Here is a 72,089-nt window from a genome sequence, read left to right as displayed (position 1 = left end):
AGTTCTAAAGCTTACTAACCTGCTAGTTTTGTTCTAAGGGGAACGGTCAAATCAAGCTCTAGAGAGTTCTTGTGTTAAGGTAAAGGTTCTAACTTTGGCTCTTCACTTTTCTTTGTTTTGTTGTTTGTTAGCATGTTTTTATTGCTTTAAAATGTTTATGCTAGTTTAGATTTGCTTTGTGTTCGTACTAGAAGCATGATAGGTTGTTAGTTTCTTGGTTTCTTTTGATTTTTGTTTCATGTTGTTGGGTTTAGGGTTCTGGGCATGTATGCGTGCGCATGCTTTATACATGCATACGCATACTCGTAGTGTGTATACACATACAGTTGGGATGCAAATGCATACCTTATGTATGCACACGTACACTCATGTCTAGAAACCTAGATCCATTTTCCTCTATTTTTTCTTGTTTTCCTTCACATGTTTAGTCTCTGTTTAGCTTTTTTTTTCATGTTTTTGAGTTCTGGTTTAGGGTTTTAACATGTTCTATTTTATTCTCTTGCTTAGATGTTTGATTAGGGTTTTTGTTAGTTGAATGCCATAAACATATATTTGAATATGAACACGCATCGATGCATAGGTCTTGTGATGCAGAGAGGTAAGTCATGTATAAATCACAGGAACATGCATTTGAATGTTTGAGCTTTAAGTTGCTTGATATGCTTGGTTGAACACCATGAGTTTTTGGTTTAATGCTTGAATGTGTAGTTTGTTTCATATGCCTTGTGTTGTTGCTACCATTTTGCTTTGTGATTAATTGTCATGATAGATGAATGCTAGGCTTGGGGATGATACAACCATGTTGATTGCTTTAGATGCATGATAGAGTGTGTGTGTGAGTTAGAATAACATGTTAAAAGACCCTTTAATGAGATTAAGATTTGGAACACAATGAGTGGAAGCCAACCCACGAGTTGGGTAGGGTCGGGTGTCTAACACCTTCCCATCCCCATACCTAAACTTCGGACACATGCTCTGGTAAAAATTAGTCATTCCACAAGGGTGCTATATTCATGGTTCCTAGACCTAATCTAGGTGGCGACTCCATTTACACTCTCCGCCATGGTTCACCCTAGGCTAAGGTGTACTTCCCACGAGAAAGAGCCAAAAAGGCTCGTCGTGAGTGCTTGCGCCCATTGGGTATACAGGCCTTAAACTGCCACAACTTCCCTATTTTTGTAGGCAAATTGGTTGAAACCATCAATTTTCGTTGAGATATCAACGATTATGGCAGAGCTAATACTTCCAGTGGAGATTTGATGGATTTTAATTTATTTGGATGAGATTTCGTCGAATCTAGTTAGAATCTCACCAAATTTGGCGGAGAAAGCAATATATCGGTGGAACACAATGAATTATAGTAGAGAAAGGCAAAGTCTAATAGTGGTTTATGGTCAAATCGATTGGAGTCGGTTTAGGGTAAGGAAGCCTAACACTCGACCCATGATTGTCATATTTTGTTAGCAAAGACTTGTCGCTGATTGCCACCTTGGTTAGATTAGTCAAACTTCAATTTGGATCCCATTTAATCAGATGGTTTAGTCAGATTCTGGTCACGGTTGGATGATTCTAGCTGACAATCAAATAAGCATGCATTGATAAGGATAGATTTTGTTCTGAACATATTCAAATCAAATTAATTATTAAGGAGTTACATAAGCAACTTATGGAAAATAATATACTATTACTTTTAGTGTTGGCAAATTTCATGAATTGTAATCTTGATTGAATTTGTATTTAGTCATCCATAGTTGAAAATCAAGTGCCGATTAAGTAGTTTAAAAGAAGAAATTTGTAGTTTTGATTGAGTCTCAATTGATAATCAATTGCATAAATTGCAGCCAAAATTGCCAAACTAGTGCATCTAAACCCTAATTCAACACAACCCAATTGTCTAGCACCACAGATCCACCACAAAGTCTAGTTAGTGGCGACAACCCCTAGAGAAAACCGAATCAAATGGACCTTCCTTTGACCCAATCTCCTCAGTGCTTCCCTCTCTCTTTTAGATTTGGACTAATCAGACCACCCAACCACTATTGATTTGGGTTTTCGGCCATGGGTAAAGAGAGAGAGAGATAGATGATGAGATAAAAGAGAAAGCAAGTCAGACATCAAGGAGAGGAGATCGATTGGTAAAGCCACTATCAATGGTGGAGGTGGTGTGATCTCTGGCTCAACTTTTTTTGTCACAATGCTGAGAGAGAGAGAGAGAGAGAGAGAGAGCTTGAACCGGTCACCAATGGGTTGGTATTTTGATTTGGGGTTTCAAAGGGTTTTTGATTATGTATGGTATTAGGTTGATTTTTGTGTCTATCGAAATTAAAGATTGGTAGATTTAGTTTTTTTGATATTTTGTTTGGTTGTCAATAAAGACTAAGTGAAGTTGGGAAAGTTACTAATTTTTTTTTCCTTTTTGTAGATACCATATTTTATAAGGCCTCGATTTGCGTGCTGGACCCTTAAAAATATAAAAATATTCATTTTTCACCGTGGGACTGCATAAACATCTAGATTGACGTGGTACAACCTATAAGGGCATTAAAGCACTCAAAGTGCCTTTTCAAGTCAAATTGACCAAAATGCTCTTAGTCAACCTTGGGTTGACCAAAAGTCATAGTTGGTCAAAATCACTCCAAAACTTCATTTTTTATGTTTTTATATCAAACCATAGCTATTTGGAAATTTGTGTCAATTTTGGCCAAGATTGACCCAAGGTTGACTACCGAGGGCACTAGAAATCCTAATTTTGATCCTTCCATCAAAATGGGTTGAAACCAACACCATTGCAAAAATTATTGAATTTCCTTTCCAATGACTATTCATGGGTCGAAATCAAAATTAAAATGGTTGAGATATCTTGAAAATCGTGCTGGGCGCATCAGCTCACTTCCCGAGGCCATAACTTTTTATCCGACCGTTGGAATTTAAATGTATTTAATGTTTTAGAAACCAGACATCCATATCTTTCTAGGGTCACCAAGATCAGCTCAATCGAAGTCTAGGAAGATCTTCAAATACAAGTTCGAAGTTAGAACCGAAAAGGACAAAATTACTAATGTCAACACACCAACCGGCACACCTTAAAGGGCAGCTGGCCAGCTCCGGCGGCCCCTAAGGGTGCACCGATAGCCATGACCCCCCAAAACTGGGGGGAAAAAAAAAGAAGAATTTTGGGCATTTTGGAGCATTTTCTAGGTAGATTCTCCCTCTCTTTCTCTCTAAATTCTCTCCAAACACACACATAAAAACCTTTGATTTCTTACTTTTCTACAACAATCAAGAGGTAATGTTCTTGCTCCCATCTTCCTCTCCTTAGTCTTGGTAACTTGGATTTGAGGTTTAGGGGTGTAGATGTAGCTTTTTAGCTACTATCTACACCCATTTTATTTTATAGCCTTTTATTGCTTTATCTTGCATCCTAGCATGTTTTATAGCTTTTCTTAGTATATCTCTTGTTTTATCTTGCTTACTAGCATGTTTTATTTCTTTCCTAGCATGTCTACTTGTTTTATAACATGTTTTATTGTTTTGATAATGTTGGCCTAGTCTTCTTCGGCTAAGATATGTCTAAATACCTTGTTTGTATTTAGATCTACATGTTTATGTGCTTTTTGCCATGCTTGTGCTTACATCTACATGTTTATGTGCTTTTTGTCATGCTTGTGCTTACATCTACATGTTTATGTGCTTTTTACCATGCTTGTGCTTACATCTACATGTTTATGTGCTTTTCTACCATGCTTGTGCTTAGATCTACATGTTTATGTGTTTTTTGCTATCTTTATATGTTTGGATCTACATGTTCATGTTCTTAAAGTTTTGTTTGGATGATATGCCTAGTATTTTATAGTTTTATATCTCTTGTTTATGCCTTTTTCTTGTGTTTGGCTTTTGGGTGGGGTGTAGATCTAGATCCAGTAGTCTAGGCCTACATCCATATACCCATGTTTCAATTAAGGGTTTTGATTAGTTCCTTTATGCATGTTTGTGCTTTGTTTGCTCTTTTCCATGCTTGTTTGCTTAGGTCTAGGCTCTTTTCCATGTTCTTGCTTGTTTTCTCTTTGTGGGTTTGTTATTTGTTGGTCTTTGGGGTTCACTTGCTTGTTTGGTTGCATCCACCCCTTTGGTGGCTTATTTGGATGCGGCTATGTTTTACATCTTCATGATGTTTGGGCTTGTTTGCCGCTTGCCTTTTTCCTCTTTTGCTTAGCTTTGCGTTTCTCTTGTTAGCCTTTTGGTTTGCCTTATAACATGCTTACCCTTCCCCTTTATGTGATAACATGCTCACTTTGCTTCCTTTGTGCCATCTTGTTTGGCCTTCTTTGCTTGTTTGCATCTTTGCACGTTTGTTTATATGTTCATGCACATGTCTTTGTATGCTTGTTCGTGTCATCAAGCCTAGTTCTTACCTGTGGTTTTGTGCAAGTTCACACTCGTCTTTATACACAAAATCCCGAGTCCCTTTAGGAATTTTGCTTGATGGCACATGTGTCATCCACACTCCAATATAATGGAACTCTGGACACCAAATCCAAACCTACATTTGTCCTTCTAGGACACCCTCTTTTGCTTGATAACATGTTTGCTTGATAACATGCTTGTTTGCCTCTTTGTGTGCTTTCCTTTGCTTGTTTGTCATTTTGTGTGCTTCCTTTGGTCTTTGTTATCTCTTTTGCTTGTTTGCTAGCTTTGTTTTCTTTGTCATTGCATGTACATGCTTGGAGTAAGGGCGTAACTTCCAAGATGCAAGCTAAAAAGGGCAAGAATGCAAGCAAAAAGACGCAAGCCCAAAGAGGGCAATGTTTTGTAGATAGGAGGTTTAGCCTCCCTAGGGGGGTTCCTTTCTCTCTCTCTTAGCCTTTTTCTTTAGAACCATGTATCTAGATTAGGGTTATCTTTCCTATACCTTGCTTGGGTCGCGTTCCTTAAGTATGACAATGTCTAATTTACATTTCCCATACCGTGCTGGGTCATACCTTTAAAACATTGACAATATCTGGTTTATTTTCCTGCTCTGTATGTTTGCATTGTGCATGATGTATGTGTGTGTATATATATATATATATGCCTACTTGTGGATGATCATGCACTTTGTATGATGGACTTTCATGGTCAGGAGAGTAACCCTCTCGTGATTATGGGTGCTCTTAACCTTGTAGTGTGGGTATGCACTCAAGGAGATTGCTGTCAATGTATATTCGTGCTATATTGTGTGCATGATCATCATGGTATGTTTGTCTCGATCCATATCGGCTAGTGACATTGGTTTCCCCGTGTATGCGACACGCATCAACATGCTTGATGCTTTGGTGAGTTTTGGCTCGCCCTAGTATGAACATGCTGACACACACCGTATACACAGGCACAAAACCCTGCTGGTGAAAATAGACCTTTATTGCTGTATTCTCACAGCAAAAACTTAGTGAGAATAGTGTTTGGTGTTCTATGACTCACCTAAGGCAAAATGCTACTGAATTTTCACCACGAAAGTAAGGCGAAATGTTACTAGATTTTCATCGTGGAAATTTAGCAACAATTCCAAAATATGCTAGTAAAGCATTGATTAAGACCATACCCCTTCCAAAATCAAACCTCATAGCCCAATTATTTTAAAGCCCTGAAAGATAACGCTAATAGCTTGTTTTCAATTGCCAACAATTAAGGTTTTACCAAAACAAAGAACTGTCTCTGGACAGGCATTGCGAGTTGCCTAACACATTCCTCGCACGTAACCAGACTTCCGAACTCAAGAATCAAGATTTTTTAGCCGTTCATGTTAGATTAGGAAAAACAACATTTTTTCTTAGCCTAGGATTGGTAATAAAATTAATTAGAGTCAGGTGACCAATCACACTTTAAAAAACCCAATGATTGGTGGCAACTTCACTACCTTTAATAATGATAGGTTAAAATCAACTCAATTCAAGTCACACACCAAAGTTTTATCCTTTTTCATAAAACCTGAGCTCCGAGTCTATGTATACACATACACATATTTAGCGTGCGTGTGTCACTGTGATGGATGGTTGACCGCTATGAGGTATCGACACTCTCCATATTTAAAACTAAGAAAAAAAAAATATTAATTTTTTTTCTATTTAAATTATAATTGAGAAAATAAATGTTTTTTTTTAATTAAAATGCTTATGTGTTATTTTTAAATATTTGTTTAAAGTATTTTATTTTAGCCACGTCAATGTTTAATGTGCTAGTGATGCACTCTGTGTGCCATGTAAGCTCTTTTCGTTAGTGAGATGACAATCTGGACTACATTGAGAATGAGTTGAAAAATGTAGGGACCAAAATAGGAGCTCTACAAAGTATGGATCAAACTAGGAACTTTCCCAAAATGTAGGGGACCAAAACTGTATTTTCACCTTGAATTAAATGATAATCAGTTAATCCATTGCTTTATTGTTTTGGGGTCAAAACCAGTCTTTTTAATTTTTATAGTAGGTTCTAATTAGTTTAACTAGTAAAGTTTCTGATAGTTGAATTAGAGATTTGGGGTTTAATCCCTGCCTACACCAAAAACCAATTGGTGTCTTGGTTTGATGATAAAAAGCACAATCATCAGAAGTAAACGCTATAGTTTGAAACTCTATAAAAAAAAAAAGTGTAGATATACTTTGTAAAGGATAAATTTCTTTTGTGTGTGTAATCCTTGACCTTTATTTTCATGGATATATATAAATCTCGAAAATACTCTAAAAATACAAACAAAAATACCCTGCCTATTCAATGCTATAGGTGCTCAGGTTATGGACACGTCCAAATTGAATGTCCCAATTATAAAAAGTCCCAAGTGTAATGTAAAACTATGAAGCTTAACTAGAATAAAGATTTAAAAATTGTACTGATGAGAAAGATAAATTGTTGGTTTTTTTATATAGATTATTTTAGATACTTTTTTGGCATTTATTGCTTCGGTTTGTAGTGGGAATTATGAATCTTTTGATGATGAATATAAAGACCTTGAGACTGCATATGATGAACTTTCTAGGGTATAAACTAGCTAATAAATCCCTAACAAAAAAAAAATTATCAAAAAAAAAACCCAAGAAAAGATTTAATGAAGTAAAACATGAAAAAGAGGCTTTAATTTTAAAATTGACTTAGTGAACAATCCCAATACATTGGAAAGTTTAATAAAATAAAATTTGGGAGAAATTACACTTTATCACATTAAATTATACCCTAAATTGCACTTTTCACCATAAACTTTTCGAATGAATTTTTTGCACCCTAAACTAAGACTTTTGTTACATTTTGCACCCTGACGTTAAGTTTGTTGTTAACTTGGACGAAATTCTAAAGTTTAAGATGCAAAGTGTAACCAATAATATAGTTTAGGGTGGTAAAGTGTAACTTCTTGTTTGTTTTTAAGAGATTGAGAAGAGGGAATTGAGTCTTTTCATTTGATTTCATACTTTACCATCCAAGTTAACGGTAAACTTAATGTCGGGGTGCAAAGTGTAACAAAATTCATAGTTTAGTGTGCAAAATGTGCATTCAAAAAGTTTAGGATGCAAAATGTAATCTGGGATATAGTTTAGGGTGATAAAGTGTAATTCCTTCTAAAATTTTCTCCTTTTTTATATATTTATTTTGTAATAGATATGAAATTTAATATCTATGATAGTTATTTATTGACATTTATTATGATTTTAACAATTATGATAGTTATTTATTGACATTTATTATGATTTTGTTTATATATGAAATATTAAATACTAAATATTAAATTGGATAATTATGGTACTTATTTTAATAGGTATTCATTGTAATTTTTTTTTATATGGAACTATTAAATATATAATTATGGTTTATTAATAAATATTTATTTTGATTGTATTTGTATATAGAAATAGAACTATCTATTCTACTATTTAAAAAACAATATGACTTGGAAAGATTCTAATTGAGCTTTCAAATATATTAAAGAATTTAAACTCAATTTAAAAATATGTATTAGGTTTAGGACATTGATGTGTAAAATGTGAGGCCTAAAAATTTTATGTGGCAAAATATCATGAGGTCCACAAAAAGTGCATCATCGATTTTATATATATTATTATAAATAATCGGCAACTTGTGCAATGCACATGAATGTTTAATAAAATTTAATTTATCTGAAAATAAATAAAAATTTTCTCTTTTGTTTTGTATATAAATATGAAATTTGATTATTATAATAGTTATTTATTTAAATTTATAATGATTGTGTTTATATATGAAATTGGACAATTATGATAGTTAGTTATTAATTGTTTTTATAAGGAACTATTAAATATATAATTATGGTAATTAATGGTAAGTATTTATTTTGATTGTGTTTGTATGTAGAACTATCTATTATATTATTTAGCACCAATCTATTATATTATTTAAATAAAATATGACGTGGAAAGATTCTAATTGAGCTTTCAAATATATAAAAGAATTTAAACTTAATTTAAATATATATATTAGAATATTAATATATAAAATGTGAGGCCTAAAAAGTTTATGTGACAAAATATCAAGAGGTCCACCAAAGTCAAGCATTTTGGGTTTATATATATTATTAAAAATAGTCAGCAACTTGTGCAATGCACAAGAAAATTTAATAAAATATGTTTTTATTTGATAAATTGATTTTCTTTGAAAATTTGATTTTTTTTCTCTTTTTTTTTTGTATATAAATATAAAATATGAAATTTGATCATTATGATAGTTATTGTAGGGGCACGATTTGTTTAACGGCCCAAGAGCAACGTTGGGCTCGTATGCAAAGGACCCCAACAATATGATTTATAAATAGTGGGCTTGAAAGGCATGACCTTGGGCACAGGTGAACGGTTTGATCGTGGCGTCTATGGAAATTCTTATATGGGCGGGCCTAGCTTGACTAGCTAAGCCCTCTACTGGAACGGATTGTGGGACTCCAGTCCTCGGACGATGTCCTAGGACCCTTATATCCTTTCCTTTCTCCATTTTACCAGGGGAGAGACCCCCCTTTTCCTTCTGGGGGGGTTCTTCCTTTTATATCAGTGTTTCTTTTCTTCCTTCAAGTTCACGTGTAAGTCTCACCCTTTTTTCGGGGTGCAGACCTATCCTGTCAACCCATACCCAGTATGGTTTGGAGTCGCTGGGAAAGTTAAAGGGTATGGTTTAGAGTATGGACTTGTCAGATACAGGGCTTGGTATTATGATGTTGGTAGCTTTTTCCCTTACCTTGCCCCTGAACTCAGTTTTCCCCTTTCTTCAGGCATTTCGTGAGGTGCCGAGCAGGAGGTCATCCTCGGCAATGGCTCTCCTCGGCTTGGGCCCTAGTCCCTGGGCCCTCATGTAGAATGGGCCTGGGCCGCGAATTCACTAGCCCCACAATAGCCCCTCAAAATCCTGCTGCCCGACTTTTAGTTGGGGATGAGGATTTTGATAATGCTGGGCCCACATCACGACTCACTCAGATTATGTACTTTTTGATATTTGGGCTTTTCATTTGCATAGGAGATGCACCGGATTAAGAGGCATTCCTTTAATCTTTAGTCACGCAGTGCCCTTTGACATTCCAGTGTTCGAGATGCGCCTTCACGAGAATCCTTTAATCTTATGGTTGCAGGTGGCGTTGGGAATTGAGCCGAAACCATTTTGTCTGTAGCGTTCCTTGGAACTCTGCGTGACTTAAATGCCATCTCCTTGTCTTTTAAATAAATAGGATAGGAGGTTGCTCCACTTACACATAAATCCTTCAGTTTCCTCCCAAACCATAATCCTTCAGCCATAATCACAGCTTCCATATCCGGTGTTATCCACCCTTAGTATAATATGTTTGAGGCGCGGGTTGGGGTGAAGGAACTCCATCCGCCACAGAGGCGCCGGATCGTTCCGAGACTCAAGGTAGCGTGGTCTGGGCAAGGGAGGCACAAATTCAAGAAAATATTCCATCTTGACAAAGGGGGAAATGGTGTTTCTCCTTCTTTTAGTCAAAATCCGAAGCAGGTTATGGTCACACCAGATTTTTGGTGTGTCAGAAGAAAGATTTTCCGCCATCAGCGCCGTCTGCCTTGTCGCAGGCAAATTTTTGTGTAGGCTCCTCAACTTCCGGTTCCCGGCACCTTTTCTTTAACGGTGTGGGCCTCAAGTTGGGTTCCCTGCACCTTTTCTTCAGCTACGCTAGCCCGAAGCTGGGCTCTCTACACCTTTTCTTCAATGGTGCAGGCCCCACGTTGGGTTCTTTGGCTGCCTGAGTTATGGGCATGTAAAAGTGTTGAGGAATGGTTTTCCTTGAACAAAGTCTTGAAGAAGCAGCCAACCTCTCCTCTGTACTACCTCCTCGGCTTTATCTTATTCTCTTGTATCTTTCTTTTCGATTATGTAGTTAGCTTTAATGTAAGCTGATTCCAGCTTTTCATTGTACGCTGTACCATTTCTTTGTTTTAATAAAAGGGGAATTTATTTACTTGTTCTGAATATTTTTCTCTTTTTTTTTTTTTTTTTTTGCAACAACTACTTTGTGAATGGGTGTGCTCTATGTGTGCTTTTCTTCAATGATACTTGGAGCAGGAAACCGAGATAACATAATCCGACTAAATCTAATTTACCGACATTACCAGGCATAATAACGATAATTCACAGTAAATTAAACTCAGGAAACTAACCGAGATAACAGCCGAATGTCCGTAATACGTGCGAGGAGACTGTCCGAGAACGATAAACTCTAAATAATTCATCCGAGAGGATGGCCGAGCGGTGAGGGTCTTCGATTGTGTTTTTGGTAACATGTTGCTCTATATTGCATCAATCCCTTTGGTACTGAGGATCCGAGAGCAGACTTGGGAATCCACGCAATTTAGGGATTAACCCAATTGTTAATGGGGAGCTATCCTCGGACAGATTTTAAGGTCCATGTAACGTAGTTTTTTTTAAGTAGTTGGTTTCCCCAGAGGGTTGAGTCCGAGAACCATGCAAGGCCTTAGTTCTGTCCAAAACTTGTATTTTTTCTTTTAAGTAGTTGGTTTCCCCAGAGGCTTGAGTCCGAGGACCATACAAGGCCTTGGTTCTGTCCAAAACTTGTGGTTCTTCTTTTAAGTAGTTGGTTTCCCCAGAGGCTTGAGTCCGAGGATCATGCAAGGCCTTGGTTCTGTCCAAAACTTGTATTTTTTCCTTTAAGTAGTTGGTTTCCCCAGAGGCTTGAGTCCGAGGACCATGCAAGGCCTTGGTTCTGTCCAAAACTTGTATTTTTTCTTTTAAGTAGTTGGTTTCCCCAGAGGCTTGAGTCCGAGGACCATGCAATGCCTTGGTTCTGTCCAAAACTTGTGGTTCTTCTTTTAAGTAGTTGGTTTCCCCAGAGGCTTGAGTCCGAGGACCATGCAAGGCCTTGGTTCTGTCCAAAACTTGTATTTTTTCCTTTAAGTAGTTGGTTTCCCCAGAGGCTTGAGTCCGAGGACCATGTAAGGCCTTGGTTCTGTCCAAAACTTGTATTTTTTCTTTTAAGTAGTTGGTTTCCCCAGAGGCTTGAGTCCGAGGACCATGCAAGGCCTTGGTTCTGTCCAAAACTTGTGGTTCTTCTTTTAAGTAGTTGGTTTCCCCAGAGGCTTGAGTCCGAGGACCATGCAAGGCCTTGGTTCTGTCCAAAACTTGTATTTTTTTCCTTTAAGTAGTTGGTTTCCCCAGAGGCTTGAGTCCGAGGACCATGCAAGGCCTTGGTTCTGTCCAAAACTTGTATTTTTTCTTTTAAATAGTTGGTTTCCCCAGAGGCTTGAGTCCGAGGACCATGCAAGGCCTTGGTTCTGTCCAAAACTTGTATTTTTTCCTTTAAGTAGTTGGTTTCCCCAGAGGCTTGAGTCCGAGGACCATGCAAGACCTTGGTTCTGTCCAAAACTTGTATTTTTTCCTTTAAGTAGTTGGTTTCCCCATAGGCTTGAGTCCGAGGACCATGCAAGTCCTTGGTTCTGTCCAAAACTTGTGGTTCTTCTTTTAAATAGTTGGTTTCCCCAGAGGCTTGAGTCCGAGGACCATGCAAGGCCTTAGTTCTGTCCAAAACTTGTATTTTTTTCCTTTAAGTAGTTGGTTTCCCCATAGGCTTGAGTCCGAGGACCATGCAAGGCCTTGGTTCTGTCCAAAACTTGTGGTTCTTCTTTTAAGTAGTTGGTTTCCCCAGAGGCTTGAGTCCGAGGACCATGCAAGGCCTTGGTTCTGTCCAAAACTTGTATTTTTTCCTTTAAGTAGTTGGTTTCCCCATAGGCTTGAGTCCGAGGACCATGCAAGGCCTTGGTTCTGTCCAAAACTTGTGGTTTTTCTTTTGAGTACCTTTTTTTTTTTGTATTTATTTGTTTTTCGAAGGTCAACCCCTAGACCATGGCGGGGAGAGTTGGCTTGAGACCGGAAGCCCCTAGAGCTGCCCGCGCCATTGGCACTGCAGGGCGTAGCCCCTGGCAGAAGTTTGTGTCAGTACGACAACTGCATGTCACCGGAGATGGAGGAAAACCCGCGAATCTCTGCTTGCTAGAGAGTTGACTCAAACGCCACCTGCGCCAACGCGCAAGCCTCCCCACAGACGGCGCCAATTGTAAGGGCACGATTTGTTTAACGGCCCAAGAGCGACGTTGGGCTCGTATGCAAAGGACCCCAACAATATGATTTGTAGAGAGTGGGCTTGAAAGGCATGACCTTGGGCACAGGTGAACGGTTTGATCGTAGCGTCTATGGAAATTCTTATATGGGCGGGCTTGGCTTGACTAGCTAAGCCCTCTATTGGAACGGATTGTGGGACTCCAGTCCTCGGACGCTGTCCTAGGACCCTTATATCCTTTCCTTTCTCCATTTTACCGGGGGAGAGACCCCCCTTTTCCTTCTGGGGGGTTCTTCCTTTTATATCAGTGTTTCTTTTCTTCCTTCAAGTTCACGTGTAAGTCTCACCCTTTTTTCGGGGTGCAGACCGTCCTGTCAAGCCATACATAGTATGGTTTGGAGTCGCTGGGAAAGTTAAAAGGTATGGTTTAGAGTATGGACTTGTCAGATATAGGGCTTGGTATTATGATGTTGGTAGTTTTTTCCCTTATCCTGCCCCTGAACTCAGTTTTCCCCTTTCTTCAGGCATTTCGTGAGGTGCCGAGCAGGAGGTCATCCTCGGTAATGGCTCTCCTCGGCTTGGGCCCTAGGCCTTGGGCCCTCATGTAGAATGGGCCTGGGCCGCGAATTCACTAGCCCCACAGTTATTTATTGAAATTTATTAAGATTGTGTTTATATATGAAATCTTAAATATGAAATTAGATAATTATGGTAGTTTTTTTATAGGAAGATAATTATGGTAGTTATTAATAGATATTCATTGTAATTTTGTTTTTATATGGAAGTATTAAATATATAATTATGGTAATTAGTAATAAGTATTTATTTTGTATGTGTTTTGTATATAGCACTATCTATTCTATTATTTAAATAATATAATGTGGAAAGATTCTTTTTTTGAGAAGAATGTGGAAAGATTCCAATTGAGCATTCAAATATATGAAAGAATTTGAACTTAATTTAAAAATAAATATTAGAATATTAATGTCTAAAATGTGAGGCCTTAAAAGTTTACGGGACAAAATATCATGAGGTCCACCAAAAGTCAAATATCTTCGGCTTTATATCTATTATTATAAAGATAACTGTTATGTCTACAACATTTTCATAATATTTTCACAATAAATCTTTAGCGACAAGTTATTACTGGTTTTATTTGAACCTATCATTGAAATTAATTTTTTGCCTGTTAGTAATTGCCAGTGATAACTTGCCACCTAGAATCTGTTGTGAAAATGTTGTGAATATAACATTTCTTTATTATAAATAGTCGGCAACTTGTGCAATGCACAAGAAAGTTTAATAAAAAAAATATGATTTTATTTGAAAATATTTATTTTCTTTCTATTTTTTTATTATATAAATATGAAATTTGATCATTATGATAGTTATTTATTGAAATTTATTATGATTGTGTTTATATATGAAATCTTAAATATGAAATTAGATAATTTGGTAGTTATTAATAAGTATTCCTTGTAATTTTGTTTTTATATGGAACTATAAAATATATAATCATGGTAATTATTAATAAGTATTTATTTTGATTGTGTTTGTATATAAAACTATCTATTGTATTATTTAAATAAAATATGATGTGGAAATATTCTAATAGAGGTTTTAAATACATAATTGAATTAAAAGTTTATTATATATATATATATATATATATTAGAATATTGATGAGTAAAAATGTGAGGTTTCAAAAGCTTCTATGGTAAAAAATACGAGGTCAACTAAAATTCAAATAGATTATAGATTTAACCTCAATTAAGAAATATAGATTAGAATATTGCTGATTGTAAGGTGGTGGGCCTTGTTTGTAATGTTGGGCTACTTCCTATTGCACCAGGCCCGAGTTTTCTAGATAAGGGAGTTGGGACCGGTCCAACTGAAACTCACCTTGGCCCGAGTTTACTTCCTTTCCTTCTCAATGCTTACTTTTGGGTTATGTTTTTTTCTAGAAATTCCTATTACTGTGATTTTTCTCAATCCCTTTTTCAGTGCATAGTAAGGGGTCCTTTATAGAGCCTGCCATGACTGGTATTTACTGTTTTAGCCCTTAACTGCCTTTGTCTGGTGTGGGTGTCCTTGCCGACCACTTACTGGTCGTCAGTGGTTCAGCCACCACCACTTACCTGTGCTGGTTGTGCCGCTCCCCTCTGCCAGACAAAGAAGGCTATTTTGTTTGTTTGCTTGCTGTGGCTTTTCTACCCGTTACAGTGTGTGTGCTCTCTCTCTCTCTCTCTATCCCTCATGGCATGCACCTGGTGGTTCCAACTCATCCTTACTTCTTTTAGGTGGCATGTCATCCCAGCAGGACATTTCCCCCAAAAGAGCTTGAACAAGAACCCCAAAATAGGTTTTTTTCCCTCTCCCCACTGCTAGACCATGCCCTTTGACCCATGACCCACCACTTCCTATATTGGCTGGGTATATGCTGGTGGTGCCTGGGTCTCGCGTGTGCTTCACCTTCTTCACCTGCCGCTCATGCATTTGCCGTGTTCTGGAGATTGTTCTGTATGTTCTGCCGTGCACTTTTGGCTTCTTATGGCGTGGGTTGTTTTCCGATCTACCATTCTTTATGACTTGCTTCTTTTAGGGATTGGGCCTTCCTTCCCCCAGCCTATTATGTGTTCACTCCGTGACCTTGTTAGCATTTTTCTACTGTACCACTCTGCTATTCCTACTGTAATGTTGTCTGACTCAATCCTGCTGGGCCTCTTTATGCCTGCTATTTATTTCCCTCCTAGTGACTCAGTGTGTTCACTGGGCCTTTTCTTACATTGTTCGCGGGCTTCTGTGTCCCATTTCCCTCTTGGGCATCCTTGGCCCATTTGCTTTCCTTGGGCTTCCTCGGCCTTTTTCCAATCCTGCTTTCCTATGGGCCTTTACTAACTCTCTTGGGCTTCCCTAGCCCAATTACTTTATACTTCATCCTTGGGACTAATGGGTCTTCCATTAGCCCTTTACTTTCTTTGCTTGCATTACTTTGGGCCTGTTGTGGCCCATTCTCGCTTTTCTACATACTGCCCATGGGTTTGCTTCCTCTCTCTTTCCAGGCCCATTCAGGCCCGTTTGCTTCTTTAGGATCCACTTTATGAGCTCATGAGCCATTCATTCCTGCCACTTGGGCTTAATGACTTTTTCTTGCTTGCTAACTTTGGTTTGCTCATGTTGCTGGGCCTTTCCTCTTATTGGACTTGCCAAAAATGAGCCTCAACATTGAGTAAAATATATTGTGAGGCCTCAAAACTTATGTGAAAAAAAAATCATAAGTGTCAAACACCAAATTTCAATGGTCAACCCCTCCAATCAACACTAAATTTTAGCTTTGGGGGTTTCTTGGAGAAACATGTTGTGAATGTGTGTGATTAGTGGACACTTGGGTACATATGTGTGAGGTTAGTGAGTTCATTTTTATCTTTCTATTTTCTAAGGTGTGATTGGTCACCTATGTCTAATCCCTCCATTAACTAATTAACTAAGGATTTTCCTAAGGCTTCATTTGAGAGTTTATAAAAGAGTAATGCTACAGTCACAAATTATTTTACAACATTTTTACAAACTATTGATGTGACCAGCTTTTTATTGGTTTTCATTTAGGCCCACCATTAACATTATTTTTTTATTTACCAATAACCACTCATCACGTTAGCAGTTTGTAAAAAAATTTGTATCTCTAGCATTACTCTTTATAAAATAATAGAATGTAATGGAAAAGATGGAAAAGAATGATCATAAATAAATGGAAATGAATGAAATTTATTTAAGTAAATAAAGAGATGGAAAAAAAATGAAAAAATGGAAAAAAAAAAATCATAAATGAATGAAAATGAATGAAATGTAGTTAAGGAAATGATCACCTATGTCTAATCCCTTTTATCTTTCCATTTTTTAAGGTAAATGTTGCTGTGAAAAAGATGGAGGAATGGCATTGGTAATTTGGTATTGTCATAGTAGATTTTCAAAGGAATCTTCGTAGTAGCAAGAGTGGATGTTTTCAAGGACCCAAGTTGGTTGCAACTTGCAAGAACACTTTGATGGCTTCTTAAAAGCTCTACACTTTTGCCAACAACAAGGACTTTTGGATGTGTAGCCTGAGAACCATATGAGTGTGGCAGTTACAGCTCTTAATTCGAATTCTGTCCAACGTGAAGCTTGCAATATTTTATTTCAGGATGTGAAGATGGCTATTGCTGATCTTAGAAACTGTGAATTTTTCGTTGTAGACAAATGTTGTAACTTGGCTACTTTAGCCTTAGCAGATTATGTTTGTAATTCCTATGCTGTTGAGACCTGGTAGGGAGTCTCAACAGCGTAGGAATTACAAACAAAGATCATTCGCATTTGGCTGTCTAAATACTAAATGGCCTTTTGTTTTATTATTATTATTTTTTAACCAAATTAGAGCTAATAATGATAAATAAATAAATAAAACTTCTATTTCCTAGATATCATTCTTCATTTTTTTTTAAATAATGAAAACCCTCATTAATCATCTTTTTTCTTCTGTTTTTTTGTTGGGTTAAACAAATGACCAAATTTTAAAGATGGGATGCGAATGCTCTTCAGCTATATTTGGTATTTCATTTGTGAAAACTGTAAGAAAGTCATTGTATCTTATGATTTTTTATATTTAATTTAATTTTTTATAATTTAATAATCAATGGATTTGGAGTTTGAATTCTAGACATATCTATTAAAAACACCAAATTGTGTTGATTGAGGTATAAGGCTCTTGGCTTATCATAGTTTTTACGGTCTTATTCTTTCCTAAGTATAACTTAGGGCATATTTGGTATAATGTAATGATTATTACATGAGAATAGAAATAAGTATTACAAGGAATACATTAAGTTGGAATGTAATAAGTATTACTATTCATTAGTTTGGTGACCATTTAGGAATAGAATCCTAAATATGCATCCACAATTTAGTAGCGTATAAAAAGAAGGTGTAATTAAATCATTTTAAAGTCAAATTTCCTAAAATATACTTATTTTAGGGTGTCCAAAATAGAGCTAATAATTAACAATAAGGAAAATTTATTTTCTTTCCTTTTGAAGATGTGGCAACTAATGGCTTTTTAGGAAATTTTTTTTTAAAATTTATTACATAAGGTGAAGGAATAGATATTCAGTACTTTTGATAAAGAATAGTTATTCCTTATTTTGAAGAATAACTATTCCTATGGAATAACTATTCATTGTAATAAAAACATAACCAAACAACCAAATTGTTATGCCATATGAATATCTATTACATTACAGTGTCTATTACAGTCTACTAAACGTGCCCTTAATTTTATGTAAACTAAAATAAGAAACAAGAGACCCAAAAAAAAAAAAAAAATGAAAAGAAAAGAAAGGGGAAATGATTGGGTCTGTCTACCTAACGAATTAGTCTTAGAGCATCCGTAGTGGGCCTGCGAAATGTCAAATGTAAGGTACATTTGGCATTCAAGCCCAAAACGTGCTCAGCAATTGGAAGTGGGAAAGTGTAAAAATCCGAAATTTTTTGGCATAGTGTTACAGTACCATCCAAAAGGTAAGATGGTACTGTAGCACTTTATCAAAACATTATATTCTATTTTATTCCTCTTTCTCTCTCATCACACCGTCTCTCATCTCTTTGTCTCTCACTCACTTTCCTCTCTTTCTCCCTCTTCTCTACAATCAACAAAGTTCCACCATGATCATCAACCACCATGATCATCAACCTATGGGTAAGCACCAACGGAGCTCCACGGATTTGGTTGTGGGTGGTGATGGGTTTACTAATCGGTTTTGGCCGTGGGTTTGGAGCTGAGTTTTGGTGGTGGATTGTGGTGGCCGTGGGTGTGGTGGTCTGGCATGGCATGGTCATTGATCGGCGTGGAGGATCAAGTGGGTATTTGTTTTGTTTGTGGGTGAAGATCGAGTGGGTTTGTGGTGGAGATTGTGGCACATTGGTGGCGGGTTTTGGTAGATCGGCGTGGCGTTATGATTGGCTCTGATGGCTCTATTAATGGTTTTTTTTTTTTTTTTTTTTTGGGTTTGTTGGTGTTGAATATATATATACTTTACTAGAGATCATGTAGACACATACCTTTGGTGGAACATATCACCAAATTGCCAAATCTTGTTCTTTGCTTGCTTTACGAACTCCTGACGATCTCCTTTGTGAAACACCTCCAAGTTGTAGGAGAGGCTACTAGTGTCTCTCGGAATTTCCCCGCTTCAAATTCTAGGGAACAATAGATGGTGTCCCAGACAGATGGCTTATTTGAGAGAGCACTCAAAACTATACGTATGTTCACTTACTGTGTCTAACCTCTATCTAACTGATGTAGGAGTATTTAAATACTAGTAGAGATTCACTTACTATCAGATATATGTGATCCCTAAAAGATCTCATCTTTTAAGTTTCAAATTACTCCACCACTGATATTGATAACCCATATCAATATCTATTAAGTTTAAATTACCCCACTACTGATATTGATAACTCATACCAATATCAGTTAGTTTAAATTTAAACTTATTTATTAGATAATCCATGTGGATGATCCATGGGCCATGGTTTATGGGTTGGATCAAAACCAGCCCAATTTCTAACATCTCCCACTCGTCCACACTGGGTACTACAGTCAAAATTGGCTCCTCTCAATCTCTTGTCCAATCCTCTCTTTATATAGAAAAAAGGAGTGTGTGACCTGACGAGAAGGTGTAGGGTATGAGTACTATATTAAGTCACCATCTAAACTAACATAGTACATCACTTATAGTATCTCGTCTATGCCCCAGATTATTTGATCACACCTTATAAAGTTTCTTTAATCCCTTATGAGTTCAAAACTCAAAGCAAAACTTGATCCAATACCATATAATATGCTCATGATTATATTGAAAAACAAATTCCTCATAATCGCTCGGGCTATGAGCCATAAAATAAATGGTGTGTTCTAAATAATCTTCCCCAGACACTCATGTCAATTCATTTACACTTGACCGCTTTCCTAGACATGCTCCACAAGACCGTATATATCACGGCCTTGAGATGACATGCTAAAGTAGCGACATCAAACATTCACTTCATAGGTCGAAAAAGGGCATTGAATGGACTACATAATGGTCAACTAGGGATCACATAGTGACGGAGTAGGGATCTTTCCAATCATTCCCTTAATTGGTCAGTTATAGCACATACAGTATAATTTGTATGCTATGGTGGAGCTCCCACTCAACTGGGCCTGTCACACTCAAACACCATACAAATCTTAGTCCAATTGCCACAAAAGCAACCAACTTGAGTTTCTTAGCACAGTTACACATCAAGTTTCTGTCCAAGATCTCACATTTGGCTTTATTCAGGCTTCATGAAGTTGTGGATACACTTCAAGTGCGACTCCCATAAGTCTTATCTTAGCCCAACTAAGGCAACATTCATTATATTATCTTGCACGCCTCCCTAAGCGTCAAGATGATCACTTACTTGATTTATAGAAAAACAAAGTGATCACTATATCTCATCCTGCTCGCTACTCAAGCGCTAGGGTGATCGTCTATGTGAGTAGACCGATCTAAGCCTGGTGACATATTCTCAAATAATGTGTGCTCAGTATGCAATATCAATCACATCACAAGATGAATCAAAATGAATAACATCATTATTGCATAAAGTATAAGTAAACATAAATGTCCATAAGGTATCCAAAAACATATCAAATCCTACAAAGTCCCAAACTCCTAACATGAGCTTGAAAGACATCTCTAGCAATGGCTTTAGTAAGTGGATCAACCACCATCCTGCTAGTGGAGATATGTTGAAGGATCACCTCTCCTTGTGTAATAGCAAGACGAATGTAGTTATAACGAGTCTGTATGTGTTTGCTTTTGCTATGATACTTAGGATCTTTAGCAAGAGCCAAGGCTGCCATATTATCACAATACATCTTTACAGCTTCATCTGCAAGAGATGTCACTTTGGAAAAATCTCTTTAACCAAACAGTTTCTTGTGCTGCTGCTGAACAAGCAACATACTCAGACTCCATTGTGGATAAAGCAATGCAAGACTGTTTCTTACTACACCAAGAGATAGCTGCACCACTAAGTAGAAATGCATAACCTGTAGTGGACTTACGCTCATCTCTATCACTGGCCCAGTCAGCATCAGAATAACCTCTCAATCTCAAATCTCCACCCTGATAGCAAAGAATAAGATCTGATATCCCACAAAGGTATCGAAAAATCCTCTTAACTGCTTGCCAATGAACAAGTCCTGGATTACTTTGATAACGACTAACCATACCAACTGCAAAACAGATGTCTAGTTGAGTACACAACATAGCATACATCAGACTTCCAACAGCACTTGCATAGGGAACTTTTGTCATTTCTCTCTTTTCCTTTTTTGATTTAGGGCAATCTTTAAGGCTTAATGTATGTCCCTTCTCAATTGGAGTGTCTATGAGTTTGGAATTATGCATACGAAATCGCTCTAAGATCATCTTTATGTAAGTTTCTTGAGACAAACCAAGAAGCTTCTTTGAGCGATCCCTAAAGATCTTAACTCCAAGCACATAATTAGCCTCTCCCATGTCCTTCATTTCAAAAATAGAGGACAACCACCTTTTGGTGGTGACAATCATCTCCATGTCATTTCCAACCAACAAAATGTCGTCCACATACAAAGACAAGATAAGTAAACTCTTTCCTGATCGTTTGACATACACACAATGGTCTTCTTCCATCATTTTGAAACCAATCAAAATAATAGCCTTATGAAATTTGAAATACCATTGTCTAGACGCTTGCTTTAGGCCATAAATGGAACGCTTAAGGCGGCACACTTTGCGCCCTTGTTCCTTGACCTCAAAGCCAATAGGTTTATCCATATAGATCTCCTCGTCTAGTTCTCCATTGAGAAATGCAGTCTTTACATCCATTTGGAAGAGTTCCAAATCCAAATGTGCAACAATAGCCAGAATAAGGCGAATAGAGACAAATCTCACTACTAGGGAGAAAGTCTCTTCATAGTTTATCCCTTCTCTTTGGGAATAGCCTTTCGCCACGAGACAAGCCTTATATTTGTCAATCGATCCATTTACCTTACGCTTTATTTTTAAGACCCACCTGTTTCCAATGGTCTTACGCCCAGGCGGAAGGTCAACCAACTCCCAAACTTGATTCTTTGCCATAGAATCCATCTTATCCCTCATGGCAACTATCCATTCATGTGAAGCAGGTGAAGCTAATGCTTCCTCATAGGAAGCAAGCTCATCAAGGTCCAGTGAATCACATATAAAAGATTCCCCCTCAATCTCAAAATGACGACGGGGAATAGTTCCACGTTCACTTCTACGTACCTTGGATCCTTGTGTGTCACTATCTAGTGGTTTGCTCCCACTAGGAGCAAAATCACTCCCACTATCTTTGGTGATTTCAGGATGAAGTTGTGATTCTCCACCCTCGCCCAAAGATGGTATGACACCTTCAAGTTCTTGCAGCTCATAAAGCTGAAGATCTTGTTTTGCTTCACTAATGCTTGGAAAATCATTGTCAATGAAGTTGACACCACGAGACTCTATCTCTATCATTCCACCATCAGAATGTTCACCATACATTTCATACCCCTTTGAGCTTTCTGAATATCTTATAAAGATTTTCTTACTTGCTCTAGGGCCCAATTTCCCATACTTATAGGAAGTACTGTGAACAAAACCTGCACAACCCCAAGGGCGCAAGTTCTCCAAATTAGGTTTGCACCAGTCCATAACTCATATGGTGTTGTGGGAATTGACTTAGAAGGCACACAGTTAAGGATGTAGGCAGCAGTCAACAATGCATCCTCCCAAAATGAAATTGGAAGGTTGGCTTGCGCTATCATCGATCTAACCATCTCTAATAGAGTACGATTCCTTCTCTCTGCAACACCATTTTGTTGTGGAGTACCAAGAATCGTCAATTGCCTACGTATCCCTTTTTCCTCACACAGTTCCTAAAACTGTTTAGACAAATATTCACGACCCCTATCAGTTCGAAAAACCTTTAGGTTCCTTTCTTTTTGATTCTCAACCTCTGCCACAAAGCGCTTAAAACAATCTAATGCTTCAAAGAGATGGGAAATCAGATAGACATAACTGAAACGTGAATAGTCATCTATAAATGTGAGAAAATAAGAGGTGCCTTGGCGTGCCTTAACATTCATAGGTCCACATATGTCCGAATGAACTAATTCCAAAGGATGAGTTGCTCTTGGAGCCTTACCAAAATGCTTCCTACAGGCCTTTCCAGCTAGACAAGGTTCGCACATAGGTAGGCTTACATTAGTGATAGACCCCAATAGGCCTTCTCTAGCTAGTCTAGCCAATCTATCTTTTCCTATGTGTCCAAGTCTAGCATGCCACATTACAGAATCAGAAATATCATCATTATGAGCAATGAAAGAAAAAGAGGAATGATCTAAATCCAACATAAAGAAATTATTAGATAAATAACCATGTCCATACAAGGTTTTATTTAAATAAAATCCAACTGAGGACCATCAAAACGGAAACTAAATCCAAGTCTAAGCATAGTAAGTACTGAAAATAGATTACATTGGACACCAGGTGCATGAAGCACATCATGAAGAAGTAACGTACGTCCCAGACGCAATTTGAGTTGGTAGGTTCTAACTCCTATGACTTCTTCTTGAGCTCCGTTACCCAAAATAACGTACTACGTGCCTGTTGGTATCTTTTTGTAATCTACACACCTAACTCTATCTCTGGCTATATGTTTGGTTGCTCCTAAATTTACAATCCACCCAGGAATAGTATGAGCAACAAAAACATGTGTACAAACATAAGTAATAGCAAAGTTGTTAAGAATGGATACCTTTTTTGGCTTAGTGCACTCACGAGCGAAGTGACCCTTCTTACCACAGTTGTAGCACTTGATCTTTGCCTTGTCCTTCTTAGCACACTTGCCCTTTTGGTGCTTTGCTATCTTGCCTTCTTTAGGCCCAAGGTTACCAGCTCCTTTGGCATTCCTCCCTTGTCCTTTGCGTTTAGGCCTAAATGCCTTCCGCTGCCCAGATTGGGCGACAAGGAGGGTGTTTTGGTTCGCCCCCATGTGCTCTACCTCAAGCTCGAGATGACGAGAAATATCAGCAAAAGTCTTGATATTTTCATTGTGTGTCAAAACAAGTTTCATTTGCCCCCAAGTAGGTTCAGGCAATGAACGTATCACCGCTATGACCTATTGTTCATCAGAGAGATTATTGCCAGCAGCCTTAGGTCACGGATCAATGCAGACATTGTCCTTAGATGTTTAGCTATGCTATGCTTTGAATCCATAACATATTGCTCAAACTTCAAAGTAAGAGCTCGCAACCTAGTTGCTGAACTCCCTCCGAAGGCAATCTTAAGCTGGTTCCACATCTCTTGGGCATTTGGGTAGTTCTCAAACTCCCTAATAAGATCATTGTGCATGCTACTCAGCATAGTGAAGCGTGCACAACGATCTTTCTTGACCCAAGACTCATAGGCCTCTAAGTCACGGCGATGTTGGGCAGTATTCCCATTTTCAGGTTGCATCATAACATTGGTTAGGGTTTCAAGGACCTCTTGTTCATTAAGCAGATATTGAATTTTTCTATGCCACATATCATAGTTGGTTCCATCTAGTTCTCTCCCTTAGTTAGATCAGCAACTACATTCTTAGTGGCCATGTTCACTACATTCATTACGCAAGTTGACATTAGCACATACATTTTTAAATTTTATTTCCAAAAAATCCAACTAGGCCATGATATTCCTTTCTACATAGTAAGATCGAAAATTTCACTAAGCTCATAATCATCTCTCACTATGTAAATTGGAATAACACATCTAATTGATTTTTAAATAAAATTTTGTGAAGAATAAAACATCACACCATCCACATATTAAATCATAAATATAACATGTGTCCATACATTTTTGTGCACAACACATTGTGCATGGGCTCCACTATAAGCCCTATTGGTAATTTCATACAACATGCTAAGACAAAATTTGAAAATTATAGGTAACCGTGAAACACATCCCCTTACATGGCTTCCAAAATTAAATTACATAATCTTAAAATTACATTGCCAAAAACAATGGCCCAAATAATTGCCAAAAAACCATTGGCCCAAAAAATTACATATCCAAGTATCCTACTACAAAGATTCTATTTGTAATTAAAAAAAATTGGGGATGTCACGTTACCAAATAATTTCAAAAATTGTCTTATCCATCCACAATAATAATAAATAAAAATATACATGTTGTATAAATTACCAATATAATCTCTAAATATAAAGATGAGCCAAAGAGTCTCATAAACCCTTTGGACACATATTCATCACATAATGCATTCATATAATATCAATTCAATCATATCACAATATGTTAAAAAGACATCATAAATTAATTCAAAAATTAAAAAACATGCATAATTATACAGAAAATTAGAAAACTAATTTCACAATTTTCTCATGTTATCACAATTATATTTTAACATCACAGTTAAAAAAAAATGCCACTACAACTACACATATGTCACATTAGAAAAAATGTGGTCTAAACAAAATTAAGAATATATATAGTTTTACTATAAATTAAAAATAAAAAAGCCCACTGTACGAGTTATGATTAACTGTGCAAGTAATATATTAAGTTTTCATATAACTCAATTCCTTTGTAACTATGTTACAAACTCACACAGTATTTGTAAACAATATTACAAACCCACACAGCCACTTGCATGTGGCTTATCACTTGCACAGTTTTCTTGTTGAAGGAAACAACAACAATATGTGATACACCAACGTGATATGCACGTTATCAAGGTGTTAACATCAACGTGGGGGTCTTTTTTTTTTTTTTTTTTGGTGAAAGCAACGTGGGGCTCTATACATTACACAATTATTATATTAGATAACCACTCAAACAATTAGTGGTTAGTGGAGCCTGCACGCTACACTATTACAAAACAATTTTCCCTTTATTGTTCATCGTCTTCCACATTAGACATCACTTTTAGATTATATTGATTTGGTGCTCTATTATCTCATGTACAGGTAATATTCAGGTACTCCTAAAATATGGAGAATGAAACTCCTTCCTCTCATATTTAATATAGGGTCTACTCATTAAATTTATGATGAAATCCACCATAAATATGAGATAAAAGAGCAGCATTTATTTATGTCTAAAGAATACCTAAAAATTTCCCATTGGGTGTACCTTGAATCCCATTACTTCAATCGGAGTAGATAATAATTTTCCTAACATATTACATTAAAAATTTTAGGCGGCACCTAATAATTTTTGGACGCTATCCCATCAGTAGTTCACCCACGTTTTTGTCTAGATTGCATTGCTAGCCAATCGTGAAAAGACTTTTCACATCTCTCTCTCTCTCTCTCTCTCTCTTGCACGCAACACATGACTTCAGTTCTCTCTCTCTCTCTACTATTCTGTATGTGTGAGCATTATTATTATGGGTCTGGTTAATGTGTGCCCTCATTAAACTTTCTATTTTTGGAAACATTTTATCGGGAATTGAAAAAGCTGTCATTACTTTTTCAATTCTCAATAAAATTTTTTCAAAAAATGGAAATTAATGTGTGTCCTAAGGACACACATTAGTAAAATCCTATTATTATTACTTTTTAAAATTAAACAACGTCGTGTCTTTTATTCTAACTCGTCCTCTTCATCATCATTTTCAGCCAACACGATCACAATGGTATGGCCCTTCCATTTATTTTGAGTGATGAGTGATAGAGAACTAAAGGCCTGCTTAGTTTTTTTTTTTCATCACTTGTCACTTGTCACTCAATTTTCGTCACTCATCCCTTAAAATACCCCAATTTTTCTAACCCCACCCGTTTGGACACTGTTTTCAGTTCACATCACTCAAAATTTTCAACTTTTTGTGGGTCCCATACCTGTAACTTGGTGAAGCTTTTACTTTTTTTTTTTTTTTTTTCCTTTTTTTCCTTCAACTCCTAATACCCAAACTCACCGAACCCAGTGGAAAAAAAGAAAAAAGAAAAAAGAAGATGAAGAAGACTAGACCAGACCCAGCATGAAAGGGAAAAGAAAAAGAAAAAGAAGAAGAAGAAGATCACCTAGTGTGAAAGGAAAAAGGAAAAAGAAGAAGAAGAAGAAGAAGACCAGTGTAAAACCAAACTCATCGAATCCAATGAAAAAAAAGAGAGTCAAAAGTTGCGGCTGACCTTTAACTAGTGGGTCCCTCAGTGTGTGTTTAATTACCAAAATGCCATTGAAAACTGAGGTTATTTTTTGTAACAGTTTTGTTTTTTATTTTCAAAAACTTGTTTTTGGGAATATAAAGAAAAAACAATTTTCCTATATTTTTTAAATCAAATAAATGTTTGGTTAGTTGAAATTAAAAAATAATTTTTTGAAGAAAAAAATAGAAAATATTAAAATATATTGTTACTAGGATTTGAACTCTAATGCTAACTCATTAAATGAGACATATTCATTAAATCAAATACATGTATTCATTAACTTTTGAAAACTAGAAACTGAAAACAACATTTTGCATGTTTTCAATTTCATTCACAAATTGAGTTTTGAAAACAATTTTTGTTTTTTGTCCATTTTGGTTTGCCAAACAAGTTTTTTAGTCTCAAAAATAGCAAATTGTTTTTGAAAGCAGAAAATAAGGAGAAAAAACAGTTACCAAACATACCCTGAGTTTTGGAAACTGAAAACACATTTTAAGTGTTTTCAATTTCCATAAATTATCACTCAAAAATCAGAGAATTGAGTGATAAAAACAAAAACTGGAAATAAATCCAAACAGAGTTTTTTTTTTTTTTTTTTTTTTTTTTTTTTTTTTTTTTTTTTTTTCGTGGGACCTACTTGCTCACTTCCAAGTGTAAGAGATCGTAGTAATATAATTCTCGGAATACCGAGGTCGAACCACAAGGAGCAGGGTAAATTCAAAGACAATATAATTAAATAACAATTTGGGTGAATAAGAAAAATACTTTTGCTTGGTGATTGTTAACAAGAATAATAATAATAACTGATTTAAATCAATAATGTAAATACTAGGGCATCAGGGTGTTTCCCTATATCGATATGAAATTCTTTGTGATCTAAGAAAATATCTATTTCATAATTGATTATTCTTATACAATTAAAAACTTATGATTCGGTTGAACTAAGACAATTCAAGAACGCATGATAACCTCGATTGATAATGTGGTTAGAAAAGTTTTCAAAAAAACCCATTCACTTTAAATCCTAATTTCTATTTGAAACTATTAGAAATTCATCTAAACAATAAGAAAAACATGATTGAACTTATTGAAAGTATGGAAGAACTAATACATCAAAAGAAATCTAATTGAACAATCAAATATGTTGTAGATAAAATCCTAGAAAGAATCACATTGAATATTCATACCGTATAGAAGAAACATAACCCCTATCCCTAGCAAAGAGTTTAGGCTGCCATTAGAGAAAGAAAAATACAAGGTTTGCTCTCCAAAATTCGTTCTGCCCAGCCTCCCTTTCAAAACCCTAATGTCTAAGTGTCCAAAGAAAATAAAATATTTACTATTTTAATTTCCGTCCAGGTTTACAGCGGTAACTTGTGAGTTAATTTCGGCTTTCAAAAATTGAGAATTTCGAAAAACTCAAAACTGGAAAGTTGTAGATATTTAAGTCACGGTTCCAACCCATCTAGCCTTGTGTCAATTGGATTTTTGAGGAGAGAGATACGCCCAAAATACTGATCAGTGCTCAAATCAGATTTTTCCTTTTCAGATTCTGCTTCTTTGATTTCTTTCCTTATTTGAAGCTTCCAATCATGGTAGATAATCCAAGCACTCCAGCTGCACCTCCTTAGACATTTAAGCATGGTCCTTTAGCTCTACTTTAATTCTAGTTTGGCCTTCATTCTTTCACAAATTCCTGTAAACTCATCTTTCTCACATAATTTCCTGAAAGTAGAAAATTACACACAATGAATAGCATTTTATATAAAAAATTATGTAAAAATAAATAATAGGGACTAATGCAAATCATGACTTAATTATACAAATTAAGCATAATAATAAGGAGATAACGCCCATATAAATATATAACAAGTATACATTTTAAGGCGTAAGCAAGACCCACATATTTTGAGTTATGAGTGATGGAAACAGAGTTACGAGTTATAGAAACAATAAATCCAAACAGCCCCTAAGTACCCAAACAAAGCCTTATTTACTAATGAACCTACCCTTATCTTCACCACTAACAATTGACAAGCCCTCCTAAACTTTCTCTTTCTTTTATGAGAGAGATAAGTCATATTTGTGTGACTAATTGAGTCCTATTTATGGGCTGAAGTGCTTGTTTGGCAAACGCAATGTCAAATCATACTTTTTCTTTTCTATTTTAGTTAGTTGAGTTATAAGACTTTTTAATAATCGCTTTGCTTTAAAGTACAATATTTTAAACTTTTTTTTTTCTAATAAAGGATACAATAATTTTTTCAAAATAGTCTTCTTATCTTATATAATTGGAGTAACATTAATTTTATTTTATTTTTGCTACTAGCATCAACTATGCCGTGCCAAATGCTAAAATAACACACAAAACCCTACTTTTGCTACTTTACTCTTTATCAAATGTTCCATTTTAGCATTATAAAAACTTAAAATAATATAAACAATCTATAGAAATTTATTTATAATTTCTCTAAACCCAAAACCTTTATCTTGTGGGTTCTAGTTAGTTCAATCTCCGCCTACACCAAAAATCGATTTATGTCTTAGTTTGATAAAATGCTATTATCAAGAGTAGATTATATTATATTATGTTAATGGTTACCCTTAGGATAATGATTAATAATCAATTTTAAGAAAGTTTTGACACTATTTTTATAAAAAATAAAAAAAATTGTTATAACATTTTTTTTTTCATAAAATTTTTTTAAATAAATTATTAACCATTTTCATAAAGAGGTTTGACAATACAGCAGCGCCAACAAAGAGGTTTGACAATAGAGTGGCAGCCGGCAGGCATCGCAATTAATCATACAAAGTTGTCTCACGAAATTGTCATGACTTCGTGATAAATTACTAGTTTTTACTTTTTAGTATTTGTCGAAAATTTGAACATGTTTAAACTGAGAATCTTTGCACGTATACAAGTGGGCTCAGATTTGAGAAAATTATTATTTATTATTATACTACGGGCTAAGAACGGCAAAGACAGAGAGTAGAATGACATTGTACTCCATTTTATATTTTTATATCAGTGATAAGTCCGACTTTGTTTTAGTTTGCACATTTGTACTCGCGGTTTGTTCGGGTAGGTAAAAATCTGTTCTGGGGGACAAATGAGAACAATATTACGCTTTTGCTAATTATTGTTGCACATAATAGTTAATTACACTTTTCCTCATCATTGATGTATTAGACCAAAGTATTGCGTGGGTTCTGGATAACTCTTTATCATTAAATTAAGACACTAATCGATTTTTAGTGTAAACAGAAATTAAATACTAGATCTTTTATTCAACCATCGGAAATTTTACCAGTTAAACTAACTAAAACTCACATTTGAATAAAAATTATTGACATAATATTTTCACAATAATTTTACAATAATTCTTAATGGTAAAAAGTAATGTTAAGCAGCATTATTCTTCACCTTTAAATAAAGCTACATGAGTAACTATTAAGTACTTTTAGATTACATTGACGTGGTGCTCCATCATCTCATGTATGGATAATATTTAGGTACTTTTGAAATATGGAGAATGAAACTTCTTCCTCTCATATTTAATATAAGGTTTACACGTTAAATTTATGATGAAATCCACCGTAAGAAAGAGCAGCATTTATTCATGTCCAGCGAATGCCTAAGAATATTCCATAGGGTGTACCTTGAATCCCATTACCTCAATCGGAGTAGTTAATAATTTTCCAAACAAATTACTGTAAAAATCTTAGGCGGCACCTAATAATTTTTGGACGCTATCCCATCTGTAGTTCACCCACGTTTTTGTAGAGATTGCATTGCTAGCCAATCGTGAAAAGACTTTTCACTTCTCTCTTTTGCTCTTGCACGCAACACGTGACTTCTGTTCTCTTTCTCTCTCTGCTGCGCTGTATGTGTCAGAGTTATTATTATTACTTTTTTGAGTCAAAACAAACAACGTCGCTGTCTTTTATTCTAACTCATCCTCTTCATCATCATTTTCAGTCATCACGATCACGATGGTTTGGCTCCTTCCATTTATTTTTTTTCTATCCCAAATGGATGTTTCATTTGAATGAAAGATCCCTGATTGCAATTACTCAAATTCCTTTATGATTAGTGTCTGTACCTTATCTCCAAAATGAGTCCTTCATAAAGATCGACTGTGGCTTTGACTTTTTAAAGCAGAAGCAAGCAACATCAAATCGTGTATTGTTGTAAGTACACACAACAACCTTCAACCATGTTATTAACTCTTTGTTGTTCTTATTATAGTATTAATTAATTTCTCTGTTTTTTGTGTTGGGAATTTTTTTTTTGTTGAAAATTTTATTGCTATAATGGAAGCAGGACTAAATAAAAATGAAATGATACTAATCACCGAGTCCACAAAACCAAACCGAAAATAAACAGTAATGATAGCAAGGTCTCTCGGCAATAATTTTACCAATCAGACCCACTCTACACATATCATGTATATTTGATATAAGGTGATGCGTATTAGATACTTGGACTGTTCGCGCCTTTGTCATCCTATCTTTAGATGGTTTTGCATATGCTTAATTTCACCAATTCAATTGATATCATATAAATATTTGTGATCATTACTCTGTTCCAGTTTTGTGTTCATCAGGGAGTATGGAAATTGTTTGTAGTTAATTAAGTTTTGAATTTGCCATCTGAATTTCTCAATTATGATTAGGATTTTGTGGATTTTGCATGCAGATAGATTTACTAAGTAAGTGTAATACTAAGTTGCCGAAAATCTCAAACAAGAATGGACAGCAAGGGAATGGATCAAGAAAAATATGTGAACCACAGTGATGATGTGCTTGACATTGAAAATGAGGGTCTGTTGGATGGGAAGGAGATTGAGAGATGCAGGTCAGAGGTGTCGGACAAAAACTTATCATACACAAAGCCGCTTCTGGTGAAGAGGACCAACACCACCTCCCAGATTGCCATTGTTGGTGCCAATGTTTGCCCCATTGAGAGCCTTGACTATGAGTAAGTTCTGTATCAATTTTTTTATTTTTTTATTTTCATGAATAATTTCACCATGCAAAACAAAGTAATCTAAAGCCATTTATATAAAAAGAACAGCTTCCAGTATGCATGTGTTATGTCACCATTTTTATTTTGAGCATGTTCTCCAAATATTTTAACGAAAGGTGATTATAAGGGAGGTGGTCTTTGAAATTTGAGTTGGGGTTAATTTAATATGATTGGATTTAGCTTTGAAAGCAGTAATTTTCATTTAGGGTCTTGAATTTGATTATGGAAGAGATATTCCGGTTCTTTGCCTATAACAAGCAGATTCACTGAGGATTGAAGGAGTGGATAGTGCCTAATTAGCCGGACTATTTTGAATTCATAAAGGACTTGCTAATTTTTATGGACGAATTTCCACTGAAGTTCTGCTCTTGATTGATGTACAACAAGCAGATGATACTACATTGTGTATAGAGTTATCCTTCAAAAGATGCATTTTAATGATTAATGATTTTGATCATGGTACTCCTTGCTATTGATTTTGGCCTTACTGTAGCCCCTTTAACAATTAAGTTGTCAACACACATGTGATTCAGTTGTAAAAGTTGCAAGCTGTTACACTGACAAATTTCTGTTTACAGCCTTGTTTTCTTTCTTACTTTTAAATTAGCCTCTTTCGTGCGTCTGGGTGCATAGTGTTTGATGTACGTACTTATATTTATTTTTCATCTTCATATACAAAAAGCTTTTCTTCTTTTCTGTTTTACAATGCATTCACAAGTTTATGAGTATGTTTGTGTCACAGTTTTATTTCCAAGCTGACCAGAATGAAACATCATAACTTTGGGAATTACCTCACTTTTATCTAAGAGCCTGTTTTACTAATATCAGGACTGAAGGCTAAGGCGATTAGAGGTTTACTTGTTTGTGCCATTTCAGGATTATTGAAAATGAATTATTTAAGCAGGACTGGAGGTCACGGAAGAAGATTCAGATATTTCAGTACGTTTTACTCAAGTGGGCATTTGCACTTCTTATTGGGCTAGGTACTGGACTAGTTGGCTTCTTCAACAATATTGCAGTTGAGAATATAGCTGGTTTCAAGTTGTTGCTGACTAGCAATCTCATGTCTGAGGACAAGTAAGACAACTTCTATTTCTTTTCTCATCTTTCCTTCACTATATTTTATATTGTAGAATGTGAACCAAAAGGAAGATTTGTTTTGATTTTCTTTAAGCGATAGTTCTCTGATTGTTTTCTTAGTCTTAAAAAAAACCATGGGTGTTTTGGTAATTTCCAAAATTGCTAGAATGGATTATACCTATACCTGTAGTCCTTTTTTGAGTGTTTTACCATTTTTTTTTTTTTGGATTTAGAATTTTATTTTGTTCTGTTTTAGTTTTAATTGCTTTCATTTAATATAGGAATTGTAGTCCTATTAGGAAAAGATGTTGCAGCACCCTACATACAGAGTATGTATTCTGTAATGAAAGGTTGAAAGGTTTCAATAACTTTATTGCTTCTTCTGAAACTGCCATCACATTCTATCAGAGGTGTGCTTGACCAAGGAAATGTAAAGGAGATTGCTTGTACTGTCATCACATTCTCTCTCTCTCTCTCTCTTTTAAATTATCTTAGGAATCATTTGTTGCTTGCTGCAAACCAGACTTAAAATCAAGCATAGTTACTTATAAATTTCCCTAATTTGCCCCATCAAACCCCAATTGCCCAGAATTTCTCCATTCCTACTTCAACCATTCCTACTTTTTTGGATTGTGATTTACACTTGTACTCAATGGGCCTTATACTTATGAGTCATGAACTCAACGTCCACCCATTCTCATGGGAGGGAAGAGGTACTATTTGAGCTACAGTTCATTGGCCTTGTGTAATGAAAAATATAGTGTCAAATTCAAAGATCCTCTGTCCTTTAGTACACAAGCTGTTCCAAGGCTGCTAATTTCAGCATCATCTTGGATTTCTTTATTGTGGTTTGATTGTGTCACAGGTATAGGGAAAATATGGGGTTGCCACGATTGGAATTTGAAATTTAAGTATAGTGTGTTTATATGTTCAACTAAAGATTTCGTGGCTAGGGGTTTGAAAATTGGGTGTTTCTAATTAGGGCTTGTTAGGAAAATGAGTTTGGAACTTTAGCGAGGACAAAAGCCATCTTTGGTGTTCCTCTTGGGCATGAGAATAAATTGCTTATCTCGTCAGCGATGAAAAGCTCTTGGATTATCCGGTAATTGGTTTTGGTGGGTGGGGTTAATTGACTGTAGGGGTTTGATTAATAGTGGGGATTGTTGTACTTGTACAATATGCTTTGCAGCATCTATCTAATTTGAGTGAAGTTCTCTTACGTCATTAAAAAAAAAACCATCTTTGGTGACCAGGACTGGTGTACAATTTGGGGAAGCATGGATGCAATGGACAATGAGTTTAGTTAGAGGTACTAGTCTATGGAGGAGTATTAGGGAAGAGTGGGAGAGATTTTCAGTTTTATAATTGTATTCACTATGTGTGGCCTGATATATGGTGTGAGAATCAAGCTTAGAACAAACTGTTTCCAAAACTATTTTCCATTATTGTTGATTAGGATTTTTCTATTTATTCCTATTTGGGGATGTCAAATTAAGAGGGGACACACTCGTAGAACATCATCTTGTTTGGGATTTTGGTGATTAGGAATTGGAATCAATGAATTTGATAAATTATCACTTTTCTAGGGTTTTTTTAATTTTTAATTTTTATTAAAATAGTAGGTAGAGTCATGACATAATTCGAACTTAGTACCACCTTCTCTTTTACCATTTGTCACAACCTATGGAAGCAGTATCACTATCTATGCTATCTTCAAAAGGATTAATTAAGTTATGATTAGGGTTCCTCATAGTAGTTTATAAAACTCATATCGACCTAGTAAAAATTCAATAAGGGACTCAATACATGCCTACACAATAGCTTCAAATCCAAATCCACACATAAATCTAGAAAATTTAGAGTATCACAATCTCTTTCACTTAAATCTCTAATGTCAGCGATTTTTGGGGTTGGTTGGGCAAGATTTGGCTCTTATGCCATTTTACCATGGTTGACACAAGTTCTCTAATGACTTATTTGTGCAATATTGAGGGAAAGAGAGAGCAAAAACATTAAGCTTAAATCTTCATTTTTGAGATCATTGTATGAGACTATGAGTGTTCTTATGCTCTTGGATGCAGCTGCATTCTACTGTGGATTTCATAGATTATCTTGTATAGAGTATAAAATCTTTTCATCCTAATTCTTTAGGAGGACTTTGTGTATTCTTTCCACCTTTTTTAATTAAAGCTATTATCTATCAACAAAAAAGAAGAAGAGAGATTTCGGGTATGCTTTGCTGCAGGTAGCAAATATGATCTGTGTCAAACAGAAGAAGAGGAAGAAGAAGAAGAAGACAAGCCTATGTAATCACACCTAGCCTAGGTTTTTCATACCAATCACCTATGGAAGAAGACTGACACAACGTATCACAGAGCATAAAAAAAAGCAGCTATAGGCTCTTCATATTCAATTTTATCTATATAGATAGGCTATTACAAATACATATTTATATATGTACATAGGCTAATTGGACTAGGATTACTGCATCAAAATGGAAAACAATAATGAAACTAGTAATCTTAGCTGAAAACAAAGTACTAAGAGGGTCCAAAAACTCAAAATAAGACTCATGGGCCACTTATTAAACACATTCCACTAAATCTTGAAATTTCACAAACACCCACAGTGTCAAAAAACTAAGAAAACATGAACCAGCAGCAAATGGCTACAAAATTCCAAGCGGCCCTTGCATTGGATTTAAACCAAATTCCTAATTATTTTTCTGTCTTTGAACTTACTTTCCATGAACTTTTTGCCACCAGCATCAATTCCTCTTCTCTCCTTAAATCATTCAGAATTGATGAAATACAAATTTTACAATTGCCCAGCTCTTAAAGCATGAGAAGATTACTCGAAGCATTGTCATGCCTATCCCTACCCCCACCCAATCATGCAATATTCTTTTTCGAATATGTTCAGAAGTTTGTGCTTTAAAGCAACAAAAGATAAATAAGGTTACCTGGATAGTAGCTTCTCTCTGCCATTGTCTACATGTGATTGTGTGTATGATTGTGTATGTGAATGTCTGCCAGAGCATGTATGTGTCCATAGGCGTGCATATGCAACTTTGTGCTATTGGCTGGATAGGTGGGTGTGTGCATGTGCGAAAGTGCATGAGAGTGTGTGTGCATGTGCATGCATGTGTGCGTGCCCATGGAGAGTCTTCGAAGGAATTGAGCTCATTGCTGCCCTCATATCATATTGAGAGATGTCATACTCTGATACTCACATTTTTCTTCTTTGCTAATTGGGATGGGAGAGTCTCATAAGGGGTATTTTGAAGTTCTTGGATAGGATGGCAATGGGGCAGGCAGGCTGGATCATGGGTGCTTTGTAGGGTAGTTGCCTTTTCCCATCCCCTCCCTGCCCCACATATCGGGGCATGTTGCCCTGCCCTGCAAGGCCTCACTTTGTGTTGACCTGCCTTGTCCTGCCCTACACTATTACAATAATATGAAAACAAACTTAAAATTGCAATTAAATGGACAACATCAAATCGAACTAATTTTACCATGCAATTCAACAATAAAAACTAAAGTATTGAACAAGACAAAAAAAAAAGTCTTAACATCCAAGTCTTATAATACTTAATAAAATAAGTTAGTAAGAAACCTGGGGTATTTTTAAAGTATAAATAAAGTAAAGGTAATATATGCGAGGTGCGGCGGGGTGGGCCACCTAAATCCGTCATTGCCCTGTCCCAGGGTGTAGGGTAAAAATCTCGCCCCATTCCTGCCCCACCCTGCGGGGAGGGGAAAATCTGAGAGAGGTGAGGAAAAATGAAGCAGGTTGTGGCAGCGTGGAGCAAAATTTCCATCCCTATAATCTTGGATGAAACACATTTTAGCCATACATGAACACATCTCATTCTAGTGGGACTCATAGGGGCTGCATACTTCACACATTTTCTGGGCTTTTCCTTTGTTCTTTACAATATATATATATATATATATATAAAACTAAAAAATTCTAAATTTTAATTATATGAGCATGGAAAATAGTGATCAGTTTGGGATTTAAATTTCCTGCTTTCAGTGTATACAATGAAACGAGTGAATAATACAATCTTTTTCAAATTTAATAGTAAACTAATATTTAGCTATGCAATTTTGTATTTTCTTGCCCTTGTTTCCTTTAAAAAAAAAAATCATTGGAAAGATTGAATACTTGAGGTGCATCTAAATATACTATTGCATATGTACTGTAGTGTGACAACAATTATTGTTTTTTCTTTTTATTGAATTACATCACTTTACTGAGCATGTGCTGGGAGAATACATAATTTCTAACCATCTTGAATGCATGTGAGATCCATGTTTAAATTCTCATGTCATTTCTCTATTATAGCGTTGACACTGTAATGGTTTCAGTGCAGATATTTCAAGGCTTTCGCAGCATATGCTGGTTGCAATGTAGGTTTAGCTGCTGCTGCTGCAGCTCTTTGTGCTTTCATTGCTCCAGCAGCAGCAGGATCTGGTATTCCTGAGGTGAAAGCCTATCTCAATGGTGTGGATGCTTATTCAATACTAGCTCCAAGCACTCTCTTTGTAAAGGTGAAAAGTTTGTGTTCCCTCTACCTCTGTGTAAACATGAAAGAAATAAAATGGAAATGAGTCAAAGTATTCATGATCTTTCCTTAAACAATAGAGCTGGCAAATGGAGTATCTATTGAGAATCACAGATCAGCTGTTTGAGTCCTAAGATAGGTTTGAATGGTGAAACAAAATGGTTAATACTAGTTTAAGATAATTCATTTTTTCTAAAGGAAAGAATCATTCAAAGTTATGGAGAAGGAAATCTTAGATTTCTCTGCGTGCTGTTTTGATAAATCTTTTAATGCTTTATAACCCTAGTGCCAAAGAAAAATGGAGCCTGAAGCCTAAGAGACTTTAAACCAATTTGTTTGGTTGGAAGCATGTATATAATTTTTGCAAAGGTACTAGAAATCAGACTAAGGTTGCATTTGACATTGGCTGAAAAATGCAACTTTTTTTACTATTTAGCTTATTTTTACTACTATTCATGGGTCCTATTGCACTTTTTAGTACTATTTATGGGTCCTACTGTACTATTTCAGTTAGCTTTTAGTTTTATCTACAGTACTTTCAGCAAAATGTTTTCAATTTCAACTAAATAAGTTGTTCCCAAACGGACTCTAACAACAGTGATAGGGAAAGCTAGTGTTGAAATATCAAAATGCATTTGTTGGAGGTTGACAAATCTTAGATTCAGTTTTAATAGCACATGGCTGTTTGGATGACAGGCTCAGGGACTAGATACTGGGGTTTATAGTTAAACTTGATTTGGAGAAAGCCTTTGACCGTGTGAATTGGGATTGCTTGATATTCTTGAACTGTTTCGGTTTGGTGAGAAATGGAAGAAGTGGATAGCTTTTTTTTTTTTTTTTTTTTTCTCACAGTTAGATTTTTGGTGTTGGTGAATGACACCCCTGTTCTTTTTGACAGCTTTTGAGGGTTGAGAAAAGGGGATCCATTATCCCCTTTGTAGTTTATCCATCTTATTGAGATCAAATCTTCAAGTTTATGCTTTTTTATTTATTTATTTTTTTAATGTTATACTTGATTGTAGGGGGCTAGTACCTAGTAACTGTTTTGTATTTCCTGGTTTGCTTAATTCTTACATTGTAGAAGGCTCTGATTTTAGCTTCCCTATTCTTTAGTATATTTTTTTTTAATTTTTTATCAGAAAACGATTAAAGGAAAAAAAAATCCAGGTAAATATGTGTCTGTGATGTTTACAATTTTGATTTTGGCAGATTTTTGGATCTGTTCTTGGTGTTTCTGCGGGCTTTATGGTGGGTAAAGAAGGGCCTATGGTCCACACAGGTGCTTGCATAGCCAATTTACTGGGGCAGGGGGGTTCTCGCAAGTACCATTTGACTTGGAAATGGCTAAGATACTTCAAAAATGACCGGGACCGGAGAGACATGATCACTTGTGGTGCAGCTGCTGGTGTGGCTGCTGCTTTTCGTGCTCCAGTTGGTGGTGTCCTATTTGCCCTAGAAGAGGCAGCTTCATGGTATCCCTCTCTCTTATGTACACATTTAACTTTTTTTTTTTTTCCTTTCCCATGTTTATTAGGATTTCTATTTTCAAGCTTTGCACATGTCAAAGCATGGCCAGACATTTAGAAAGTAATTTCTCAGATTGCCATATAGGGTAAAATTCTTCTCAACTTCAGTAATTTAAAAGGATGGAGACTGCTTGAATATATGGTGTATTTGGACAGGGAAAAGGTCCAGGACTAGAAAGTTATAGAGCTCCATTAGATGACTTTGTATACTTGATGTACTAATAAACTTGATTTGACTGCAGACTCTGTAGTTTCTTTTCCATTGGACCATATAAAATGTACATAATCCTGTGGAAAATGATATAACAGCTCCTTGAAATATTGAAATTCTGAAGTATAAATTTGTGAGTTTTGAGATATATTATATATATGTGTGTGTGTTTCTTGATGACAGTTAACTTAGAAGGAATTATGTGGGGTCCAATATTTTAGAATATACCAATATTGCATGTTAAATAAGATAGTGTAAGGATCTATGTGTATTTTTTTTTCCTTTCATAATTTTGTTTAAAATTTTGTTTAAAATTTTGTCTCCTTTGGTTTGTTTAATTTTGTAAAAATTTAGAGTATATTAGATGGTGTAAAAGGGGTTTTAATGTTTATCATGCTGTGCATGGAAAATTTTTACCCCGAAAATTTTGGCTTGTAATGGCATTAAGTAAGCATATTTATCTTCTCAAAAAAAAAAAAAAAAAAAAAAAAAAAAGTAAGCGTGTTTAGTTGTCACTTGTCAGTCAATAACCCAGCACACATACAAAGGAGCTGTCCTACGGTGTATGTGAATAAAGAGCGCACAATATAACAGCATATGGAAAGTACTCCCAACCTTTATAACTTTACCGCAACTACAAAGGACAACTAAGGCTCCCTCTCACAAAACACTAACAAGGGATTCTATCATAGTCTAAACCAGTCACCATGGCTTACAAGATATGCACAGATTACACTAATCCTACATTTCTCAATCTATTGACTGCTTTAAGCATGCTGTTGACAACCCAACAGCCTAAGAGAACTTGTTTTGTCTTACACAGAACTCACCCCTACTGCCTAAATGTCTCACATGCATCTCTTCTTCATGATGTTGCCTCCCTCAACACTTTTGATCAAAGTGCAAATGGCAGTTACGTTATACTTTCTGCAACAATCTGGAATTACTCTTTGGAACCAACAGCTTGTTGTCTTGGAGGCTTTCCATGCTGCCAGAACATCTCCATTATCTGCATACCAACTACTTGGTAATTGTCAAACCAGGATGTTTCCACTTGTTCTACACATATCACTACCTGTGCACGTGTCCCAGCCCACCATAGGCTATGCAAACCCATCTGGCAACCCAAGCATATGCTCAATTACACTACTTAGCCAATGCACACAATGGAGGGCTTGGCCTGTGGCAATGCCACCCTAAATCTGGCCACACAGCCCCACTACCTTGCATCACCCATATGTAGCCCAACCTTGCTTTTGCAAAGCATTCCACAGCCCAAACTCGTTTCCCACATTCATAAATATGCCAACATACTTAGTAGCTCAACCCTGACTTGCACGTGAACAATCCACACACTGCCCATCAACCTGCCCATGGCTCATCCTCTTAATGCCTTCTTTTTTCTTTTCATCGGAGTTATTTCACAGAGACTTGCCATGGTAAGGAAGAAGGAGGGGAACAAGCACACTTGGAGAGTGCAGTACACTGGAGAGTTGTATGTTGCGTTTGGGAAGGATGATCGCTCCTGAAAAGGAATCTATTGATTCTCTCCCAATTGGTTGGACCGTAGGTGTGGTTATTTACTTCACAGGCGAGATCTCTGGTTCAAGTCCAAGATTTCCTAGCTGCGCCAAGTAAAAGAATAGAAGAAGCATCTGACTCCTTCATGCATGCTCCACTTGGCTAGGGGGGATATAGTTTAGTTGGTAGAGCTCTGCTCTTGCAATTGGGTCGTTGCTATTTCGGGTTGGATGTCTAATTGTCCAGGCGATAATGATAGTATCTTGTACCTGAACCAATGGCTCACATGCTGTCTACTGCACACGCTAGGCTTGCAACCAGCCAAGCCTTGACCATGGTCCATCACATTTTCAAGGCCATTATCACACTGCCTTCTCAGCCCACTCGTGCAAGCATGCACCCCTGCTCAGTCCATTGCATGCCTCCCTCAGCTCACTCATACCACCGAATGTAGCCAACCAACTTGAGGATTGAGGGTGTAACATTATGGCTATGCTATCTATTGTGCTATGACAGTTTCTTTGTGTATGTCTGTGTCTTTATGTTTTCAAATAGCTTTTATCCACAAAAATGATTAAATATATTCACTCTCGTATCCCATATTGATACATTTTAGTACTTAGTACACCATCTCCCTAAACCTGACAGTGTCATTCAATATAAGTGGGTGTCTAAGCCAAAAGCATATAAAATTTATCATTAACTAATGCAAGACTTAATCTTAACAAGTTTTGCATTATGCTCACATGTATTTTCATGCATGCCAGCTATTTCAGCTGTTCCATAGCACTTGCAAAATGTTTCTGTAACATTTTTGCTGCTAGGTGACTGAAATGATGCATTGAAGAAAAATTTATCAGTCTATTCAAATCAGAAAATTTCTTTTCCAAATGAAGGAAAGAAAATGGCATAGCAATCAGAATGCTTGATTTTATATCCACTGTAGCATGTGTAGAACTATATTGCCCCTATTGGGGAAAAAATTTTGTAAATCAAATTTGCCCCTAATCCGTTATCATTTTCTATTAATGCCCTTGCTTTTGCACAAGTTTCTGGTCCTTGTTTTGGCCCTGCTTGATTGCAAGTCTGCTGAGGAGGAAGTTTAGCTTTATACATTTTTAATCTTTGTCTGGTTTTCAGCAGTTTACTCTTTCGTCAATCTTAACTTGGTTCTTGTAATTTCTGAAATCCAATGTGCTTCTTCTTCTCCTTGCTTCAGGTGGCGGAGTGCTCTACTTTGGAGGACCTTTTTTACAACTGCAGTAGTTGCCATAGTTTTGAGGGCTTTCATACAATACTGTACCACTGGAAAATGTGGGCTATTTGGTGAAGGAGGTCTTATAATGTATGACGTCAGTTCTGCCAATGCAACTTATAGTGCACCAGATATATTAGTAGTAATTTTCCTAGGAATTATTGGAGGCATTCTTGGAAGCATATATAATTATTTTGTGGACAAGGTCCTTCGCACTTATAGCATCATCAATGAGTATGTCGTCCTATCCTATGTTGGTTGGAAATATTTTTTTTTACCCACATAAAAAGTAGAAATAGTTTGTTACACAAAAGCTTAGTTAATAAAATGAAAGCATCACAAGCATTTCTGCTTCTTTTTTTATAAAGCATGTAACAATGCCAATCCCACTGGCATGGTAAAAGTTGACCACATGCTTTGGATATAAAACAAATGAGTAGAGATCTGTGACAATAATAATCAGTTACACCCCCTTTAGTCAAATAATTTTCTTCTTAGACCAATTCTCACTGCCCACTCTCTCTTGATTTTGCAGAAGAGGTGCTGTTCTCAAGATCTTACTAGTTATCACCATCTCACTCTTGACTTCGTGTTGTTCTTTTGGCCTGCCATGGATTGCAAAGTGCATGCCCTGCCCCACTGACTTGTCAGTGAGCTGTCCCACTGTTGGTAAATCTGGAAACTACAAAAGCTTCCAGTGCCCATCAGGGTACTACAATGACCTTGCCTCCCTATTTCTAAATACTAATGATGATGCTATTCGCAACCTGTTCAGCACTAGTACCGTGAAAGAATTTCATATTTCCAGTCTTTTCATCTTCTTCGGTGCTGTTTATTGCCTTGGAATTATCACTTACGGAATTGCTATTCCCTCTGGTCTCTTTATCCCTGTCATACTAGCTGGAGCTTGCTATGGACGTCTTGTTGGGAGATTATTTGAATCACTCTCCTCTCTTGACACAGGTCTCTTTGCCCTTCTCGGAGCTGCATCCTTTCTTGGTGGCACCATGAGAATGACTGTTTCCCTATGTATTATATTGCTGGAGCTCACCAATGACTTATTATTGCTTCCCCTTGTGATGTTGGTTCTCCTGATCTCAAAAACTGTGGCTGATAACTTCAACAAGGGTGTCTATGACCAAATACTGAAAATAAAGGGTTTGCCTTATTTGGAGGCTCATGCAGAACCCTACATGAGGCATTTGGTTGCACGAGATGTTGTTTCTGGTCCATTGGTCATCTTTTCCGGCGTTGAAAAGGTAGGGAACATATTACATGTTTTGAGGACAACAGGGCATAACGGGTTCCCTGTGATTGATGAACCACCTTTCTCAGAGGCACCAGAATTGTGTGGGGTCGTTTTGAGGTCTCATTTACTAGTTTTGCTGAAGGGAAAGAACTTTTCAATGGATAGGGTGGTTACTGGGGATGATATCTTGCAAAGATTTGCTGCATTCGATTTTGCCAAGGCAGGTTCTGGGAAGGGAATCAAACTTGAGGATCTAGATATTAAAGTGGAAGAGATGGAAATGTATGTTGATCTTCATCCTATTACCAATGCATCCCCATACACAGTGGTTGAGACGATGTCACTAGCCAAAGCTGCAATTCTCTTTCGGCAACTTGGTCTCAGGCACATGTGTGTTGTACCAAAGAGTCAAGGGGTAAGTTCTCTCTCTCTCTCTTTTATAGCTTGTTTGGATGTAGAGGGAGTACAGGGGAGTGGAGTAAAGCGAGGGAGAGTAAGTTAAATTACCTTATTTGAATTTTTTTAAGAGAGGAGGGGGAGGGATTTGGAAGGGTTTGGAGGGGTTCTAACTACTTCTAACCCCTCATTTTTAATTCCCCTAAATTGGAGAGATTTTGAGGGAGAGTAGAGCATAGAAATGCTTGACCAGATGAATCACCAAATTTACCCTTACCATATTAACAAAATTACAAACTATGAAAATGCTAATTATTCCCCTCCTCCTTACTTAATTTTAAAATCATCCAAACAAGGTGGAGGATAACCATTCCCCTCTACTCTCCTCCCCACTACTCTCATCTCCTCTACTCCCCTCTACTCTCCTCTCCCTCCAAACTTCCAAACATAGCATTAATGATTGGTTTGTAGTAGATGAAGAAAGATTTCAAACTCAGGAAGATATGAGCTCAGACCTAGGGAACTGCCTGTCAGTGACATCCCCATGTTATATGACCTCTTTTTTCTAGGATAAGTCTTTGCCTTTAATTTTTCTAGATGATAAAAATAGGGAATTCTTTGTGATCTATTTATTTTTCTGTTACAGATTGACATGCCTCCCCCCGTTAATCCTTTTAGAACTTTGTGGACAATATTGTCTCCTGCCATTCCTTCTTTGTCCCCTCATTATAACAGCTCCAATTAGCTTTAAAAAATTGCGAATGCATTTAAACTGACTCTTTTTTATTTTTTTCATATTACAGAGGCCTCCAATTGTTGGAATTCTGACACGGCATGACTTCATGCCAGAGCACATTTTGGGACTCTATCCTCATTTCAACCCTGACAAGTAGAGCAACTGAATGTTTGATAGTCGGTCATCTCTCTTATTACATTGTTCCATTCTGTGTTTCTGGATGATCAAATTTGTATTTTAACTACTAGAAGTGAGATCTTTATTATAAAAGCAGTAGACGGCAAACATTCTCAGTTGTACAGATATAAATGGAGTCACCACAAAGAAACTCAAGTCTTCTAAACAGTGAGGACAAGGTATACAAATTCATTCTTGAAACAATCCGGTACTCCTGTATAGACACCTTTGAAACACAATGGGAGACAAAATCAGTCCTATTTGAATCACCTTGTAATCCACCAAGAAATGATTTAGTCCACATCCAACATCCAAACACCCTCTAGTGTTCAGTTTTTGTGACTTTACTGTTTTTCTGAGATTGTCAAATCATAATATTCTTGTGATAACAGTTGAATAAATTGTCATTTATTGAGTAATTTGTTCTTTGGTATCTTGATTTCTAAATAAATTTTTTTCTATCAAAGTGTGAGCTCACTTTAGTATGTATGACTTTTTTGATTAATGTTGTCGACATGAAATGTTCAGTGGCTTATATTCAAGAGGATTTATCCCTATTGAATGCCAAAAGACTTGTAACTGAATTGATACCTTTCCATGTACAAAGTGCTTGGAGGTCTAGGGGGGAAAGTGTTCGAGTTACGGGGTTAGCAGCATGTTGTATTTATTTCTCAAAAAAAAAAAAAAAAAAAATCACTGTTGAATGAAATTTGTCAACATTCATTCCTGATTAATGTTGCCAGTTATTATGTAATTTGCTTTTGGTATCTAAATTGCTCAAAATGATTGCTATATATACATGTGATACATTAAAATGGTTGAAAACTATTATTTGCATAGTACAACTCTATTACATATGATACATCTGAAAATGATACATTAAAAGCCCCCATCTCAATTTGCACCGAACAACTCTAAAGCTACCTTTTATTTATTTATTTATTTTTATTTTTCCCCATTCAATCATCTTAGGCCAAAATTGGGAATTAACCCTGTTTCCCAAACAATATAATTAGTAGGCACTGTTACAAAACTATATTTTTTACTAACATCTCGAGTTTAAAAGACTCGATTTAGGGCCTATAAATCGAGTCTCGAAAACTTGGTTTTCATGGTTTGATCACGTCTGATGTGGCGTTTTTTCACGTGGCGTCCACCTGGAAATCGAGTCTCTAAGACTCGATTTATAAGCCCTTTACAAATCAAGTATAATGTTTTAAGCACACCCTTTACACCTTCTTATCAGAGAAGAAAGAGAGAGAAAAACTCACCAAGCAAAACACATAAGAGAGGTTAAACCAAAAATTTTGAAAAAAAACAAAGTTATAGAGAACTAATCCACCAAGAAAACCCATTCTACTCAGCTTTTTCAACCCACGGCTAGCCATGAGCACCGACGGCCACCCATGCCCCACGACCACACACGGCCCATGCCGAGCTGAAGCCACCCACGCTAGTCTAAAGCCACCTACGCCGACTTGAAACCCACCCACCCATGGTCCCACGCCGATCTGAAGCCACCTACTCCGATCTCGATCTTCGATTGACTACAACCCATGTTTTTGTTTCTGGGTTTCTCTCTCTCTCTCTCTCTCTCTCTCTCTCTCATGAAAAGGTGTAAATGGTGTGCTTAAAACATTATACTTGTTTTGTAAAGGACTTATAAATCAAGTCTTAGAGACTCGATTTCCAGATGGACGCCACGTGGAAAAAATGCCACATCAGACGTGATTAGACCATGAAAACCGAGTCTTTGAGACTTGATTTATAGCCCAAAATCGAGTCTTTAAGACTCGAGATGTTAATAAAATATTTTCTTTTGAAACCGTGCCTACTAACTATATAGTTAGGAAAATGGGCTTAATTCCCAATTTTGGCCATCATCTCATAGTAACACTTAAGCGTATTGATAAAACAAAAGGGTAAATGTTTTGCACCCAAGTTAATCTATACAATTTTGCACACGCACCCCAAAACAGCAAAGTTCTGTGTGCAAAATTGTGCTAAGAGTGTGTGTAATAAACACCACTCAACTCTAAAGAACATTCGTAAAATAGATGGATTTTGCTTTCCATAACTGCACTGTAGAACAAGCAGTTCAAGTCCCCAGGCAACAAGTCCCCCCATTGTTGCATCCTGTCATGAGTTGCCAACCTATTATTAAACACCAGCTAGCTTATGAATGCATGCTTAGGTATGACCGTAGGAATGTCAATTTTTATCCATATCCATGAACCCACCCATTACCTAGCTAATTTGGATAAGTTTTAACCCAACCCATTTGAATATTTGGGTTAAATGGGTAAAAACCCATTAGGTTATTTAATTATATGAGTCTAAATGGATAAACATACTAATACCCACTAAAACCCATCTAACATTTAAATAAACAACATAAAATCTAAATTTCTAGAAAATAACTGAAATACCCCCCAAACTTAAAAAATGACCAAAATACCCCATGAAACCTAAAAATGACCAAAATACTCCTGAAACTTTAAAATTACCAAAATACCCTTGAAATTTAAAAAATGACCAAAATACTTCTGAAACCTAAAAATGACCAAAATACCCCCCTAAACCTAAAAAATAACTGAAATACCCTTGAAACCTATAAAATAACCAAAATATCCCTAAAACCTTAAAATTACCAAAATACCCCCTAAACCTAAAAAATGACCGAAATACTCCTGAAACATATAAAATCACCAAAATACCCCCTAAATCTAAAAGATGATTAAAATACCTCTGAAACTTATAAAATGACCAAAATACCCCCGAAATCTAAAATTACCAAAATACCCTCATGACCTAAAAAATGACTGAAATACTCCTGAAACCTAAAATTTACCAAAATACTCCCTAAACCTAAAAATGATAGAAATACCTTCCTAATTAAAAAATTACCAAAATACTCCTGAAACCTAAGAAATTGTCATAAGTACCCCTAAAACCTAAAAAATGACTCAAAACCTAAAAAATGATCGAAACACCTTCAAAACCTAAAAATTACCAAAACACTTTTGAAACCTAGAAATTTACTAAAATAACCCAAAAATGTAAAAATGACTGAAATACCCCTAAAACCTAAAAGATGATAGAAATGCCTTCGTAACCTAAAAAATGATAGAAATACCCCTAGAATCTGAAAAATGACCAAAATAACCCCGAAACCTAAAAAATTACCAAAATTCCCTTGAAACCTATAAAATGACCAAAATACTCCTAAAACCTTTAATTTGTCGAAAATATCCTCGAAAGATCCAAAATACCCTAAACCTCTATTTTGGTAATTTTAGATGTTTCGGGTGTATTTTTTTAGGTTTTGGGGGTATTTCGATCATTTTTTAGGTTTTGGAGGTATTTCAGTCATTTTTTAAGGTTTCAGAGGTATTTTGGTCAATTTTCAGACATAGGGGGTATTTTGGTAATTTTAGGTTTCGGGGAATGTCGGTCATTTTTTTAGGTTTCGGGAGTATTTTGGTCATTTTTATAGGTTTTGGGGGTATTTTGGTCATTTTTTAGGTTTCAGGGGTATTTCAATTATTTTTTAGGTTTCAGAGTATTTTGGTAATTTTTTAGGTTTATGGGGTATTTTGGTCATTTTTTAGATTTTGAGGTATTTCGGTCATTTTTTAGGTTACGGGGTAATTTTGTAATTTTAGGTTTCGAGGGTAGTTTATTCATTTTCTAGGTTTCAAAGGTATTTTAGTAATTTTTTAGGTTTCGAGGGTATTTTGGTAATTTTAAGGTTTCGGGGTATTTCAGTCATCTTTTAGGTTTAGAGGCTATTTCGGTCATTTTTTAGGTTTAGGTGTATTTTGGTCATTTTTAGCTTTTGGTGATATTTTGGTAATTTTTTAGGTTTTAGGAATATTTTGGACATTTTAGAGGTTTTGGGAGGGTATTTTTGCTCATTTTAGAGATTTTGGAGGTATTTTGGTCATTTTAGTGGTTTTTGAGCATATTTGGTAATTTTAGAGATTTTGTTGGTATTTTGGTCATTTTAGAGGTTTTATGGATATTTTGCTCATTTTAGAGATTTTGAAGATATTTTGGTCATTTTAGTGGGTTTTGAGCATATTTGGTAATTTTAGAGATATAGGGGGTATTTTGGTCATTTTAGAGGTTTCATGGGTTTTGGGGGGGTATTTTGCTCATTTTAGAGATTTTGGAGATATTTTGGTCATTTTAGTGGGTTTTGAGCATATTTGGTAATTTTAGAGATATCGGTGGTATTTTGGTCATTTTAGAGGTTTCATGGGTATTTTGCTCATTTTAGAGATTTTGGGGATAATTTTAGATGTCCAAGGGTATATTGGTAATTTTGGAAGTGTAGGGGGTATTTGGGTCATTTTAGGTATTTAAGGGTATTTTGGTAATTTTGGAGGCCAAGAGAATATTCAAGTAGTTTTAGAGGTATTTGGGTCATATTGAGTTAAATGGATGGGTTACTAATTAAATGGGTTGAGTTGGTAATGGATAATTAATTTATATATAAACGGGTTATAAATGGATAAATGGATAATTACACACCCAACCCATTTATGATCCAACCCGCCCATTTGCCACCCCTAGGTATGAGTAATTGAAACCAGGTCAGTTTTTACTATAGAGCGAGTTGTCAACTTGGGAATGTCACTCTCAAAGGCCAAGGTCCCATTGTCTAAACCCACTAACCCCAAACTGGAATCCTAATGAGTATACTATAAGATGTAGGCTCTACTATGTATTAATATACTATAAGATCCAGGTTATGATGAAAAAAGAGTAAATACCATACCAATGCTCGTAGTCCTTAAACTAAAAGGAAACCATTGCCTAATTACAACCTCCATCCACCAACATGGTCACTGTAAGAAAAACAAGGCCCAACACCTGTCTTGCCTTATCCGGCTAATCATGGCCATAGAAGCATGGGGCAATGATCTTTAGACAAGAGAGCTTGGGAGAGTGAAGACTGAAGAGAGGGAGAACAAAAGCATATGGAAAAAATAGAGAGAGAGATAGTCCAAATGGGACTTTGCTCTAGATGTATGTCCCTTATGGGACATCCACCTGTTTATATTTTTGGATAATCTACATATTTGGTCCCTAACCTTTACATCATATATCAATTTGATCTCTAACATTTTAATTGTGTCAATTTAATCCCTAACCTTTCAGTGTTGTGACAACTTGCTCCCTGTTGTTAAGTGTTAGATGAAAATTGCTAATGTGTCTAACCTATCAAATAAACTATTATTTTCTTGCCACATAGGCGGACACCTGAATGCCAAGTCATATTATAATTTTTATTTAAAAAAAAAAAAAAAACTGTGGGATAGATTCAGTGTACCATGAGTGTCCATTTGGGATCAAAATCCCTCAATCTATATTCTCCAGATCAGACCTCAAAGTCTCAAACTGCCAGAACTCCATTAAAGTTCTCTTCACACAACTCATTAGCGTCGACTTCAAGCTCTCTCAGAGTGTACCATCTTCCCTATCCCAAGTGTGAAACTTCGGGTCCCACTCCCACCATACACCATCGTTTCAATCTCCACACTCAACACCACCACACGCGGTGGTCTAGTTTCCCAATCTCTATTTGGATCTTAGCTGGTGGAGTTGGGTGGGTCACGAATTCTTGGAATTTTTTTGGAGATTGGTGTAGTTGTTATGGTGGTGGGGTCGATGGTGGAAGTAACGGATTTGATGTGTTTGTGGTGGTGGCGGCGACAGGTGATGCATAGAGAGAGCATGAAGAGAGCTAAGTGAATCAATTGAGATTCTTATGACTACCAATTGTTTTAGGCCGAAGATTGAGGTCGATTTTGAGAGTTGTGTGTCCACAAATGCCGTGTTGTATTCTGACATTTTTTTTGTTCTGTTTTGTTTTTGCTTGTGTGTGTTTACGTATGTATGAATGAATCTGAAGAGAAGAGAAGCAGAGAATGGTATGTTATGGAAGTGATATTAGCGAACCCATGAAATTAAAGCCTTGTGAGCAAATCCAATGACCCATTTAAGCCGATACAGAGATTTAGGATCTTTTATCCCAAATAGTCACTTCACGTAATCACGTTACTGAATCTATTGGGATGCCTTCTAATATATTATCTGGATAATAATGGCCAAAAGTTACTCACTTTCACTTATCTGTTTGTTTGTTTGTTTTATTTTTTATTTTTGAATAATTTTAAGATTATGCTGACATGTTTAGTCCAACTGGTAGTTGATGTGATAATAAAATTAAAAAAAAAAATTATTTAGGCCATTAAACATGTCAGACTTTTCCATCCAAAAGATAACGATATGGACAAAATTGACACGACGTTAAAAGGTTAGGAATCAAATTGATACAATTAAAAGGTTAATAACTAAATTGAAATATAATATAAAGGATAAGGACTGTTGATGGCCATTTCGGAAATCCAAGTAGAAGGGAGAAGCCCAGCAACACGGACAGAAAGGAATTGGCAAACGGATGGAAAACCCATTAAGCCCAAGCGGCAGGAATAATGGATCACAGGTCCATGAGACAAACAAATGGGTTTTGAAGAGGTAAATGAGCTTAAAGGAGCCCGAAAGAGAGAAAAAGAAAACCATGGGTAGTATATGATGTGGAAAAGTGAAAATGGGTCGCGGCAGGCCCAAAGTAATGAAAACAAAGAAAGTAAGGGGTTGATAGCAAGCCCAAGAACCCCAAGGATGATGAATAACGTAATTGGGCCGAGGAAGCCCAAAGAATTCAGTAAAAGCCCATGGTGATGCAAAGTTAGGAAAAGGGCCGAGGAAGCCCAAGGAAAGCAAACGGACCCGGGACGCCTAAGGTAAAACAAATGGGATACGGGAACCCACTAGTAATGTAACACAAGAACCAATGGTCTTGCTGGGCCATTAGGGGAAGAATAAACGGCAGGCCCAAATGGGTCTAGCCAGATTGAAACAAAACAAACTCCACAACAGGAATGATAGAGTGATATGACAGGAGATAGTAGCAGGAAGAAGGGTGGGCTGAGGAAAAAAGCAAAGCCCACCATCAAGTAAGGCCCAGCCCCAAATAGGGCAAGCCATAAAGGAAAGGGAAACTAGAAAATGGTCAAGAACGGACGACAGACTGTACAGACCAACCACGGCAGACGCATAAGCAGCAGGCAGATTTTAGACGGCACGCACAAGGCCCAGACCTCACCAGCCTGTACCCAGCCAATATTGGACACGGTGAGGTCATGGGTCAGAAGTAAGAGGGTATGGTTTGGTAGTTGGGAGAGGAGAAAACCTATTTTGGGGTTCCTGCTAGAGCTTTTTTGGGGGAAGTGTCTTGTTGGGATGACACACCACCCAAACGGGCAAAGCTGAGCTGGAACCACTAGGTGCATGCCATGAGGGATAGGGAGAGAGAGGGTACCCACACCGTAGCAGGAAATGGTGCCACGGCAGACAAACAAACAAAATAGCCTTCTTTTGTCTGGCGATGAGGAGTGGCTCACAGTCGGACCAGTGGTGGTCGGTAGGTACACCCAGACCAGACAAAGGTGGTTAAGGGCTAAAATAGTAAAATCCGGTCATGGCAGGCACTATAAAGAGACCCTTGCCGTGTACAGGAAAGGGGACGAAACAACACAATAACAATAGTAAGTACTACGGTATTTTGAAAACTTGAAAACCAGGAAATAGAAAACAAAGATTAAGAAAAAAGGGAATATTAGAAAGGAAGGAGAGAAAAAGTTAGAGAGTAAGAACGGCAGGCACGCACCAATAGGTTCATTTCCCTCTCTCCCTCTCAAAATCCTGCCCTCTGCCGAAAACGAAAGATGTCCTTGGGTGCCAACCACTCAGGTTCACTTCCCTCAAAGTGATTAATTTCTACAGTAGAATTTCCCTGAGATTATTCATTTTGAGAAGAGGTATTCTTCCTTTCTGGTTTCAATCTTGCGGATTAGACTTAATCTAATTTATTTACTCTCTCAGCAAGTTCACATACCATCCATTTGTTCCCTTTCACTCTTCTTATAAAACGATTGTTGTTAAGACCATGGTTATCTTTTTTTTCTTTTCTTTTAAATGAGGTTTATCTGTTCACCTTAATAAAGATCTCAAAGTATTTGATTTTATTATTATTATTGTATCTATCTGCCGGAACTCACTTGAAACAGTTCTACCCGTCGTAAGCGTGTTCCTGGCAGACGAGGCATAGTTTGTGCACAAGTCGGACTAAGTTGAGTTCCAATTGGACCGGTCTCAACTCCCATACTTAGAACACTCGGGCCCCATACCGCAGGAGGCAGCCCAGCCCAGCCCACTTTAATAAAAAAGGCCCACTACAAGGACCAAATATGTAGTTTACCCTATATTTTATATAAGTTGGTGTACAATTTATTTATTTTGCACTTTTTTTAAAACCTCACATCCTTTGCTTTTTCAAAGTATGCTTTAGTCCAGCTTAAAAGAGATAATAATAAAAAATCAGATGGTGCCAAACACACATTTGTGGGCATTAAAAAGGGGGTTTTAACATCACCAACCACATATTGTGGGCCTACAACAAAAAACAATAGGGAAAATACTTCTCCAGTTCTCCCTTTTTTCTATTATTTTTATGAATTAGTTTTATTTAATTATTATTTATTTTATTTTATTTTTATATAGAAAAATGTTTACAAATGCCTAAAGAGTAAGGACCTTGATTTATAATATATTTTTAAATATTTTATAGGAAAGAAAAAGTAATTAATTTTTTAATGACTTTTTATATTTTCTATAAAAGTAGTGTCAAAACTTTTCTTAAATAATTTATAACAATTTTTCTAAGGGCATCCATTAACATGACTCATTTTTTATTATTCAGAAGTGCATTTTTTTGGAACAGCTATTAATAGGTTATTCATTTCTATAGTTGAATGTGAAAGACATTTTAAAACCAATTCTCTATCTAATATCTAAATTATACTCTCTTCATTAAAAAAAAACAAAAAATTTCAAATAAATAAATACTTACTTTTCGGAAGCTTAAAAAAATTGAAAATTTCAATTACTATTATTTATTAAAATTTACGTATTACAATGTTTTAATCTCTAGAGCAAGTAAAGATTAATAATTACACCAAAAAGAATATTTTGTTTAGGGATCCTTCCAATATTTGGCACAATTTTTTTATGCTCCCTCACTATCGCAGGTCTTATAGTCTTCTGGGTTACTGATTTTACCCTAGGAGTTTTTAATTTTGTATTTCCTTCCTCAAAACAACATTTGTAAACACAAAATCTCAAGTTTAAAAATTAAATAATTAAAAATGTTTGAAAAATGTAAATTTGTGTATTTATTGAACACTAAATTTCCTTTATTTTGGTTTTAAAATGGATTGAATGACCTTCATAATAAATCTCTAGCTTTGAGCTTATTAGAGATTTGTTGTTCTTCGAGTTCCTCATACATACTTTGAGTTGGAAAGCTTTTAAGTGGACGTTTGTCAGGGCTTTAAAGGCTTGTTTGGTAGAGCTTTGATGATTTGGGTTTTTTTTTTAAATTCTTTTTAAATTTTTTTTTTTTTTTTTTAATGTGTATGGAAGCTTTTTAAACTTGATTCCAATAAAATTTTGAATCTTGGAAGAAGGTTTCGAATGTTCTTTGAGTGTTGTTGAGATAGAATTTCTCCAAGATTTCGACTTTTAGAAAATGAATTTGGGTACCCTTTATTTATAGTGATTTCTTAGGATGAGTCACACTTTAAATTAATCTCCTTAAGGATAAGTGGTGGATTTTGATTGTCTCAAAATTATAGAGTTCCACTAGGATTTGGTTTTTTGATAATTATCTCTATTTTTATTTATTTTACTAAAGATAATTATCAATTAATTTGATAAGAAAATTTATCTCTATTTTTTTGGACCCCATTGATACATGGCAAAATTTTTTTCCAATATAATGTCAATTTAGATAACACATGCTACCACTTAATTTATTTTATTTAATTAATTTAATAACATATAAATTTATCTCTACATGGATGTTGTCAAATTTTTGTATACACCATTTTTCTATTGGGTCAAGACCACCATAAATTTTTCCAAGATGCATAGTCCGTAATTTAGGCCCACACGTATGCCGGGTTATATGTAGTACTTTTTTTTTTTTAGATGGATGTATGTTATGTTTATACCAAAACATAAAAGAATTTAAAGACTCCTGTGCCAATAATAGTAGACATTGGATCAGTTTCAACAATAATAAAGGATTTGTTTTCCTAGCTCTGGCTGATTTAGTTCTCAATGGAGTTGAACTCTCCCTCTGACCAGCTCTATAAAAGGACAGCCACACCAGCCGCATAAAATAGAACCATGATCTCGCTGGCGTATAGCATGTGTGTTGATATGAACGTAGCCTTTTCCTGCGTACGTAGAAAACGAATTGCAAGCAGTGTTTATTCTTCAATCTCTGTCAGTAGTGTGGAGTCACCACTTATATTTTATACAAAAAAATAAGAAAAAATAAATACAAATTACATGTTCAAAATACTTCGAATGTCATTGATTGAATAAAGAAAAATACAATTTTGGTAAATTAACCTTCCAAGGTTTTGGGTTCTAGTTACAATCTATGCAAAAGAATACAAAACTTTGGTCCTAGTTACAATCTACCAAAATTAAAAGACAAAACACTAATCTACCTATCCAAAAATCTTAAGCTCGGGGGCTAGGTTGCAGAATGGGAAAGGGTTAGACACCCATTCCGCCCAGAGAGAGTCTGGTCTTCTAGATTTTAGTGATCAATATACCCTTTTTTTAAATGATGTTGAATGATATGTCATAATGCACATGACAAACACTTACAAAAATTAACTTAAATAAATTTGCCTCATGGATGTGTCCTCTTTTTAAAAAAAAATTCAGATCTATGTTGGAAATTAAAAAAAAAGAAAAGAAAAGAAAAAAGACTTGGTTTATAAAAAAAATCAGATATGTTTTACAAGGGTAAAATGCAAGATTTTATCAAGAAAAATCAGATGTGTTTTGTGTAAAGTTAAAAAAAAAATGGTTTGTTAAAAAAAAATCAGATTTGTTTTTTGTAAAAATTAAAAAAATGATTTTGCTAAAAAGAATCAGATCTATTTTTGTAAAGTTAAATAAAAAAACGTAATTTTATCAAGAAAAATCAAATATTTTTTTTATATAAAAAAATGAGATTTTGAAAAGAGTCAAGTGTGATTTGTGTAAAGTTAAAAAAATCATTTTATTTGTAAAAAAATCAAATCTATTGTTGGGAAAAAAAAAAAAAAGACTTTTGAAAGAGGATCCACATTCATGAGACATATTTATTATGCATGGATCACATATTAAAAAACTTTAACCTAACTTTCAATACCTTCTTTTGAATTTCAAAATCTACAATTTTATAACAAAGAAAACTTTTCAGAAAAAAAATCAGATATGTATTTAATGAAAATACAGATAAGTTTTGTATTTAGAAAAAATCAGATTTGTATTTAATGAAAATATAGACCAGTTTTGGGTTTTGAAAAAAAAAATCTGATTTGTATTTAATGAAAATACAGATCAGTTTTGAATCTTCATAAAAGAGTTTTGATAGTCATTGCAGATTTTGAAGTCAAAAAGAAAGAATTGAAATACACAATCATCTACAGTATCTAAGCATGACAATTATGTATTAAGAACAAGACATCATAAAACATACTAAACGTATTCATGCATCAAACAAAAACTTACTAATTAATGGAAGAAGAAAAGAAAGAAAAAAAAAAAAAACAGAATCCCTCTTGCGTGAGCGTGCTCTTCTAATGAAATAATATTTTAGAAATCAAAAATGTTTTTTCACCTCTTTGAAGTCTAAAATACTTTACTTACAAAAAAGAAGTTCCTAATGCAAAAGCCTCCAGAACATCTTTAACGTAAGGGGAATAGAAAAGTCAGAAAAGAAGAGCCCCTAATTCTGATTTTTTTTCCTCTACTTATAGAGGTTGGGATGCTTAAAAAATAAGCTAAATGAGATCAGATATGAATTGGAATGCGCCTTAACTCTAAAAATCCAAAAAAGATAGGCTTTATCTCAATCAGGGAGTTTTCGAGCTGGGCCGAGCATTTGGGCCATTTTGAGTTTGGGTCCAATTTGGACTCCTTTGTTGAGGATTTTTGAGACTGGAATTGCACCTAGACGTGTACCTCTGAATTGCATAGTGAACTGAGGCACAGAGGTATCGATGCCGTGTATGTTGGAGTAGAACTCCTGCATAAACACGATAGGACAACGCACGGGTTTCTCACATAGAGATTCCCATCCTTGAGTCCGAATGACATCAGGTAGCGTAGTGTCGGAGAAATCCGACAGAATGACCTGGCGTTCCGAATGAACATCACGGTCCTGGAAGTTCTCAACGAAGTCCGTGAAGAGAGGAAGAGGATGACCCGGAACATGAAGAGGGTTCCAAGCCATAATAGATTTTCTCTATTTGGGTGCCATAGAGAGGTTCTATGAGAGAGAGAGAGAGAGAGAGAGAGAGAGAGAGAGAGAGAGAGAGAGAGAGAGAGAGAGAGAGAGAGAAGACAGAACATAAACACAATCTCAGACCATAAAAAGAGAAAAAGAGAAGTATGTATGCATGAACATGTGACATGAAAATTTAAGAGTATTATGGGTAAAACCCAATCCAAACCTAACAACACTCACATCAATAATCAGGCACACATCTAATAAATGCATGAAACATTGTTATAATGCTAATGGAATGCAATGCATGATCATATAGCAACAACATCATAACACCCAAAAACTCAAAAACCCCAAAAATTGAAAAACCCCAAAACCTAGGTCTAAATGCATGAAATGCATGAAAAGAAAGAGGATTAGAACACTTACCAAGTGCTTGGAGAAAGATCTAGGCCAAAAATCACTTGGGTGTGAAGATTTGAGTGGGAGTGAAGAGTTTGGGTTGAGAGAGAGAGAGAGAGAGAGATTTCTATCCAGAAAGAGAGTAAAAAATGAAATCTAAATCGCGCCTCACCTTTAAATAAAAATCTCAGCTTGATGGATTGAAGTTTCTATTCGAGGATCTGTCGAGCTTTAAATCTTGACATAAGTGAAACTGTTGAGGTGCTATCGAGGATCTGTCGACGGCAAAAAGAAGGTCTCGATGTATCGAGAATCTATCAACCAAACAAAGAGCAAAGAAAATTGGCTAGATGGATCGAAGAAGCTGTCGAGCTTCTATCGAGATGAAACCTAGAAATCTCATTAGATTGAGTAACTGTTGAAATTCTATCGAGAAGTGACCCAAAAATCTCGATGGATCGAAGATCTATGAAGATTCTATCGAGAAGGCAAAGAGCACAGGAAAAATTCCTTGATGGATCGAAGATCTGTCGAGGTTTCTATCGAGACTAAAGAAAGAAAGCTTGATAGAAATGGAAACTATCGAGGATTTGTCGAGAAGCTATCGAGCTTGAAGAAAAGGAGTTTTTCAAGGAAAGGAAAAAAAAAAAAAAAAAAAAAAGGCAACAAGCAAGCAACTCAACCAAAAAAATCACTCAACATATTAAGCTCTCAAAACATCTCTCAGCATAAATGCAAAGCTTTCATATATCCAAAACACACACACACACACGCTAAACAAGTCTAACCACTTTTATATTTTGAAAAACAAGTTAAGACAAATTAGTGAACATTTATTAATACATGTACTTCTTGTGATGGCCAAATCACATTGTACCTGCATATGTATCAAGAGTAGAAAAGAATTTTGCACGTTGTGTGTGAAACACAGCAAGAGTGCATAAGTGTCTCATACTATGAAGATTTGAGACATGAGAAGATCAAATACATTCACACATAATCATAACTATTTGATGGGGACTATCACCTTCGAGGTTCATCCTATAACTCCCACATCTCCTAGAAACACTCTTGCAACTATTTTAGAAGCATTTTGTTTCTTTTTGCTTTTATTTTTTTTTCTTTACATATTTTTCTTTTAAGCATAGCATGCATGGGCATATAAGGGAAAGAAGAAATACCCATTTATGTAAGCTAAAACATCCCAATTTTACTGTGCCTAAACACACAGATGTTGTTCATGATTGGCGGGTTTTAGTGGTGAGATGGTTATTTATGCCTTTCTATTAGGATTTTCTAGTCCTTTCCGTCAAAAAGAGTGATATGAGCATGAGATATAAGAGATCATCTTAATCGTACTCATCACAAACATGAGCCACAAAGTTCACTTGCTTAGTTTTGCATTGAAATGCTCATTTAAGCTACAAGAGATACAAAGTTAAGAAACTTTGTTTCAAGGGCCATCCAAGGTACATAAGTACCAATATACACAACACACACTGTTTTTGTATTTTTCTAATTTTTCAATTTTATTTTTATTTTTACGAAAAACAAATAAAGCAAAATTGAAAACAACCAAAACAAAAACATGAAAGAAAACACACAAAGCATAAAACTAGACTGACGCAAAAGCTTAAAAACAAACAAATAGACATGCAAGAACAAAAGAGAGAGGAAGTGACTTAATCACTTGGAGCCTTTTTCCTTCCACACTTTGTAATTGAAGGAAGGACCTTTCCTTTTTGCGAACCTTTGATCCTGAGGTGAGGGGGAAGAATGAAATCTATTAAGATTCGAAAGGAACATAATGGCCTTAAGAAGATCTCCTAGAGAAGCAAGAGAGGATGGAAACTAGTTTTAGTTTCCAGACGAGAGCATACTATTGCTTTATCGAGTGGCTAACCACTTATAGCAATTTGGACGAGTGTGCCCTAAAGCTCCGCAATGATGACAAAAATGTGGCTTCTTTTGTTGAGACTTTTTATTATTGTCTTTCTTAGTCCTAGGGTTCCTAGTCTCTTTCTTTTCAACCTTAGGGGGTGCTCCTAGAATAGATTTTCCATTGTCTATGTTCTTACTAGCTATTTTAGTTTTAGTGTCAACATTCTAATAAATATCATCATTAGCAGGTGAGACAAACACAATTTTACTAGAAGAGGCAATATTAGAAGATATAGGGAATTCATACTCCAATCCAGTCTTGTCGGAAGCAAATTTCTTAAAGCTCAGTGTCTCATCTAGCTTTGCACTGGAAGTCCTCTCCAGTTGAGCTCTGACTTGGAACAGCACTGCTTCAAGCTTCTTTGTCCTTTCAACAAGGAAGTTGTTCTTGAACCACAAAGCTCCAATGGTCTGATTTGCTTCATCAAACTTTGTGGAGAGCTCTTCTCGATCAAGTTTCACATCGCTTAGCTTCTTAGTGGCCAGACTATATAGTTTCTCATACTTTTCCGAAACCTTGTAAAATTTTGCATAGGCTGTATGGATGTCATCTTGTTCATCCATCTTTTCAAATTTTGACTCCACCAAGTCTTCTTTATCATCAATAACTTCCGTAATCCCTTCAGGAGGATCGACTGTAGTAGCAAAAGCCATTTAGAATTCCCTCATCATTACTGTCATTAGACTCAGTTTCAGTTTCAGTGTCACTCAAGGTTGCAGCAAGTGCCTTACTTTTTCTAGTAGCCTTGAGATATGTTGGGTATTCCTGTTTCATATGCCCAAAACCATGATAGCCAAAACACTTAGGACCAGAGGTAACGGTGTATTGACCACCATTTTTAGAGCCTTTCTTCCCATTTGTTCTGACCCTTGGACTGAGACGTATTTCCTTGCCATCAGTCATTATCTAATCCCTTCACATTGGCATTCTTGATGAACTTCTTGAATTGCATAGTGATGTAGGATTTCCTCTTTGAATCCTCTTCTTTAGAGGATTCATCCTTCTCATTACTTTTGGCCTTCAATGCCACATTCTTTCCTTTGCTTGCTTTCCTGAGTCTTGTCAATCCTAGTTTATAGGTCTACAAGTTTCCAATCAACTCTGTCAAAGGAATAGAATCAATATCCTTTGATTCTTCAATGGCAGTGATCTTGGCATGGAATCTTTCAGGCAGAGACCTTAGCACCTTTTCTTACAACCATGGGTTCAGGAATAGTTTGCCTAAAATTAAAGGCTGAGTTGACTATGTCCTTGAGTTTGGCATAGAACTCATTGAATGACTCATCCTACTCCATCTTGATCTCCTTAAAGCTTGTAGTAAGCCTTTGAAGCTTGGAATCTTTAACGGCCTTAGTTCCTTCATAGGTCGTCTGGAGAATAGTTCATGCTTCCTTTGCAGTTTTAGTCGAGGATGTTTTCTTAAACTCCTCATTTGTGACCGCACTAAAAATGGCATTCAATGCTCTACTGTTAAAGTTTGCCACTTTGATCTTTACATCATCCCAATTAGCAGGCACTTTCTTAGGCTTAATCCAGTTAATCTCCACAGCTTGCCACACTTTCTCATCTAAAGACTGCAAGAAAGCTCTCATGCGTACTTTCCAGTATGCATAGTTAGTGCCATCAAATAAAGGTGGAATAATTAGAGACTGTCCTTTATCCATGACAATAGGGGTCAATGGATCACACAATAATGATTAAAACCTAATTAGAGTGTGCTTGCTCTGATACCACTTGATAGGGCAAAAATGTATTGACCCCTTGCAAATTAATTAATTACCCAAGTTAATTAATTAGGTTCAATTACATGCAATGGCATGGTAGCACAAACAAATCCCCAACTAAACTAAATGCAGCAGAAATTAAATTTGACATGATGATTTGTTTACAAATGGGGAAACCACTAAGGCAAAAACCTCATCGAGTGATTTTAAGGTCACCACTCCCAAGAATCCACTAATCAATAATTAAGCGATTACAAATAAAAGGAATCTTACTAACTACCCTTGGCCTATCCCAAATTACCAACCTACAATTGAATCTTCACTCCAATACTCAATTGGACTTGATCTTGTAGTGGCACTCTTTCTGTTTAATGCACGAATCCCAGTACGTGACTAACCAATGATGCACGAATCTCAGTACATGACTAACTCCAGCAACTTGAAGAAGGTTGTTAGCTACAAAGTTCTTCACTTCATGCACAATGAAGATCAAGAAGCTCCTTTGTTACAAAACCCTTTGGCGTAACAACGCAGTAGCTTCTCTTAAAGAGAATAAGGCACTAGGTCACTCAATCTATGTGCGACGGCCTTTAAATAAGCCTTATATATGTCTAGGGTTGTGAGAAAAGAAACCCAACACATACACATCAGCTTGGGTCAAAAATCAGATCTGGAAATTCTGATTTTGTAAGTCTCGATAGAAACAGCTTGTGTCAAGCTTCTATTAAGTTTCAACATTAAATCTCAATAGAAAGGATTCTATCAAGACTTCTATTGACCTTTAGTGAAAAACTCTTTCTTCACTTGCTTCTTGGTCAGATCTTCATGGCTTTAATACTTGACTTGAACTCTTATTTCTTAAAGTACTAAACTCATCCTAGATCTACCCTATTACAAGTAAAGTGCATTTTTTCAAAGGATTAGCCAATTACATAAAATATGTCCTTAACATCCATAATTTCTTTGTTATCTGATTTATTCACTTTATTCCCATGCAAGCAAGCCTATTTTTGACACTAACCAACAACCAATTACAAAATTATCTAATTAATTTTAATTGTCTAACCAATCAAAATTAATTTAAATTAATCATGTGTGATCGGCTCCACCCAAACAAAATGCATGCAGACCGTGAAAACTTGATTATGTAATATCTTTCAATCTGATGGTCCGATTTGGAAATCGAGCATACTGTCGCGATCGTTAGAATCTTAAAATCATTTTTATGATATGTAATGAATGAATTAATGCATGTAATGCAACTCTAAATTTTTGGGTATATGAATGGTCACTCTAGTCATCTTCCAAGATTAAATTATGGGTGCAAAATCGAGTGTCTACAGAATGCCCCTCATTAACAGAGCTTGCAAAGTGAATGTCAATGTAAAACAAAGACACTGATTTTAGTAGCCATGATTTAATAGAGGTTGACTTTTCAAAGATTACCTAGCCCTAGAACCTAAAACCTTGGAACATAGAACTAGTGTTTTGCTGTTTTTTAAAAATGAAAACTGTGGATATTTGACCTACTTGACAACTGATAAACTTAAGGTGAATCTTGAAATCTGAGGTGACTAAGAGGCCTCTCTATCTCAGTCTGAATCTAGGGTGGATTCTTCTCTATCTCAATCCTGAATTGCGGCGACCAAGGGGCTTCTCTACCTCGATCTGAATGAAAGGTTACTGGGGCTTCTCTACCTTGGAACCTGGGGCGATTGAGAGATTTCTCTATCTCAATCTTGAATTGCGGCGACCTAGGGGCTTCTCTGCCTCAATCTGAATGGAAGGTAACCAAGGGGTTTCTCTACCTTGGAACCTGGGGTGATTGAGAGGCTTCTCTATCTCAATCTTGAATTGTGACGACCAAGGGGCTTCTCTACCTCGGTCTAAATGGAAGGTAACCAAGGGGCTTCTCTACCTTGGAACTGGTGGCGATTGAAAGGCTTCTCTATCTCAATCTTGAGTTGCGGCGACCAAGGGGCTTCTCTACCTCGATCTGAATGGAAGGTAACCAAGGGGCTTCTCTACCTTGGAACCTAGGGCTATTGAGAGGCTTCTCTATCTCAATCTTGAATTGCGGCGACCAAGGGGCTTCTTTACCTCGATCTAAATGGAAGGTAACCAAGGGGCTTCTATACCTCGAAACTTGGGACAATTGAAAGGCATCTCGATCTCAATTTAAAACTGCGGCAACCAAAGGGCTTCTCTACCTCGATATGAATGGAGTTTTGCCTTGTCATTTTGTTCTTATTTGTTCTTGTTGGAATTTTGAACATTGTATGACTTGGTTGGAAATTCTTGCGTGATCATGTTGTACTCTTGGGTTTGGGGCAATTTTGAATTGCCGAGTTATTTGTGAACTGGTGACTCTGTGCTTTAGGTTGGGGGTGATCTTATGGAAGAAATTATGTGGATGATTGGAGGTTTGTAGCTTGTGGCACGCACTCAATCTTCTCAATATGTGCTCAATGAAATGAACTGGGTAAAAGATAATGCTTCCATAGTGTTTCTGCTTGAACTTTCATGATAATGAATTTAACACTTGTCTCTGTTGATTTTTCAGAACAATCAAATAGCAATGGCTGATGTCAACACAAGATCCTTGGAGGAGAGGATCAAAAATCTTGAACTTCAAAACCGGCAACAAGAATCTCAATTTTATGCAAGTTGGGAAGGAGACACTGAGGGTGGCTCTTCTAGCGGTGGGTCCAAGAGATCTTCCCGTAGGCGGACCCGAAGTCCGAATGATGCTTGATCTGTATTTTAATTTTCCTGCAAAGACAAGAAAGTACTCCTTAGAAAATTTGTATTAATTTTGGCTTTTAGCCTTTTACCTTTGTATTGTTTCTAATCTTGTTGAAACTTTAGATGAGACAAGTTTAGAATTCACCTGAGGAAGTCTTGTAGTAAACAACTTAAACTTATCTATCAATCCTGATGGGATTTGCACTTACTTGAATGAAGCTTGGCCGAATGCCCCTAGTTTAGAAATGGAAGCATGATTTTGGGAATCTTGATTGATTTTTTTTTTTTTGAAAAGATGATGATAATGATCTTCTTTTTTCTTTTTCTTTTTTGAAAATGAATGAGGCATGGCTAAATGCCCCTAGTCTGAAAACTTGTGCATGATGACCTTTTATTTTTGAAAAGAATTTTTCTTTTTCTTTTTTGAAAAGAGATGATTGATTTTTATTTGTTCTAGAAAAATGGGGTAAGGCATAGCTGAATGCCCCTAGTTTAAGAGATAAACTTTGGAAAATCTTGACTTGATTAATTTTCTCTTCCCTCTTTTTTTTTTTTTTTTTTTTTTTTTTTTTTTTTTTTTTTAAATTAGTTATGCAGGTGATTTTTATTTTTTGAAAAAAAATGGACAAAGCATGTCTAAATGCCCCAGTTTGACACTCCATGCAAATTAAATGAAAACTTTATTACACAATCAATTTTTTTTTAGTGACAAAAAGAGTTAAAAGGGACTCGAGAAGTGCCTGAAAACACAAAATAAGATAATTGGGCCTTGGTTAAGTTGGGTGCCAATTGGCACTCTTGGAGTGCCGACTAGCACTTTAAGGTGCCGACTAGCAAACCCAATTTTAGGGCGATTCCTCACGCTTTTCCAATGCGTTTTTTGTGTTTTTGAGTTTTTTGAAAAATATTTTCTCTATTTGAGACCATGAAACACTTTCCTAGTCAACTACAAACTCTTGAAACCCATTTAAACCTGGTTAAGGATTGAGGTAGCTTATTTTAGCATCTAACCTATAAACAAATCTCTGCATCAAAGTCATCAAGAAACAATAATCACATTCAAGAGTTATCTATGGCTAACAATCAAAATTTTCCTCGTTCAACCATTCATGATATCTATAGATGGGTTTGTAGTTTTGATTTTAGTACCAAGACCAATTTTACAGCCTACAAGCTAGAGGAGATCAAGGCTTTAAGGAATGTTAAGATCAAGTGGGATTTCCTCTGTGCTGTCGTGAAGTTCAGGGATACTGAAGACCATGTGCTCCGGTTTAAAACTGCTGAACTTTGTCCCACAATTGAAGAATTTTCAGCTATTCTAGGTTATGACCTTGGCAAAAAATTCGTAGCAGTTTCTTGTGATCCCAGACATAGGGAAACTTTATCTGGTGCTCTAGGGCTTCCTACTTTAGTTACCAGTAGCATGATCGAAGGCCACATGGTGAATCTTCATGCAGTTGTTTCAAGACTGATTAACAAACGTACTCATAAAGTGACTGACAACATACAGAAAATTTTTGGCTTAGCTCTTTACTTTGTGGGAGAATTTTTGCTTTGCTTTGGAAGGCCTGGTTTTGCGAATGCTCGAGCCATGGGCATTGTAAGTCAAGTTAAGGATGGTGATAATCTTGCTTCTCTAATCATGGCAGAAACCCTTTCAGGATTGGATTCTGTATTTCTTGGTGGAGAGTCTTAAAACTTTCTTGGGAGTCCCTTGACTTTGCAGATATGGTTGATGGAAAGACTGGACATGATTGCCATGCCTACTATTGCTGATTATGGTCCTGGCAATTTCCTCAGTAGGATTGTCCTCAAAACCGACTGTCAAACTGAAAGTGACTGGGTGAAATTTCTAAACAACAAGTCCAATGTCTCAATTCGATGGAATTGTTATTGGTGGAAGTGCCCACCTCCTTTGTTGCGGTCTCTAGGATCAGATCACATATTCATAGTTGGATTAAGGAGGGCAATTTTCTATAAGGCGGATAGACTCTTGAGGCAGTTCCAATATGAGTAAGGAATGCCTGGTGGAAAAGGAAGAAAACCTTTCACTCCTGTGGACACAAATCCTACTTCTATAAGGAACATGTTGTTGGGCTTGGAGATGGCTGACTGAGTGGATCAATCTTTTGTTAAGGTTCACTTTCACAGGATGACCATAGAATACTCTAACTAGTTGGTGAATAAGATTGCGGACAAGGAGGTTGATATGGATGCTATGAGAAAACAATTTCTTAGAGACAACTGAGAAAGACATGAGGCTAACAACTATGAGTTTAAAAGGAGGGACAACAATGACAAAGTACCTAGCACAGATGGAACATGTTTGGCTTTGAACATGTTTATTTTAAAAGTTGATGTGAAACTCTTAGGTTTAGGAATATTTAGGACCTCCAGGTGTAGGGTTCTGGGTTCTGTTTAGGGTTTAGGTTTTTAGGGTTTGATTTTTTTTATGGTTTGATTTAGGGTTTGGGTTTTGAATTCTATGTAATGGCATGGTTTAATGGAATGGTTTGATTTTGAAAGAAAAAAAATTTCTTTAATGGGTAAATGGTGGGTTTGGGGAAGTTGTGACAGGACCGATATATGGTTGCCTACGTACCTCCTTGGCAGAAGGATCAAGTCATCATGTAGTTCATTTTTTATTTGCCTTAACTTTTGCCTAGGCTGCCCTTTCAGGTTTTCAACCTAGCAGGCTCTCTCACTCTTTTTTTTTTACTCTCCTTTTGTGTAGATCGCTTTTTGGGTTTTCAACCTACCTTTTTTTTTTCTTTTTCTTTTTTGCTGAACCTAGGAAGGGAAATAACATAATTTACAACCACTTCAGACGTGGTGTTTTCTGGCTACCACCTCAAACATGGTATTTCTTCAATTGATCCATATTGGTTGGTTTAGTAAAAGGGTTTGCATCTAAGTCCATCAAACTTACTGCTCCCCTAAAGTATATCTACTTGATAATATAGGGACTTGCCCAATTTTGCTTGAACTTCCCGTTTATTTCTTGAATTGGGGCTCAGATTTCTTTCAGCACCAAATCCCCCAACTTCAAATCTCTAGCTCTTACTTTCTTGTCAAAAGTTTTCCTAAGCCTCCTTTGATAACCTTGAATGTGATACAAGGCCTTGAGTCTTTTCTCATCCATCTTGTATAATTGGTCATATCTACTTTACAACCAATCTACTTCGGGGATTTCACTCTCCAGTACTGTTCTCAATGAATGAACACACATTTCAATGGGAAGGACTGCTTCCATCCCATACACTAATGAATAATGAGTGGCTCCAATGGAAGTTCGAATCGATGTCCTAAACCCCTAAAGTGCATAGGGTAATTGTAGGTGCCAATCCTTATAGTTTTTCATGCTCTTCTTTAGAATTCACCCTATATTTTTGTTTGCAGCCTCAACTGTGCCATTGGTCTATGGATGGTAGGGTGAGGATTTGTGGTGTTGAATATTGAACTGTCAAAGTAGCTTCTCTGTTTCTCCTTTGAAATGCAGCCTGTTATCAGAGATAATTTCATGTGGTACCCCATATCTGCAAATGATATTGGTCTGAATAAATTGAGCAACTTTCTTTGAGTTCAAAACCTTGTAAGAGGCAGCTTCTACCCATTTGGGGAAATAATCAATAGCAACAAGTATAAATTCATGGTCATTGGATGCTGTTGGGTGAATCTTCCCAATAATATCTATCCCCCATATAGAGAACGGCCAGGGTGGAGTCATGGTATGTAATGGCATAGGTAGCATGTGCTTCATATCTCCGTGGACTTGGCATTGATGGCACTTCCGAACATGAACGGTGCAGTCTGCTTCCATAGTAGTCTAGTAATAACCTTGTGTCATTATTTTTTGTGACAGCATGTGTGCATTCATATGTGGCCTATAACTTGACTCATGAACCTCTTCAATTATTTGCTGTGCTTCCTTGGCAGTCACACAAAGGAGATGAATTTCGTCATATGATCTTTTGTAAAGCCTCTCACCACAAATAATATAATTAGTGGACAACCTTCTGATGGTCAATTGGTCATTCTTGTCTGCAAACTTTGGGTATGTCCAATCCTTAAGGTATTGTAGAATGTCTGAATATCATTCACCTTCTCCATTCTTTTCCTCGTCTTCTTCTATTGACATAAAATAAGCTGGTTCTTCTTCTTGTTCCACCACTACTGGTCGAGTTTCATCCTCCCTAGGTCCATCCATCATGGATGCCATTATTGATAAAGCATCTACAATCTGGTTCTATAATCTTGGCACATATTGGTATTGGATCATATTGAATTTTGAGGCCCATTTTTAAGACATTCATGATAAGGCATTAGCCTTCCTTAATCTTCCATCTATTCTAAATCTAATAAATTATCAAGGCTAAATCACCATATACTTTCAACTCCTTCACTCCAAGGCCTAGGGCCGCTTGTAACCCCATAATGCAAGCTTCATATTCAGTGGCATTACTAGTGGCAGGAAAGTTGAGCCTATCAGAGAATGGGATGTGTGTCCCTTTTGGAGAAACTAAGAGAACTCCAATACCACTTCCATTTTGATTAGTTGCCCCATCAAAATACATCTTCCATGATTCTACTTCGATCCCCATAATATCCTCATCTAGAAAATCTCCTTAGATCTCTTCACCTTCTTCAAGTGAACAGTGGGCTAAGTGATCAACAATTGCTCTCTCCTTCACAGATTTCTGAGTCACATATTTAATATCAAATTCTGACAAAAGCAGAACCCATTTAGCCGTCTTCCCATCTTGCACAGGTTTCTGCATCAAATATTTTAAAAGGTCCATTCTTGCAATCAACAAGACCTTGAAAGCAAGCATGTAATGTTTGAGTTTGTGGGTTGCCCATACAAGTGCTACACATGTCTTCTCAAGTGGTGAATACTTCTCTTCATAAGCCAACATCTTCTTGCTAATGTAGTAGATCGCATTCTCCTTCCTAGACACCTCTAGGTATTGAGCAAGCAAAGCCCCCATTGTTGTATCCATAGTTATGAGATACAATAATAATGGCTTTTCAGGTACCGATGGAACCAATATTGGTGGCTTTATAAGATAATTCTTAATCTTCTCAAAAGCTTCTTGACATTGTTCGTTCCATACTGTGGGAACTTCCTTCTTAAGCAGTCGGAAAGTGGCTCACATGTCACGGTGAATTGGGATATGAATCTGCTAATGTATTGTATCTTGCCTAGAAACCCTCGAATCTCCTTCTTAGTCCCGGGAGGCTTCATCTCTACAATTGCCTTGATTTTGTCAGGATCGGCTTCAATTCCTCTCTAACTTACCATAAACCCCAACAACTTTCCGGATGTTATACCAAAAGTGCACTTCTTTGGATTCAACCACAACTTATAGAATTGGATTCTTTCAAAGAATTTTCGTAAAACTGGTATATGATCTTCACGGTCTTTAGACTTCACTATCATGTCATCATCATAAACTTCTACTTCTTTGTGGATTAAATCATGCAACAGAGTAGTGGTTGCACGTTGGTAAGTAGCACCAACATTCTTAAGGCCAAATAGCATAACCTTATAGCAATACGTCCCCCATGGAGCAATGAATGAGGTTTTCTCCATATCTTTTGGAGCCATCTTTATCTTATTATATCCTGAAAAACCATCCATAAATGACAACAAGGCATGTTCTGTTATGTTATCAACTAGGATGTCAATGTGAGGCAAGGGAAAATCATCTTTCGGGCTATCCTTATTCAGATCTCGAAAGTCTACACACATTCTCACTTTCTCATCCTTCTTTAGCATCGGAACCACATTAGCTAACCATTCTGGATAACTGACCACCCTTAGGAATCCTGCATTGTACTATTTCTCGACTTCTTCTTTGATCTTGAGAGTCCACTTCGGCTTCATCCTTCTCAACTTCTACTTGACCGATCTGTTGGAATGTAGTGTTGCATTATATTTGTGTCAATCCCAGGCATTTCTTTGTATGACCATGCAAATACCTCTTTGAATTTTGTCAGCAGTGCCACTAATGCATCTTTCTCAGAGGAGGTTAAGGTATTGCCCACTTGTATCATCTTAGGTTCATCATCGATTCCCAAGTTAACAGGTTGGGTTTCTTCTTTTATAGGGAAAAGATTTCTCAATAGAAATAGACTCTATAGGAATATGATCACAAACAGACTCAACAGGAACAATAATACTAGCAGAAATAGACTTAATAGGGATAGAAACAATGTTTTTGGCAGGGGTGATTGGCTCAACGGTTTGGATCTTCTTGGCAGGAGTGATTGGCTCAACAATCTTGATCTTCTTCACAGGGTCTTCCATGGGGTGGGCAGCTCCCTCCCATGCCCAATTCTTCAACTCGGTTGTGGCTTCAACAATGGCAGGCGACCCCCAATGAGCTCCTTCTTCCCTTAGCATCTATACCATGAGATCTTCATCCATATAATTTGTGCCTTCAGTATCAATCTACATATCTGTGGGCTTGTCAGTCACATAAGCATCTAAATGCTCTATATTGCCCACCCACTCACCAAACAAATCTTGCTTTCCTTTGCTGTTTGCAAAGACATATTGGGGGAGATATTTTAACTCATTCCCTTCCATCTTCTCATTTCCACCTTTAAGATTCTCCAGTGTTAAGTTTCTGAAACTGTGGATCATCAACTTTCTGTCTAGAATGGCTAATCTAGCATCTATGTCATCTTCTTCCTTAATGTATGGGTTTAGTGAGCCAAGTTCTGAATTATGAAATGACCCTAACTCAGGAATCTCTCTACCATTCTTGTCATATTGAGGGCCTGACCTTGAACTAACATCAGTAATGCAACTCCAATCCAAGGGACGCCCATAGGGGTAATCATCGTAGTCTATATTGTTGGCCCCTACCACCTCCTCTACAGCTTCCAGCACATTTTCTAACTCATATTCTTCACTTTCAGTGCCATTCTCCATGTCTATAGGTTCAGCTTTAGCATCATCCTCTATATCTTCGTCATAGTAGTCTACATCATCATCAGAGCGGTCTTCATAGAAAAGTCCTACATCTTCATCTTCTCTATCACTAAGGGGTTCACCCCAATCATTGCCACTATATTGGCTATCGTAGTCTCCACTATTGTTACTTTCACTATCACTATTGCTATCATCCTCACCATCTCCATTGTCACTACTACTGCTATCACTACTATTATCACTCTCACTGTTACTACCTTCATCACTATCACTAGGGGCTTCTCCCCCTTCCTCATCTTCATCACTTGTTCTTGCTTCATATAGGCTCTTCAATGTATGTTGGCAAGCCTCCCAATACTCTTCTTCTTCTATATTGCAAATGGCACCTCCTAGAAGTGTAGTCATTGGATCAGGGTCCATGTAATCAGCCCAATCAATAGGGACCCAATTTGTGTCTTCCTTCTTTGGTTTTGGAAGCCTGTTGTTGCAATCAAATAATAGCTCAAATCCGGGAACCATTGTTCTTGACTCAGGATCAAATCTTGGTTCAAGGAATCCCCAATAGTGTTGACTATCTCCAGCTTTGACAAACTTTCCGTTCAATGTGGGAGGATAGGGTTTTAGGGGTTCTGGGGGACAAGGAAGCCCTTTGGCTTTAGCCTTGGCAAGGGCCATTCTTCTCACTTCCATCTATAACAAATCATCATCAGTGGACTTATAACTTAGCCCAAAAGGTGGTGTGGCAGTGAGAATTATTAGGACTTGAGTAGTTGCCTTTTTCACAGTCTTCCTTAAGTTCATCCCCGGAAGGTCATTCATTTTTCTCATCATTGCCACCACATTATTGTTGCTGTAGGGAGCAAAGTCCATGGGGATCTTCTCTACTTCTTCTTCTCTTCACCCAAAATCAAGCTTCTCGATTTCAAAGTCATCTAATGTCAATGGCTCCTTCTCAAAATCAATACCAAAAATGGGTTTTGGTATGGTCAAAATATCACCATATATGGTAACTATGGTTCCTTCATACGGAAACTGAACCTTTTGGTATAAGGATGAAGGTACGACCATGGTGTCATGGATCCATGGTCGCCTAAGGAGCATATTGAAGCACGAAGCTATGTTCAGGACTTGAAATTCCACATTCTTGATCATTGGCCCTATAATGAGCACAAATGTTATGGTTCCCAAGACCTCTCTTTTACTATTGTCATACGCCCTCACATGCTGATCAATCAGCACGAAATCTTCAATACTTAGGCCCAAGCAACTTGCAGTCTTTAAAGGATACACATTTAAGGCACTTCCATCATCAATTAGAACCATTGAAATCCTTTTGCCTT

General features: G+C 36.5%; 1 protein-coding gene across 5 annotated transcripts; it reads left to right on the top strand.

Annotated features, from left to right (window-relative positions):
• The first annotated feature begins 30,753 nt into the window (after positions 1-30,753).
• Positions 30,754-45,002, top strand: LOC126703577 (chloride channel protein CLC-c-like). 5 transcript variants are annotated; one of them, XM_050402538.1, is made up of 8 exons: positions 30,754-31,010; positions 31,519-31,800; positions 32,725-32,925; positions 37,307-37,484; positions 38,708-38,970; positions 41,976-42,101; positions 42,547-43,675; positions 44,460-45,002. In XM_050402538.1, exons 2-8 carry the CDS (start codon positions 31,571-31,573, stop codon positions 44,547-44,549), a joined length of 2,217 nt encoding a protein of 738 aa, XP_050258495.1. In that variant the 5' UTR covers positions 30,754-31,010; positions 31,519-31,570; the 3' UTR covers positions 44,550-45,002. The 5 variants fall into 5 exon arrangements, with proteins under 5 accessions (XP_050258495.1, XP_050258493.1, XP_050258492.1 ...); XM_050402536.1 differs by having other exon boundaries at positions 30,755-31,010; positions 31,523-31,800; positions 41,976-42,245; XM_050402535.1 differs by having other exon boundaries at positions 30,755-31,010; positions 41,976-42,245.
• Positions 45,003-72,089: the final 27,087 nt, after the last annotated feature.

The sequence above is a fragment of the Quercus robur genome, chromosome 10 (assembly GCF_932294415.1).
Source record: "Quercus robur chromosome 10, dhQueRobu3.1, whole genome shotgun sequence".
In the NCBI taxonomy this organism is placed as follows: Eukaryota; Viridiplantae; Streptophyta; class Magnoliopsida; order Fagales; family Fagaceae; genus Quercus; species Quercus robur.
Note: the sequence above shows the minus strand (reverse complement) of the source record. Positions and strands in the feature narration are given on the sequence as shown.

What these genes read in the sequence shown, in the direction of transcription:
- LOC126703577 (XM_050402536.1), top strand. Translation starts at nt 31,571, where the DNA reads ATGGACAGCAAGGGAATGGATCAAGAAAAATATGTGAACCACAGTGAT. An exon ending in AATCTCATGTCTGAGGACAA is followed by an intron (nt 32,926 to 37,306) that starts GTAAGACAACTT and finishes GTTTCAGTGCAG; the next exon opens with ATATTTCAAGGCTTTCGCAG. An exon ending in CTAGAAGAGGCAGCTTCATG is followed by an intron (nt 38,971 to 41,975) that starts GTATCCCTCTCT and finishes TCCTTGCTTCAG; the next exon opens with GTGGCGGAGTGCTCTACTTT.